This window comes from Gossypium arboreum, chromosome 4 (genome assembly GCF_025698485.1).
Source record: "Gossypium arboreum isolate Shixiya-1 chromosome 4, ASM2569848v2, whole genome shotgun sequence".
NCBI lineage: Eukaryota > Viridiplantae > Streptophyta > Magnoliopsida > Malvales > Malvaceae > Gossypium > Gossypium arboreum.
Genome location: NC_069073.1, coordinates 8663482 through 8735570, shown reverse-complemented (window position 1 = coordinate 8735570; position 72089 = coordinate 8663482). Strand labels below are relative to the sequence as shown.

Sequence of the window (72089 nt, the reverse complement as noted above, 5' to 3'; positions counted from 1 at the left end):
ATCATGCACAAAACCACATTTTCGGCGCACCCATTTCATCTGTCTACTACCAAGCTTTGTCTCCATAAAGAAGATGATATAGGGATTATACGTCTTTAGCAGATACCAAAGTTATCGAATCGTCCGTGGCCTCCCCAAACCACAAACATTCCAGCTCAAAATTTTCATTGTGACCGGTCGACTTGCCTCTTGGCAGCCGTCGGTGATGAATGATTAACTTCCACCAATATTCTATTTCTTGCCATTAAGCTATCAATTTCTTCTCTCGCTGAAAAATCTTCCATTGCCCCTCTAGCTCTCTTCTTCCCCTCTTCTCCAAATAAGACGCCATCCTCCAGGTCATGTTCCATAGTTGTTTTTGTCAAATCTGACGGTAGATTTTCCTTTTGTCGATCAAGATATGATGATCCCCCTTCCAGATTAAAACCCAATATTGGATCGATAGCCTTTCCACTTCTTCCATTATTAACTTCGTCCCATATTCTGTTCCTTGAAGCCCAATTGTTCCTCCTATCCTATTCATGTTTGTCATCATCTTCCTCCCCAAGCCAGATATTGTTCATCGATAAGGCTTTACGTGATTAAGCATGCAAAGATAGATCCCAACCAAATTCAGCAATTTCCACCCTAAGCAACATCTTAGCTTCACAAAACGAATCACTATGTCCCAAACGACCACAATAGAAATAGAACAAAGATAGTCGTTCATACATAAAATGAACATCTTCCATAAACAAAATCTGTTTTTTCCTTTTCAATGGTTATCTGATGTCAGTCTGGGCCCTTATATGCATGTAGTTACAATTTTCCTTCCCTAGGTTTACGCCATCATTTTCCAAAATGTTCCCCAAAAAATTACCCAATTATGCTGCTATTTTCCCATAAAATAAACCAACAGGGACATCATGAATTTGTACCCAAAAAGGGGTGAAGGTTAATGGCACTTTTAACAGATCCTCCCCCCACTGTAATCTATAAAGAACCAATAAATGATTGTTGAAAATTCAAGGTGATCCCTTAAAAACCCGTTCCATGTCCATGACATGAAAAAATTGAAATAAATACCCTTTTTCTCCCAAATCTCAGATCTGAACTCCACAGACCGGATGCCATAGATTCGCCATCGTGCTCTTCATAGCTGGGAAGTGGATTATACTTGCCGTTAGGAAACAACCTATTAATTGGAACTCACCCCTTTCTTTTCCGAAGACTGGATCTACTTGAATCTGCAAAATTTCATCCTCTTCTTCGTTGAGTGTCAAATTTGCTAATTTGTTTTCCATTGATGCAAGTACCAACCACGAAACTTGGGAATCCTTCTTTCAAGCGTAGAATAAAGCTAATTTTCGGAACACTAGTTGCAAAAAGATGAAAAGAGTAAGAGAACAAAAGACAAGAAAACAAGAATACCTAAATACTCATGCCAGCGACGGCAGACCTTGGCTTACTAAGGAAGTAGGCTCCATAATTTCCCCTTTTTTGAAACTTTAACTCAAATAAAACATAATATACTTAAATATTATGCACAACATTATTTTAAATCTTAACAAATATTAGATAAAAAGAAAAACAATGATAGTATCGAAATTTATATAAATATAAAATATTTAAATAAGATTATGTTGAAAAATATAGAAATGATAGTTGAGTACAAAAGGAGTTCCCACTTCTTGATCACTGGAGTTGTTTAAGACATTTTCTATATTTATGATGTTGGTAGTTTATTAAAAGATATTTATGGGTTGTGTTGAGTATAGTTTATTAATGAATATCATATCACTTTGGGAAACATATTTTGTAGATAGGATCAAATTAGATCATTCTATTTAATCCTTTTGGATAATGAATATTATTTGAACCCAGGTCACACATGAAACATTGAACACCCTAACCAGACTACCACACGGGATTGAGATATCGTTGTAATAATATTGTATTATATGTAGGGCGGTTATACAGTAAGGAAGATGTGATATGTGTAAATATTTATGTATAACAATTAATATAAAATTACATCATGATATATTCATGTTCCAATGTATATATATATATAACGCACAAATATCGTTGGCAAATATTTTAGGGCAAAAATTAAAGAGAGTAAAAGATGAAAACAGTTCACTAAAATTTCAAACTCATTGACTTGGATCATATTGTTCAAAAATAAATCAATAATGCCAATTAAACAATAAAATTCCAAATCCCATGTCTAATTTTTATGAGTTCCTAAAACAGTCTGCACATTTTGCTTCAACGATTCAATGGTTTCCAGGATTGTGTTTTTGGAAGTCCCACCATTTCCAGTAGCTTTCTTAGCTTCATTCCCTACACTTTTAGCCTTACTCTTCAGCTTCTCATCTGTCATCAACTCACTGATCTTTCTCTGAATCTCATCTTGTTTAACCAATCTCTGACCTCCCCATCCCCACGTTGCATCCCATATTCCCAGCCCAGCTTTCTCCAAAACCTCTGCATTTGTTCTTTGGTCCCCATGTTGAGGCCATGCCAGCACTGGAACCCCATTCCCAGCAGCTTCCATCACTGAGTTCCACCCACAATGGCTTACAAATCCTCCAATGGCTGCATTTCCCAGAATATCTTGCTGGTTCACCCATTCTTTGATTACCATACCTCTGTTCTTTGTGCTTTCGAGAAATGAACTGCTTAATATCTCTCCCAAATCTTCTTTTTCATCTTTGTCAACTTTTTTCGTCTTGAGAACCCAAAGGAATCGATACCCACTTCTCTCTAGTCCATCACTTAATTCCTTTATTTGATCTTTCGACATGGCCGTTCTGCTTCCGAAGCTTAAGAAAACGACTGATTCAGCTGGTTGGTCGTTCAGCCATGGAAGATATCGAGTTTGGTCGTTCATGTTGAGACCATAAGTTTCCAATGGTCCTATAGGGAGAATCGATGGGAGATTGCTTAAGGCTCTCTTGTTGCTGATTGCTGAAAGAGTTTCAGGCTCAAAGGATTCAAAGGTGTTCATTAGGATTCCATTGCAGAAAGGGAGAGCTTTAGCGTTTGAAACAAGGGTTGCTGTAAATCCATGATCGGCATTGAAGAATGGAGGTGGAATGCTTGATATCGGAAACGGGGTCAGCCCCGGGATCTCGATCTCGGCGGCACCATCGACGAGCTTAGCAGCATCCGATGTTGTCAGGATCGGTAGATACGCCATGAGTGAAAGAAACTTGAGAGAAGTGGTGGAAACAACATAGTTTCGTACCCCGAGATCAACCGCAACTTTGTTGGTACCATTGGCGACCACAAGGTCTGCAAAAATGGCGGAAATCGGTGGAGTTAAAGAAGCTAACAATGGATGTATCTGATGTGCAGAGCGGCTAGTGGCTTCGAATTGGATGAAAAAAGGGTCATCCGAAATGGAATCCGAATGCTGCATTGGAGGGACATGGAATTCAATATGATTGATTTCTGGATGTTTGGAGAGAAAGGAAGAAATGTGTGTACATTCAGCGACTGAAACAGTAGGTTTTGTGGTGATCAAAGTTAGCTTACAGTTGTGGGATAATAGCAGCGAGGCGAGGCGGAGAAAAGGGGTCAGATGACCCATTCCGGCACTCGGAAAGAGGGCAATGTGCGGCTGAGATGTGACAGAACCTGGGGAAATCGACATTTTTGTGTGAGATGAATGTTTGACTTTCAAATTTAGATGGAAAGAACAAGTGGAATTTATACATACAATATAAGCATATGGATGGATGACTTATTTATTTTTTAATTTTATGTTCACACAATATTTAAAATTATTTATAGTCTATTACACTTCAGAATACTCGAATTTATATTTTCTTACATTTACAACAATGTTCATGCCAATCGAATTAAGACTCAATCAACAAGTATTTACAAATTTAAAATGATTAAAAATAAGCTCAAATCTCTGTACTTTTTGTATACATTTTTATTTTCAGAATTCAAATATTGTACTTTTCAAATTTTAAAATTTATATACAATTGTTAATGCCATAAAAAAATTTTATTAAATTAAAGTTTATTACAACAGTTTGGCATACCTATAGTTTTGTTTTACAACAATTTGAGATTGTTTTAGACATTTTGTCGAAGTGGATGAACTTTGATACATGATTGACTTGCGTTCGAGGAAAGATCAACGTTGGGCTATTATTCATAAGTAATAGATCCATCATAGCCCATTGTCTTTAGCATGTCATTGGGAGTACATTGATCGTGGATAATAATTTTTCATCATTAGTGATGAAATATCACAACCCTACATCTAAAAAACATAAGGTTGTGAAGTATTTGTACTAATATAAATGGAGGTGGTTTCTCCTACCTTTAAATCATCTCAAAATTTGTTATTTCCTTCGTAAGAAAAATTTTTCTTTTTTTCTATTTGTAGTGCCCGAGGGCATAGGTATAATTTGTCAAACCTCGATAAATTACATTAGAGGGAGATTTTATCTAAGATGTTGGGTTTTAAGCAAGATCGTTTATGACTTTTTCAATTGAACCTAATGTGATTTTTTAATACAGTAACTTACTCTCTTTTATCCTATTTGCACAACAATTAGTGCATTATTACAATTGATATAAGAGTAACGAATTTTATTCAAGAAAGACAACATCTTCAAGTTTTTAAAACGCACGTATAATTGAGTTGTCGATGAAGACAATGAAAAGTGCATGCCGAACTTGAGAAACCTGCCCAATAGAGATATCAACGAGTGCATACTGAACTTGCTGAACTTGCCTACCCCAACTCCTCCTCCTATAAGGATGTCTATGCTAGATTTGTTAAGTATTGAGCCTTACTTTACACAAACAATGGTGAGTATAACTAGCTTGCCCGCACCTTGATACAAGTCTTTCTAGTGTGTGCCCGATTCAATTTCAACCAAACAATGATGTAACTCTAGCATCGAAGACATCATCGAGTTATGAGTATTGCTCGATTGTAATATTACCACTTTGCTTTTGTTCAAATACCATCATCATTAAAGGTCACTCAAATGTACTAAATATCTTCTCGTAGACCTCAAAAATCTATACTTCATGTAGAATATTCTCTTCATATTTTTAGCTCGAATTTTCTTATGAATCCTCCTTTTTATTTCCCACAACATGACACTATTTTTAAAGGTTATGTTAATAGAATATTCAAATTGAAATACAATACTTAAGTCATTATAGTTAATCTGTTAACTAAATTTATAAATTAGTTAGTCATATTATCAATTAAGATTATATGACCATAATTTATTATAATGACAATAAAAATAAATAAATATTTAACATATTCAAGAGAAAATGAAAAAGCTAATAACATAACATTGGCAAAAAAAAAGAAGGAAAAAAGCTCATATGATAAATTAAGTTGGAGTAAGGAGTGATTGAAATAATCTTTTGTGAAGTTTATGGTTTGAATGTGTAAATGATGGTGGGTTTTTAGGATTTGAGAGAAGTTGGACAAATAAAATTAGAAGTCAGACTTGACATGTCGAGGTCAAGTTAACTAATATCAAATCTATATAAGTTGGGAGTATTAGATCCTTATCATAATCTCTAAAAATGATAATGACCTTGATGCCAGTGGATATCAAGGTTGGGGCTTGGTTATCTTATCATATCTCATGACGATTCTCTTACATGAAAGTAGAATCTTGAGAACTATAGTTATCAAGTTTTCTTCAAATATTATCCACATAAACCTCAACACACATGGATATCAAGGACATTTAATATTAAAATACACATGCATTTTAAAAATAAACTTCAAACATATATATTTAACAAAAAAAATAAACAATAAAACAATAAATAAATAATTCTCCTTCTAATAATATATATTTTTTTATGGTTGTTTGAACTAGATTGAACCGTTTAATTGAATCATTTGGATCATAAATCGATCGGGATACTGGATCAAAAAACTATTAAACCAATTGATTTAAGAATCGGCATAAATCGGTTGAATTAGACAGTTAAATTAAAAATTATTTTATTTTTTTATTTTTAATAATTTATCTTTAAATTCTACGCCCAGGATTTAATTAGGAAGCCCTCCAATGAGCTTCCACTTCTACCTAACAAGTTCCTAAAATTGAGTTAGTTGAACTTGCCCCGATTTCTTTAATTTCAAATCCCTCGAGATTTCCAATCTTTTGTCGGATTACAGATGCAAATATTAATTGATTAATAGCTAGGTTAAGTTTCATGCTGCATCTAGACATAATATCTGTAAACTTGTGTAAGTAGGTTACATTATATTATAAAGATAACATGAATTCAAATTTTAAAAACGATTTTACTAGAAAAGATAATCATGAATTGTTAACATGAATTATAAATCGAATTTGAAGAATATTAAAATAGATAAATATAGACAAATTTAATATTAATACCGCGCAAAAGGGTATAAAATATGTTGAGTGCAGCAATCTGCACATGTTAAGAAATTAAGGTTAGATTAAATAAATACAAATTCTCTTAAATTACGCCAACTTAGAGTCTTGGAATTGGATCAATTTACTGTATTAAACCAGATTTGCCGTTTACTCCATCCTTTTGTATTTTCCTGGACAAAAAATTAAAAGTTGAATGAGAAGTAAACGGATGACGTAAAAGGTAAATTTTAATAATAATGCAAACGTCAATTGTTAAATTTATTAATTGATTTTTTTGTAAGTAATATATAGGAAAAAAGTAATCTAACATAGTAATATACATGCGATGATATGTTTGACGCATCAATTTTTGAAAATAACAGAAATTAATTTAATGAATTTAATAATTACTATTTGTTCAATTCTAAAATTTTAATTTCTAAAACTATAAGGGCTGAAAATGATCAAATCAAAATACAGGTGCTAAATCCATAATTTATACAAAGTATAAGGCCTAATAACAGAGTTTGACCTATTTTCTTTATGGGAGTTGTTGGGCCTAGGGTAAAGTCCATTTTGATTTAGGCTTAGACGAGAAAAATAAGTTTGGAAAAAGTAGTAATGCCCCTGGCAATATTTTTAGAATGGTGTTGCAGTTATTGGGTTCAAACGTACAATTAAAATATATATATATATATAAATAAAAAATATGGCTCAACTAGTTAATAGCGAGTTTAATTGGCTTAATATGCGTCAAACGATCTTTAATCCGACCGGTTGACAAATCTAATTTAAATATTATTGACTTTTAGGTTATAATTAATAGATTAAGAGCACTACAACAAAAATGACCTTAAGCAACGTTCGAAAATTGTTGCTTAAACAACAAATTTCATTGCATTAGAGCTTATGCAACAGTTTTGTGATCGTTGTGTATGTGGTCGTTGCCTAAACTTAAAAGCAACGCTTATTTCATTTTAAACAACGATTTATTTTAATGTCGCTATTGATATTTTGGATAAAGATATTTATTGTTAAGCGTAACATTCATTTGAAAACAAAATGCAACACTTTTTACAGTTACTGCAACACTATGTGTTGCCTAAAATCAAAAGCAACGCTTTTACTTTTTAGATAATGATTGATTCTAATGTTGCTATTGATGTTTTATGCAACGTTTATTCGAAAGAAAATGCAACAGTTTTTTTTACAATTATAACAATGATATGCGAACGTTGCCTAAAGGCTATTTACCTCCATAAAATCACATAAATGATGCACTTCATTTAAATATTGCCCCTTTTAAAAATAATTAAAATCATTATGCAAGTCAAGATGAAAAGAAATGAAATATTACAATCGCAATTCATTTTTAAAATTCTAATCTAAATAAAATAATACTTGAAAAGGGTTATGCGCAGTTGAAGATGATGGAGCATGTCCACCCGATATTCCATCTGGGGAACTACCGGTATCACTAGCAGATCCAGCACTCAACAAAAAATATCAAGCATACCTGATGGGATAACCAAGGCAGGATTGGATTGTTGCAAAGCCGCTAATGTTGATTGTAGTCCATGTGTTATCTCTGACTTGTGTTGGTTTAGTATTTTTTTTGCAAGTCTTCTTCCGCTTTTCTTATCTTTGTGTTCACTTGCTCTTGTTGAACTTTGTGAGCACTCTTGGTAGCAAGTTTTTTCAATCCTTTTTTAGTGACACCTCTGTCATATAATCGAACCCGTCCCCCACGTTCATTTCATTAAATTCCTTATTAGCTAAGTTATTTTCTCCTTTTGTATTTGTATTTCCTTAAGCTTAACCTTAATAACAAGCTTGATCTTAAGAAAGAAAATGAAAAATCTTGTCGAAATTAAATAGACGGTGAAACAATTTCTTAAAAAAAATCTTGCAAGAAGATCCAAGACTAAAAAGGAATCGAATAAATACAACTTTTGTTGTGATAAGTCTATATTACACCTCGATCTTCGATCTAACAGTCATGGTAATCTAATTGTAAAGGATTTGGTGATTATTGATATTAACCATAGAAAGGAAGCGACATAAGCTTCCTTTGAATCCCACTTACCCTTCGGTGTGGTGAGTTTTATAGGAGGTTTTCTCTCCAACCTCATCACATCTCTGGCGAGAATGCCTTTGGCATGCTGCTATAAACAGAGGAAACTCACCTCTTTAGAGTTGAAATTTTCACAGAGGTCTTACGGGTACGCTTTATAATTTGGGGCATCAGTGAAGAGAGTAATTTCCTTTTTACCCCCTCAACTTTTATTTTAAATTTGTTAAATTTATTATATTATTTTTAATATAAATTTACTTTAATTATTATTTAAAATAATATATTTCATTAATCAATAATAATATAATTTTAATTATTTTTATGCAAATCTAATTTTAATAATTTATAATTATTATTTAATATATATAACACTTTGTCATTTGTAATTTTTATTACAATTATACACATTTTATTCTAATGTCATTTTTACTCTCTTTTTCACTTTTTTTTACAGCCACTATTAAATTAAATCGAAACATATATTTCTCATTGCTACAATAATCAATTTCACCACCAATGTTATTTTTAATTTTACCCAAATTAATATTTTACGTTATCATTTAATAGATAAAATTTAATGTAGTGGCTAATTTTCAATTTCGAAGTATATAAAAGATAATTTACCTTTTTCTCCCATAAATGGATTGAAATGCAATCCACCATACAGGAGCTTCCCTGTTACTTTTGGGATCTTCATTATCCAGTTTATTCCATATTTCGTGTAAAAACATAACATTAGTGGAGTACTATGTCCTATGATTTCCACGTTGGAAGAACCAAGAGTTTTATTTGATCAAAGTACAAAATTTACTAAGCAACGGCTGCTTTCTTTTTCTTTTTTATTCTTGATGATCATGTAATTTGATTGACATGAACATTGAAGCATATTGTAGCAACTGGTGGTCTCTGCTGCTTCCCTGCTCTGTCCTGGAAATAATCAGATTCTGACCTTTAACCCTCGTTCGGTAACGCCGCCAGGCGAGTTGTATGTTCACAGCGGCCCATGTTTGCCAATTTGATGAATAATATCTTGCTGTTCTCTTAAGCCTCTCGCTAGCGAATTTGTACTTGAAATGATATGTGATGTATCGGAGATGGTCCGAATCAAGACCAAACGCTTCAACCGATTCGACGCTAACGAATGTAGCAGATGAGGCCGGAAGACGGTCGATAAATGATTGGCGAAGACACCATGAGAGCAGCTCATCACCTATAAAGCCTCCTGCTTCGATTATACTCGTCGCAACCATGCCTTTGCTGAAGCTTTGAGTACGTTTAATGCGTCCATGAACTATAAACACCATTCTTTGCACCGGATCTCCTTCTCTAAATATCTGTTTCATGAGGAAATCAACATGTTTAACAAACCTTGCATCGTTGGGGCACGAGTGTCAGATTCGAGTGCGTGTCCGACATTGGTATGTCGAAGGATCATATCTCTATACTCACATATGATTGAAAATAAAGAGTCCAAGTAAAAAAGAATTTCGCAAACTTATACCTTTTCATCTTTAGAGTAGACAAGAGGTTTAACTCGGTCACAAATGTTATCCAAAATAAGATCATCCAAGTTGTGGAACAAAGGAACCTGACAGAAAGAAGTTGCAATTCAATTGAATTCGGGGACTCGTAAGATATAAACATATGCTCATTCTGCTCCAAATTTTCTTTGTATATTTGATGGATTCAATTAAGGGTCATGTATTTCTTCTTTTGTTAAAGTTGAGGGTCAATATCTCTAGTGTTCTGTACCTTTTTGATGAGGTCAAGGCAAAGATAACGCTTAATGTCCCGCCGAAGGCCTTCAGGCAAATCTTTGATCAATTCCATTTCATCTTCTCCTCCCAAAGTGGCCCATTTCTGGTGTTCAAAACGGCGAACTCTTTGTCTCAAACATGACGGTAACTGCCGACGCTTCATCCACCATTCCATGTCTCGACATCTCAGCTGCATTTGTCTCTTCTTCGCCATGACAGCATGCAAGAAAACCTTGATCATAAAAATAACCCATTGTCACTTAAGTTATGTTCCCATAGAAAATAGGGTAAATGAGAGAGATTTGAGTCACCTACCTGGATGTTCCCTATGAGTAAAGTGAAGAGCAGCAATCCAGCTAGCACTAAGCATATACTGAATATCACTTCTAACCAGTTACTCGTTGGCTCTAGAATATTTCCGAAGGTGCTGCGAATTGAAACATTGTGTGTGAGAAAATACCAATGAATGGTTATTAATCTTGTGAGTGGAACTTCCAAGATTGAGACTTAAAGCCAAAGATGGAATGGTTATTCAGGCTTTTAGGACACCCTGCCCCAAGATTTTTCTCCAATTGAAATGTGATGTTTAAGCACACTGATATAGAACTAGAAGTTACAATTTTGTGACTGACTTTGAACCTATCTGATACAAATTTGAAACTTCTGTTACTTGGACCCAGATATAAGTATCAGATGTGGGTATATGTCTCGCACGATGAAACCTAGGTTTACCTGAGAGTCATTAAGCCCCAAAATATGGGATAAAGGATCTTAACAGCAACAGAATTGCTAGAAACAACAGGAAGAGCCCACTCATAAATCCCATAATTGAATGGTCCTTCAACGTCTAAGCACAAAGGTTTTCCATTAACTTTTGTTGAGCCACCGCCACAAGACAAAGACAGTTTTCCGCACTGCTCGTTTCTCGCACATTGTTGCCTGAGACACGAGGTTATGCGCTGCATAGTGAGCACATACCAACACCCTCCCGCAACCTGCATTGTGCCAAAAATCAAACCAAACCTTTGTAAAAGTTTTGTGGGGAAGAGATGGTAGCATATTGGATATCAATATTCTTTTTAATATTTTAATATGAATCTATATGATTTCTTGAAATTTTAATTCTATTTATTATTTGTAATAAATTTGAATAATATAATCTAAATCCAAATATTAGAATGTTTTATAAAGAATAGTGAAGCGAATTTAGAAAATAGATGCTTAAAAATTAATATTAACGTAATTTAAATATTATCAAAATCCATAATAATCAATCTTCCATCAGCTAACAAAAAGAAAATCAAGTTTATAGGGAAGACTTTACATGAGAAGCTATGAAGTAGGCAATGAGATTAAGGCCAAAACCCCACCAAATGGTGCCAAAGACATAACCAGTGACCTTCTTCATCCTTCTCATCAAGCAAATGGTGTGGTGAACTTTTGGGAGGAATTGGAACAAGAAACTCAAGAACAGTATATTCATTATATGCCTGATGTGCTCTTCCCTCATTAGTTTTGGTAAAACTAACCAGAACACTGCCTGCAAAACAACACAAGAATTAGGATGTTACGGTCCCATCGTGATGTTACAGTTGTTAATGTGCCATCACCTAAGATTAAACATACCTGAGGAACTGGGAGAATCACGAAGGCATCAAACCAGAAACCTTTAACCGAACGAACATAATGAGAAGCAATGACACGAGAGTCCCACACCAGTTTCCCGCAACCGACGACGAGGGACTCCCTCGACACGTACGCCAACCTGAACTGAAGCCATATATGGAACAAATGCACAGCGTCGACACAAGTCCGAAGGACGGTAACAGTCACGGCAAGCCCACTATCCATGTACAAACAAGGCCATCCACCTCTGCCTATAGATACAGCATAAAAGAAGAGAGGATCAATGGCTAAGGCCATTGCACGAGCCAGCAGGATTGAACGGTTCCATTTCTGTACCCGCTTGCTCCTCGGGTCAAGCACTCCTCGTCGTCCGCCGAACGGACCGGAAGGCTGCCGAGTGGCTGCTAGAGTCGAGTTCTTCTCCAGGCAAGCTCGGGCGTGAATGGGAACGAGGGAAGAGCCGGCGTAGGCTTCCCATTCCGGAGGGTGTGCTTGGTCGCAGCTGGTGGAGTGGAAAACTGGGAGTCCCACTTGAGTGCAAGCGTAGCATTCAATGGGGTTGGGAATCAGGTTGTCTTCGTTGATGTCGCCGCTGCCATTATCAGAGCTCTCGGCCGGAGATATTTGAAGGTGACTACGTGCAGTCCACCAGCTGGAGAAATTGGAGAGAGAAGGCATGGTGGGTTGGTGGAACCATGGGAGAGAAAGGAAAGAAAAGGAAGTATGATAAAAGAAAACAAGGAGAGAGGGAAAGGAATAGGAGAGGAAGGCAAGGAAGATGGAGTTATTTGGAGGGACAGGGTACCATTAGAGGATAAATTATACCAACTTAATTATTATGAGTGAATTTTGTTTTAATCATTTAACTTAAAATTACTATTTCATCACTAATGCCTCCAATTTTTTGTTACCAAACTGTTAAATAGTGTTTTTCTTTAAAAAGAAATGAGTATTATTTTAATCGGTATAATAATAATTTTAATCATCAAATTTTATATTTTTATCAATTTAAACCTAATTCTATATAAAAATTATAAAAAAGCTCAAAATTATTTTAAAACAAAAAATCTATATAAAAAGTTCTAAAAATAAGTATCGTGAACATGTTGTTATTGATTAACTAATACGCATGAAAAATATCATTCAATAGAATCTAATAATAAATTAAAAATAGAAAAAAAGATTATTAGATGCTTTCTCAAAATTAAATTAGTAATATTTTTAAGTCGAGTTTCATGCCCTTGAAGAACATCTAGAACTAATAGTATAGAGAATTGTGAAATCGACTCGATACCATATTTTTAGCCAAAAACAAAAACAAAAAAAATCATATTCGATTCAAGATTTTAAATCAATTAAATTATCTTTTAAATTGTAAAATTATATAATAAATTTGTTCTTTTCTTATAACAAATAGTTACACGTTAAAAAATAGAATATGTAAAAAACAAAGAACCAATAAATTTTGCTTGATGTTTTATATTTTCTATATTTTTAAATAATGGAAATTGGATATTTCTATACAGATAATTTAGAGAGAGAATCTAGAGGGCTTAAAAAATTCCTCATTTTCTCACTTTATCTATATTTGAAATTTTTATCTATTTTACCTTTTATACTTCTAAATTTTTAAAAATTATCATTTTATATATAATTAAGGTCAAATTGAAAGAAAGTATAAAAACTGAAGATTAAAATTATTATTATACCAACTAAGTGTTACTTAATAGGGTAATCAAAAAATAATTTTGAAAATATTAGTGACCAAATTGTAACTTTTTTAATTAAGTGACCAAAACAAAAATTTACTTATAATTTAGTAACTAATAATGTAACATAAAAATAATACTATATGCATACTACATACCTATATAAACTCTCAAAAGTTCGACTTTTGGCGGCAAATCTTGGTAAAAAATTTGGGGTCTAATTAAATTTTTAATAAAATTAGGAGACTTAATGAGAATGTTTTAAAAAATTTTATAGGCATAATTAAAACTTTAAAAAAATAAAAAATCAAATGAGAATTAACAAAAATTTTAAACGCACTAATTAATTTAAAAAAATTAAGAGACTTAATGATAATTTTTAAGATTTTGGACTTTAGTGATTATAATCCGATGTGATTAGATAGTTATTTGTTTACTTGAATTTTTCTTGGTCTTTATGTATCTCACGATTATCTTAATTAAATTTATATACATACCACTTTAATTTTATTATGGATCTAATTTTATTTAAAATTATGATACTCTAATCTAAAATATCCCCAAATAATATATAATTTTATATGGTTTTATTTTGTTACAAGATTAAATAAAATATATATTATAAAATTAAAAATATATTATTAAAATGTATAAAAATAGTTAAAATCTTATTAATATTAAAAAATTAATATAGGAGTAGTTTTGGACAGGGTAGTGTGGTTTGATCAAAACCCAAACTGGTGGGGTCATTTTTATGTATAGGTTGTATGCTATTCAAATCTGTAATTTATAGCTTTTCCTTAATAGGAAGAGAAGAATAACATGTTACATACTAATTGATCCAGGCCAAGCTATATTACAACCATCATCATTTAAGACCTTCAACACTGCATAAGGAGAACCCTAGAAAATTGGAAGTCCAAATGGGAGCCCTATTGCAAACTTTGCCATTTCATCATCAGCAACATTGTTCCTTCTCTGTAAACATGTTCAACTTTTACTTCCCAATTTCCTCCTTAACATCCTCCACAAAGATCTCACTATTGTATTTGGAAGCTCTTTTTTGTCAGTTCTGTGCAAATAATCAACAACTAGTTGATTCCCCAATTCGAGCACAATCCTTCAAGCACCTAACTTCCATGCTTGATCAAGACCATCAATAACCTCCCATGCTTCAGCTTCTGATGCATTGCAGGTGTCCATCTTTTTGGAAATCGAGGTATCCATTTGCCACTGTGGTATCTTATAACCTCTCCCCCAAATGCATTGTAGACCTACAATGGATACTCAAGCTTTTATCCACCCGTGCACCTGCCTAGATATCTCCCTCACGTAGGCGCCCCACGCCATGCACCCATGAAAGGAGCTTCACCAAGACGTTACCAAGCACAGTTATCATATAAGACTAAATTTTATTGATGTTTCTAACCTCACGCTCATTAAAAAGTGCCCATCTTTGGAGCATACTTTAGTTTGGATCTATTAAGAAGATAATCATGGATAAGGGGCACTTCAAGCCATCCATCTATAAATACCCCTTATTTTAAAGAAGAGCGAGACAAGCTAGCAAACATAGCACCCTTACTCGTAGAGTGTGACTCGAACTCCTTGAGACCACCATGTTTAGCAATTCTCTGTACCATCAAATATGAATGGCCCTCATTCTTGTGGTTTTTTACACCTACCGTGTAAATTGTACTATTGTATCGGGTAACTTAATATGAAGAGTAATTTGTTTGCTTCTTGTTTAAACTGATGTTCAATCTTATATCTAAATATGAGTTTGAATAAGACAGTGAACAAAAATAATAAACAATGAAGGTAAAAGAGAGATATAATCACATGACATTTGTTAAAATAGTTCGAAAATAATTCTATTTTACGGAGTTTCACTTAGTGATACGATTTATTCAACAATTAGTCTAAAAATCTATTGGCTAAAGCCCAATCTATTCTTACACAAGAAGTAATTGAACCCCAACTTGTTACAACCACTCATCCAAATACTTTTTAATTGTCTAATAATCCAGGCTGATAATGACGTACCAATATTCATCAGTTTAACCCACAAGATAAAATCTTAAAAAATAAGGATAAGCCAAATTTGATCACCATGATCTGCCACACGAGGTAAAACACGTTCTGAGAATCATTTGTTTATTATGAATATAAACATAGAAGTCAAAATAAAAAATGTCAACATCCAATTTCATTTGAACTTAAACCATCTAGAAGCCATATATTAAATATGAGAGTTAATAGCCATATTTTATATGCTTTTTTAACTCAATCTTAAAAGGTTATTTTCCAAAGGAAATCAAATATGCATGGTTGTTGGATTTTTGGATCATTCGCATCGCAAACAAACAAAGGATTTGTAGGGTAGTTTAAGCTGGAGGAACCTTCCACACTAAAACACAAAAATTATCCTAACTTTTTCTTTCTCATCTTCATCCAATCTTGTTCTTTAAGCTTTCCTTCTATTGTCTCAATTAGAAATCATGAATAATGTCTTTTCCAACTTCAACTTAAGTGAAAACCAAAATTTGGGGTCCTATAAAATTAAAATAATTTTATATATTTTGTATATAATTGTATTTATAAAAAATTGATATATTAATATTTATTAAATAGTTAAATTTTACGTTATAAAATTCTAAATTACCTCAAATTTAATATTAATGATCCATTCAAATGGAATATAAAATATAATACTCGGTTCATTAAAATATTAATCGTATAAAACTAAATTAGCTGGTAAGAGGTTATCTATAAAAAGCAGCACTTTTTCTTTTCATTTGTCTCTTCAAGTTTCATCCACCCACAACTTCCATGGTGAGGGCATGATGAACTGCAACTTACATCTTCCTCATTTTTAAAGAGGTATTTTATGTTTTTTTTTTATCCTTATGTTTAAATGATAAATGATAACATGAATATATAAGTATACCTTAGTATATAGATATAATAAGTTATTGCGGTCTTAAATTGTACAATTAGTGGTTAAATTTTTTTGTCGATATCCGTCGACACGAGTTCGAATCAGATTACTCCCATCCTTTACCTCTATTATTATATCTAACTAATAAGATATTAGGATAATGTCACATCTCGATACTTGTGCTTTTATAAAATATTCTATTGTGATACTTAAATTATTAATTTGTGTATTATTATAGTATCTAGAGTTATGGATAATATATTATTATGTGAAAACTAAACAAAGCAATATATATATAATATATATATATATATACTAAATTAAATTTTAAAAAGAAAATAACTAAACCTAAACTACGTATAGTTAATAGAAAATAAGTAAATACTAAAGTTACATCAGCTAGAACATCATATTCTCTGTTAAAGTAACTACTAAAGTTATCTTCTTCAAAGAGCCTCCCATTTGAAATCAAGTTTCCACCGCATGAAACCTTAATTGCAAAAATTTGGCTGGATTTTCTTCAAATTTTCTTTCAAAAACTTCACTTTCTTAGCTTAAGATAAACCCAAACATTTCAGAAGCTAAGTTTGAAGAATCTCATGGTAGTCAAAATCAAGTTATTCAACATCTTATTCACCCCTAGAACTAGCCACTAATAAAGGCTATTGTATGGATTGCCTCCGTCAAAATGGAAACCAAATAGAGCAGACCTCCTCAAACTCCAAGGGAATCTAGCTCACTTCAGCGACGGAGACGGGTTATGAGTCTTACAAGGTGTGTGGGCCACACGGATTTGTGAGCCCATTTTGAGTAAATTTAGTTAAGGTCATGTTTCGAAATGCGTTCCAAAGTCAGTAGTTTTGTAGATTCTAATATGTGATGTGTATGTGGTGCGTTAATTGGAAAAATTGTTGTTATGATGTGTTTGCCTTTCTTAAAGCATGCTAGTCATATAAACTGTAGATCTGATTTGTAATTTCTGTGTATCGTTAGCATGTTTCCTTTCTCTTAAGCATATAAGAGCATGTTTATTCTGATTACATTTAAATATGTATTATGTTTCTTCATGTGCATTGGGGTGGGATATGATTATGGCAAATTTCTACATAATATCTAGTAGCTTGACTACATATTTCTGTATAACAACATATGGTCACTATTTGGTGTGGGGAGTTGGATGAGTTTTAATTACCCTATTTGGTGTGTTGGGTGGGATGGAAAAATAGTGTGTAACGGATGGGGATAGGATCTTTTCTGTTTGACAATATGCATCGTTGCCATACCATGTGCATCTGCTCTATTATGTGAATATGTGCATTAATTATTTTACTATCTATTATGTTTTTGGGTCAAGTCACACATTAGGCTTCTAGCTCATCCAATTATTTAATCATTTCAGGTAATCCGTAGACTTAGAATTAGATAGCGTTTGAGAACTTGAATTGATCACACACACATAAGATGTTTTTATTTATTTTTATTTAAACTTTATGGACTTTATTTGGGACTATTTATCCGTTTTTGGTTATTATTAACGTTTTGGGTTTTTGATGGTTTTTAACATTTTTATTAAAACTAAAAACTATACATTAGATGATTTTTCTTAAACTAAATTTGGACGATCGATTTCAAATTAAATTAGTCAACGATTTTTTCGCTGCAAATGAGAATTGAGAAATCGGGTTTTAGATTAAGAAATAAGTAAAGTTTTTAAAAATATTTTTTTAATAAACTTGAAATTGGTTCTAACATTTTGATAGACTAGACAAGTTTTTACAAAAAAATTTATATGAGAATAAGATTGATTTAGAAAACAACTGGTCGATGTTTTAGGGAGTTACTGTAACTTTTTAAGTTCCGATTATAACGTCTAGACTAGATTTACGAAACGAACAAAAATAGAAGGATGAAGATTTGGATTTGGTGAAGGAGGTTCACATGTATCATGTTGGGTTTTGTTTTTCAGTTGCTTCCTTTTTTTTTCAATTATTTCTTTCTCTCTCTCTTTTCATGTTACGTCAACACCATATACAAATTGGGTCTTTTTCTTTTATATATATATGACCCCCTAACTTTTTCTTTTTTTAAATCTTCTTCTTTACTTCAAATCACCAACAGTCTCTGTTTCAACCAGCCAAAAGCAAAAGTTATATTCATAATTTCTATAAAAGTTTAAATTTATTCTGAAAATAACAATGAATTATTTAAATGTGGTTGAAAATTCTCAAAATGGGCTAATATAGAATTATTTACATGTAGAGACAACTCTAACCTTAAAATCAGATTTTTTTTTTCTAAAAATAGGATTTAACAAAGTCAAAAAATCTGCCTAAAAATAATCTTGTAATTTTCAATTCAGCTCTGTGTCTTGCTTTTTTTTTTCCAATTTTTTTGATTTTATTTGTTTTTGAATTTTGACACTCTAATTGCATCATTGATAAAATTTAAATAAGTCTAATTAAAAATTATTAAAAAATTAGCTACATTAAATACATAAAATTAACTTGCTATCAACTGTGCGACAAAGGTAATGAGCAAATAAGACCAAAAAAAAGAAAAGCACACAAACTACTAATAATTGTAATAAACCATTCATAAATTAGTTGTATATGATTGAAAAAAATGGTAAATTCCACATCTCATCACTCAAATATTTTGTGAGATTTGATTTCATCATCTAACTTCAATTTAAACACCAAAGTTCAGAAAATTGAAATTTTTTATTTACCTATTAGTGATTGGACGACATGACAATGTAAGAATATCTATCAAATGTTACATGGAATTTTCATAATGATTAACTTGTCACGTGGCAATATTACATATAATTTTTTTTTATTTTTTATTGGAATTTTATATTTACATCATACAATCTTGAATATGTTTTTGGTAAATTATAATAATAGGACAAAGTCCGAATAACAAACGTAATTAGTGTGACTAAAACTTAAATCACACCTGGACCAATGAACTCCCTTGACTATCAGGTCATCACATGGGATTTCGCAATCTTAAATATTTTATAATTTACATCAACCACCTCAACTGTCTATAGACACGTCGTCATTCAACATATCGAAAACATTTTTAATTTTGAAAAGCAGGGATCGACTTTAAAAACGAAATATGGAGTCGCCACAAATCCTTTTTGTTTTAGGTATGATCAGATCATCTGTAAAATATTTTATTTTATTAAAACATAGATTTTGGCCTACAAAATTCAAGAAAACGGGTTCGAAAATCGGTTACATACAAGGAAGGATTAGCACCCTCGTAATGCCCAAAATTGGTACCTAATTGATTAATCAATGTCCTAATGTTGAAAATTCAAGAAGATTTTGAAATATAATTCCTTTTAAAAATATTTGAATAACTTGAATTGGATGTTAAGATTCCCTTGTCCCAAAGGAATAAAATATCATATCCAGCAGGTTAGGATACAACATTTCAAACCCTCGATACCAAGATCATCTTATGATTTCCAAAACTCATCCATTGAAATTTAAAAGGATATTCGGTTATTTGGTTAAACGATAAATTGAAACCCAGCACGTTAGGGCACGATTTCTCGGATTTCCAAACACGAAATATTGTCTTTTTTTGAGAAGTTTTCAAATAAGCGATTATAAAACCGGCTCAAAATTATTTGGTTTGTTTGAAATAAAAATGAAATGACCAATTTTGGACCAATAAGTTGGAAATTTCAATTACAATGCGATACTCAGAAATGAAAGGCAAAGTTACAAACATGGAACAATATACATGGATAAAATACTATACAAATGAATGACAATAGTATGAAAATAAAAAAGAGCAAATTAAGATACACACAATAGCAATAAACTCACATAATACATTATGCAAATACTAACGTTAACATTCAAAGACTTATGAATCAAAGAATCGATTTTAAAAGAAATATAAAGCTAATTAACACAAATAAAATGCAACAAGTTTTAAAACAATGATAAATGAGTTTGAAATTAATAATGTGAAAAATAAGACATTTGAAATTATAATACATACAATAATTTAAAATTAATTTTTATGTATAATTTTAAAATAAATAATAAACGTGAAATTTTGAAATAGATCAAAAAGATAAAATAAGTAAAATAAATAATATACTGAAGTAGTAATGTATAAATGAATTTTAAAACAAATATCAAAAAAAACTTAAAGTAAGTAATATACAAAATAATATACATTAATTTAAATAAATAATATACAGAAATTAAAAAATAGTTTAATATAAATAATATATATATAAATAATAATGTATAAGAGCATTTAAATGAATATTATATAAATTTTAAAACAAAGAAATATAAAAGAGAATTTTAAAATAAATAGCTATATAATAAAATAAAAATATATACAAATGCAAGTATAAAATAACAAACTAAGACAATGTAGAATTGATAACATAATTCAAAATTATACGTTAAAACAGTTTTAAAAAAACTAAATAATAAATAAATTAAAAGAAATAAAGAATTACATAAACTAAAATAAATGAACTCAATTGAGATAAATACAAATTAAAAGGGATAATTAATAAATAAAATAAACCATTGAAACAGAATTAAGGACTAAAACACAATGCGCGCAAATCAAAGAGGACTAAAAATGCAAATGTCCCAAATCCCAAAACATGGCATTTAGGCGCGGACTAAGTTGAAATGGTGCTCAAATTCCAGGGAAAAATTAAAAAACAAAGAAAATATAAATAGGGCCTAATCAAATGTCAACGCGAAAGGGAGGGACTAATCGCGCAAATATCCATTCACCGCAGAAACACGCGGATCCTAAGGGTATCGGGTCGGGTTAAATCAAGTCGTCTTATATGGCACCGTTTTAAGGTCACTGAAACAGGCCCTAAACGACGCCGTTTTCACATTCCTTTAAAAGCAGAAATTTCTTAAAAAAAAATCAGTTTGCCATTGTTTTTTTTTAAAAAAAAACAAAGGGTTCCTCCTTTTTCCTCTCAATCTGTCCCCACTTTGGCTGACTTGAGGGTTTCATCGGCGCCGGATGCGCCTCCACCTCCGCCGTGGCCCATGGCCCCCCCTTGGTGCCGTTTCTGCGCCAGAGAGAGACTCTGACGACAAAACCACGGTCATATTCAGGTAAACTCTTCTCTTTTTCGTATGGTGATGAAAAAATGAAAGTTTAAAAGTAAAATCAATAGCCAAATATTGAAACAGAAAAAAAAATCACCTCTTTCGATTTCTTTGCTGTTTTTGATTGCTATGTACGCGTATACATTCGTAAAAAAAATACAAGCATATTGTATGGCTTTATATAGCAGAATAAAATAAAAATCAAATTACAAAAACTATTTTCCTCCTTTTTTTTTGTTATTTCCCTGTTGTTGCTGTGTATTTGCTGTGGCTTGTTGGTTTGTTGCAGGTACAGCTAAACAGATGTGCGTGGAGAAACCGTTTGTGGGTAGCGACGCAAGGGTTTCCAGAAGCTTCACCCTGCTTGGGCCCTGTGAGCCTACCCTAAAGTCGAGCTGTTAGGGCTGGAGACCATTGCTGCTGCGCGAGGGAGCTTCAGAAACCCTTAGGGTTTCTAAAAGAAATTTAGTCATTTGGCCTTTTGGGTCAATTTCGATTTAGGCTATTGGGCTAAAGGTCCATTTTAGATTTGGGTTATTATTTTTTCTGCATTTGGGCCATTGTTTTGGGACCTTTGGATTCGGGCTTGTAAAAAAATTAGGCCAATCGGGCTTTATATTTATTTGGATTTTGTAATTGATGGACTTGCTGAACTGTTACAAATTTAGACGTTATTTACTGTTTTTTATTTATACTATTTATTATTATTTTTTTGAATAATTATGGGCCTGGGCAAAATGGGTCTATTACACAACATACATCCTCAAAACTCAAAATTAGCCAAAAATTATAATCCATGTTTCAAATTTTAAATTTTGAATTTCTAAAACTTAATGGTAAAACTTTTCGTGCCAAAAAACTAGCTAACTCCAACAATGGAGGTTACTTTATAACCACCCGTGGGGTAGGAGTATTCAAACTGTTAACCAAACGAAATTAGTATTAACCGAATTTTTTAATTTTTTAAGGTTAATTGAACTGAATTTTTTTTTAAAAAAAGTAACCAAACTGAAATATTTTGATTAATTCATTCGGTTAACCAAATTAACCAAAATTTATATTTTATAATGTTCATTTGACCGAATTATCTAAATTAACTAAATTAAAACTACATATAATTTATATTATTAATTATTAAATTCGTTATCTACTTAATTTGAACTGAACTTCCAAAAAATTATTAACTGATTTTTAACTAAATTAAATTAATTAATCAACTAATTAACTGAATTAAATCAATTTTATCGATTAATTTAGTTTTAATCAAAATTTAAAAACAACTAGATGGGGGCACTTGTTATACCATCTCAGCCAATACTTCCACATGTCAGTTATGAGTGTTACGCCACTTAGCGTACCTCTACCATAGAGTACATCTATTGGAAGTGTTCGGATCTTTCAAAGATTGATTACCAATACACCCGTCATCGATCTACAAGGTCATATCGCTACTCTTATGGAGAGACCGGATGTAACCCTACCACTAACATAACGCTTACACATGGCATCTCTAATGTTTCATAATTTGAATAATGGGGAACACACAATCTATGCTCTCTCTTTTCTCAACATCCAGATCTTCCCCCGCCACTTTACCATGGCAACTCTCTATGTTCAATGGGTGAACCATGTTTCACCTCCACCAATCCTTGGTTCTTACTGATTCCAGTATGTAAAATTATGAGGAGAAATGTCTAACCGAGCAAAATTAGTTTTAACTGGATTAGTCGAATTAAATTTGTTTTAAAAAATTTAATTGAATCAAAATTTATATGTTTTAAGAAGTATAAAACATTTCAAAAAATAAATTAATAATATTTATTTGATCGAATTAACTGAATTAAAAATATGTATAATTTATATTATTAATAATTAAATTAAATTAATTATTCAATTTCAAATTGAATTAAATCGATTCAACCGATTAATTCGATTTTATCCAAAATTTTAACACCTTAAAATCATTAAAACTCAAAACTGTCGAAACTTGAATATCACAAAAGCTCTCAAACCCCACCACTTGCTAACGCGTCCACCATGGGTTTCACACCAATATGCATCCAAATCCAAAAGAAAAGTAAGCCAGCTGGTCAGAATATCTTTATAAAAAGGAAAATGTATGAACCACTTTATATATATAAATGATTTGATCATCACCAAACACTCTAATCACCACTTTCCATCTCATCTGTTTCTTCAACTCACTACTACCCACAACATCAATGGTGAGGGCATGAACAACTTCAACATACATCTTTCTCCAGGTATTTTAGGGTTTCTTTTTGTTATTTAATAACATGAAATGTATCATTTTGTATTTTATTTTTAATAAAGGAAGAAGGATGAGTTGTCCATATTCAAATTTTGGACTAAATTAAAGTACATGGATACAATAAAAACTCCATGTCATACATCATCTGGTTTATATATTATATAATTAGTATCAAATAAAATTAAATATACCATAGTGTAAATATTGAAAGAATATTTTTTACATTTAAGATTTATGGTAGTAAAATATATAATTAATTAATATTAAATAAAAACATTTATAATTTTAAAATAAAACAATTCGATAGATCTAAATGGGTTTGAGTTAATTATTTATAAATATTGCTAAACTTAAGTAAAATTTGAGGTTCATATTTTAGGTCAAACTCTTGAAAAATTATGTATAGTATTGACACCATGTATAGGCTCGACTCAACGCATAAACATATCTAGATTTAAAGCAAATCTCAACATTTGTTTGCTAAGATGGAATTGAAAGCTAAATCAATGAAAATAAAAGTAAGTTAATTCCTCATTTGTGAATACTTAAGTATTTGACTAATTATTTCTTTAACAATTTTTTTCTATTCTATAAATTAAAAAATAGAATGAATTGAGTTAATTTACTTCATTTATTATTATAACTATTATTTATTTTCTATTAATTTTATCTATATTCCATTAATATAATATTTAAAAAACTATAATATCAATAATATTTAAGAGAAAAGAATTTAGAAAGTTTATTTACAACTAAAAAAAGCTATAAAAAATATAATGATTTATTGGCCTTCCAATTTTATAAAAAATCATTTTACCTTTTCATTTGATTTTTCGTTTTTTTTTTAGCTCTTAACTTGATTTGTTTATCAAATCACCCTAAAATAACTAAAAAGTTAAAGTTTGTTAATTTTGTTGATGTGGCATCTATGTGACAATCCACGATATGTCACATTAGTCATTAATTTTTTTAAAAAAATTAAAATATATATTTAATTATTAAAATAATTTTACTATTTTAAATTTTTAAATTTTTAAAATTTTAAAAATTAATTAATTGATGACACATAACAATCTATAATGTATATGTATACCACATTAACAAAGTGTTTGTTAACTTTTTCATTACTTCTGGAGTAATAGATAAAGAGATGAAACATAGCATGATGTTAAAAGAGGGACACGAGTGGGGGAGAGAATGGGTATCACTATGAAGATTCAACCCTCCAATAACATGAAAAGATTTATAATTAAATGGGGATACTGGTCCAAAATCCAAGTAAGTTGGCGGAAATTTAGTTCATAAATTGACGTCCTAATATCAGTAGTCTTTGGCAATTTGCAGGTTCAAGAATTTTGAAAAAGAGGTATGGCATTGTCAGAAACACTTTTTCAAGTTTGGGATGAGTGGGAGATCCGAGCACTCCTCTTACTCAGCTTGTCATTACAAGCAATACTCACCACACTAGGTTCGGTACGAAAACATTCAAAAAGTACATTGATCAGGTTGTTTGTTTGGTCGGCATACATGTCAGCAGACACGGTGGCAAGTGTTGCATTAGGCATTCTTGCCAGGAGCATCGGTGGAGCTGAGCCTGGAAACAATGACAAGAAGAAGAATTCAAGCAACTCGATCCAGTTATTGTGGACGCCATTCCTTATCCTGCACCTTGGGGGCCCCGACACCATTACCGCTTACTCTTTAGAAGATAACGAATTGTGGCCAAGGCATTTTCTAGGGATTGTAGTTCAGATTGGACTTGCAATGTATGTGGCTTTGAAATCTTGGCGTCACAGTCAACTTAAATATATTGCCGTTCCAGTAATCCTTACTGGGGTTGTCAAGTATGTGGAGAAGGGTTTCGTGCTGATGATTTCGGGTACCAAAGCCCTTAGAAATTTCTTGCTATCAGATCCTGAGCCTGGACGTGACTATCCGGAAGATGTGAGAAAGAAAAAATCCGATCCCAACTTCGTACCATCGCCCTTGCGACCATGTGTGTCGTCTCAAGGATATTCTGGATATCCAGATGATTCTCTCTCTCAAGCTTTTTACTTATACAATAGGCTCTCGTATTTATATTTAGATCTTATCCTCAGTTATTCTGAGCGCCAAGATTGTCACTCTATGATCTGCAACAAGTCATCAGAAGAAGCCTTTGAATTGGTGGAAGGTGAGCTTGGCTTTTTGTACGATGAACTATATACAAAAGTAGCAGCACTCCACCTTCGATACCGCGGCTACTTGCGCCGATGTTTCACCCTTTTTTCATGTTTTTTTTCATTGGTTTCATTCATGATTTTCATTGATCACACAAGCCCACCAGCTGACATTTCAATAACGTACTTGCTACTAATCGGAGCAATCACTCTCGAGGTTTACGGGTTCGTGTTCCTTATTCTATCTGACTGGACAAAGGTATGGCTGCTGGGTTATTTCAAGTTAAAGAAAGTAAGAAGTGGTAAGAGATGGTCGAGAAAGATATCAAAATACAACTTGATCAAGTTTTGCCTCAGACAACAGGACGACAGCATGTGGATCAAATTTCTAGGCAAAATTCGCATCAAGGAAATGGTGACCAAACATCTAAATGTAGAGCATGAAGATGTGGATGTTGAAGTGAAAAGCTTCATCTTCCAACAGCTAAAAGAGAGAAGTGAGGATGTCAATAGTTTGCTTGATATCAAGCTATGCAAGAAACTATTGAGTTACAGAGGTGATAATGTGCTTGAAAAACTGGAATGCCTGGATCTTCTTAAATGGAGCACAATTGATGTAGAATTTGACCATAGCCTTCTTCTTTGGCACATTGCTACCCAAATTTGCTACTATGAAGATGTCAAGCGGCTTAAAGGATCCAATTCTCTGGAAAACCTTAACAAATGCTCCAAACTCAGCAAAGAGTTATCAGATTATATGATGTATCTTCTTGTCATGTATCCAAATATGCTACCTAATGGGATTGGTGAGATTAGATACATAGATACATGTGCTGAAGCCACTAGATTTTTCCAAAAAATGAGAAAGACCATTGGAACTAAGATTGATGAAGCTTGCCATGAGTTGTATGAAGTTGACACGGATTTATTGGAAGAACTTAAAGGAGATACATCCAAATCTGTTCTCTTCTATGGAAGCCGACTTGCAAAGCAATTGCAAACTTTGGGATCACGGGGGGATTGGGGATTTGAGAAAAAGTGGGATATGATAAACAGAGTATGGGTGGAAATGTTGGCGTATGCTGCAGTTCATTGTGGGTGGAAAGAGCATGGGCAACAGTTGAGGAGAGGAGGGGAGTTATTAACTCATGTTTGCGTTCTAATGGCACATTTAGGTTTAAGTGAACAGTACCAAATCCAGAAAGAAAACTCTGAAACCCATAAAGATAAACTGATAGAGTGTCCACCTGCATGTGATCCTTTCTTGAAGCTTTTACGTGCTTTAGGTTTCACTCCCCGAAGGACAATAAATGAATCAAATTAGAATGATTAAGTCTTTAGTTCATGTTCTTTTGAGTATGTTTGTGTTGGATACGTGTTAATTGAGCTTTCTTTAAATTAGAGTGTGTAGGAATTTGATGACATGATGTTTAAGAGTATTTATGGTTTTAGGTGTGATTTTGGTTTAAATTTCGTTAGTCGTGTTAATTATTTAGGTTTTACCTTTTTATTATAATTTAAAAAAAAATGAGTGTGTACTAAGTTTGTTTGCTTATATTAAATGATTTGTTATATTAATTTTTTAATTATGTGTGATCAATGAATTAGTTGTATGTATTAATTAAATTATCCTTATATGATGGTCTGATGGTCAATGGTGTTCACTGTTTCAGGTGTGGTTTGAGTTTGAATTCCGCTAGTCGCATTGGTTGTTCGGGCTTTGCCCTGTAATTGTAATTTACCAAAAAAATTTTAAGTGTGTACTAAATTTGTTTGTTTAAATTAAATGATTTGTTATATTAATTTTTTAATTATGTGTGATCTGCGGATTAGTGTATGTATTAATTAATTTTTTTAAATTAATATTTTACAAATAATATGATTAAAAAAATTAAAACACAATAATATATATTTTAAACAAATATATGTAACAATTATCCTAATTTAATTAATTAATCTACTATCACTAGATCTGTTCATAGGTCGGGCTACTCGTCCAAACCCAAAGGCCTGCCCAAAATTTGGGAGGGTTGGGGAAAAATATTAGGCCCGAAAAAGGGGAATGGGCAAAAAAATTAGGTATGTTTAAAATATGGATGGGGCTCGGGCTTGAATATTCAATACCCGAGCCTCGCCCATTTTACGCTTATAATACTTTATATGATGTTATTTTTATATATTATGTAATTTAGAACACATTAAAAAAATAAACCTATACTGAATATATAATACTACTCTAATGTAAACATTAAAATAATGTTAAGATAACTATATAAAATTTTCAATAAATAAAAATGTATAAATTTATTAAATATTAAAATAATATAATATAAATATTTGTTTAAAAAATTTTAAAGATAATATGGGCAGGCCAAAAATGAACTTGGGTTAGTCTTTTACAAATATGAGCGGGTTTGGGCAAAATTTTAGATCAGATTTCAAGCCGGGACAGGCTTGGGCAAGCATAAAGTATGTTAATATCATACTTAGACTTGGCCCGGCTCATGAGCACCTCTAATTATCACCATTAATTTTTTTAGGGTAAACTACCTAGTTGGGTCATCTAACTTTTAGGGCACTCTCATTTTGGTCACAAAAGAATTCTTTTCTCAAAATATTGATTGGAGTAAAAAAATAAAGGATTAATGTGAAAAGTAGTAGAAACTAAAATAATGCATTAAAAATTATCAAATTGTACTTGTTTATCATATTGTCAAAATTTTAATTTCTTTTTTTTAATATTGAAATTTTAAATTTCAAATCATAAAAATAATTAAATAAATTATTGAATTTTTTATCCTTGGATAATGTTAACTAATTTGCTACTGTAATTTGAAATTAATTAAATTAAACTCTTTCTAAATTTTAAAATTTTATTTTATATTTTCATATTATTCTTAATGAAATCAATTCAATAACTTAGATTTAAATTTAATAATTCTCCGTGAAACTTAAATTTCCTTTGATTATATAATCCCGAATCTTCTATAATAAGCTAAAACAAAAAAAATCATTGCAATCAATTAAATGAATTGCTTTTTCTTTGTTTGGGTAAAGAAACGATGAAAAATTATGGGTTTTGTTTGATATGAAAGATAAAATTAATTAATTTAATTAATGTAAAGATTTTTCTTTACTTTCAGCTTAGTATGAAAGACTTTAGATCATATAATCAAAAGAAATTGAGTTTCATGTACACTTATTAAAGATGATTTAGTTGAGTTGATTTTAGTTTGAAAACATAAAATAAAATTTAAAATGAGACTAAATTAATTAATTTAATTAATTTCAATATTATAGTAACACAAATTAGTTGATACTATCAAGGGATAAAAATTTTCAATAACTTATTTAATTGATTTTGATGTTTTAAAGTTTAAAATTTTCAATATTGAAAAAAATTAGAACTTCTGCCAATAGGGTAAACAAGTACAATTTCACCATTTTTAAAACATTATTTTTAAAACATTTAATTGTTTTACAGACAGATAAGTCAAAATCAAGGGGACAACAGCATGGTTGTCATGTTTCAAGAGGATGAATTAGCCCCATGCCATTTGGAGATAGTTAATGATTCACAAAGATTAGGGATAGGCTGATTTTAGATGATTTATAGATGTTTACGTAGGAAACATATATTTTAACATAAAAAATTTAATGTATTAGTCGATTGAGTTTTAGTTTGATTGGTATTGGTATTGTTATCAATGCAGGAGAACATGGGTTCAAATGTGTTAAAATGCATTATTCTCCTATTTAAAGGTTGGGGTATTAGAACTATAAATAATATCTAATATAAAATTAGAACTGTAAACTAGGATCTGTCATGCTAAATCATCAAGAACAAAACTAGATGCAAAAGCGTACCTAAATTCATCTATTTCTCAAAATTTACGAATTTTAGGGTTTTGATCTTCCAAATTAGCACATAAGTAAGTAATCTAGAGAATGTGCATGGCTCTCTCTTTTCTAAATATGAGATATTAGAAAAGTTACATTGTGTGTAATTTAGGGACCATAACCTTAATATATATAACTTTGACACTTTAGCCCTAATTTCTAATCAGCCCATCGTCAATTAAAAATTAGTTACTAGAGTATCTACACATATTTGACTCGTACTTTATTTAATAATTAAAACCCAATAAACAATAACCAAATTAGATCACTTTTAATTTGGGCTAACCTATTGTCGAAACCATTTTTTATTTTGGAAAACGGGGATCGACTTTTAAATGATGTATGGAGTCGCCACCAATTCTTTTTGTTTGGGTGTGATCAGGTCACCCTATGGTCAATCATTTTAATAAAGCATTTTGGTTTATTAAAATAACGTTTTTGGTCTACGAAAAAACTAGAAGACGGATTCGGGAGTCGGCTACGCGCGAGGAAGGATTAGCACCCTCGCAACACCCAAAATTGGTACCGCATTGATCAATTATTGACCTAATGTTGAAAATTTAAAAAAGATTTTGAAATTCAATTCCTTTAAAAACATTTAGATAACTTGAATTGAATGTCGAGATTCTCTCGTTCAAAAGGAATAAAATATCATGTCCAGCACGATTGGACACAATATTTCAAATCCTCAATACAAGATCATTTTATAACTTCCAAAACTCATGTATTTGAAATTTCAAAAGAATATTTGGTTATTTGGCCAAACGGTAAATCGCAACCCAACACGATTGGGCACGATTTATCGAATTTTCAAATACAAAATATTCCCTCATTTTAATTTAAGACAACATGGATGAAATGTCGAAAGGATATTCCGTATCTTAGTCGAATGAAAAATCGAAACCCAGCACGATTGGGCACGATCTCTCAAACTTCCAAACACGGAATATTGCCTCGTTTTAATTTAAGAAAGTGTGGATGAAATTTCAAAAAAAAGATATTCCATATTTTAGTTGAATGAAAAAACGAAACCCAGCACGATTGGGCATGATCTCTCAAACTCCCCAAATACGAAATATTGCCTCATTTTAATTTAAAAAAAAAAACATGGACGAAATTTTCAAAGGATATTCCGTATTTTAGCTCAACGAAAAATCGAAACTCAGCACGATTGGGCACGATTTCTCAGACCTTCAAACACGAAATAATCCTTTAAGTTGAAAGGGTTCGAATTAACGATGGTAAAAACCGAGTCAAAATATACTTGTTTGGGTTTGTTTGGAGAAGAAATGAAACCACTAATGTTGGCTACATAGATTGGAGTTTAAATCTCAATGATAGTAGGAGATAAAAACATAATCACAAACATGCATAATATTACATGGCAAAAGTTCTAGACAAATAAATCATAATCATATGACAAGAAGGTATATGCAATGGCTACATACCTTATGCAAAGACTAATATTAGCACACAAAAGCCAATGAATTACAAGGCAATTTTAGAAAAGTACCAAGTAAATCAACACAAATGAAATGTAGCAAGTTTTAAAATAAAGAAGAATTACTAATGTGAGAAATAAAAAATGTGAAATCATCGATATACAAACAACAAATTTCGTGTAAGAAAAAAACGAGTAATATATGAAGGAGTTTTGAAAAAAAAGTACTAAAACAAAATACATAATATACAAATATAAATCCTCTAGGTAAATAATATGCATATAAATAAATAATTCACATGAAACGAAAAAAATATATATTAATATGTAAAATAATAATATATAAACTAATTTTAGAATAAATGTCACGTGAGAAGTAAGTTAAAATGAATTATACAAAATAATATATATATGTATATCAATCTAAAACAGATAATATATATACAATACAAGTAATTTAATAAAAATAATAGCGTAATATTAAAACAAAGAATATTTATTACAGAAAATTTTAAAAAGTGTGTTATAAGATAAAATATAAAAAACAAAGAATATTTATTACAGAAAATTTTAAAAAGTGTGTTATAAGATAAAATATAAAAATATTCAAATGAAAATAAAAAAACAGTGTGAAATAAAATAATTCAAAATAATATGTTAAAATAGTATTTTTTAAATGAATAACCAAAAAAACTTTATTGAAATAAAAGTAAAATTAAAAGGATAATTCATAAACAAAGCAAATTATTAGAACAGGATCGAGGACCAAAAAAATGCGCCCAAATATTCGGGGATTTAAAATGGAAAATATCCCAAAACCCCAAAATACTGTGATTAGGCGTGGATTAAAACAAAATTGATATAAAGTTCCTGGGCAAAATTTAAAGAAAATAAAAGAGAAAACATTGGCCTAATCGAACAACAACGCAGAGAAAGGGGACTAACTGCGCAAATAACCCCTTAAAGGGGAGAATGCGCAAATCCAACCTGGATCAACGTGCAGACTGCTTAAAAAAAGAACTTATATTATAAGTTCAAAAAAATAATAATGTATAAATATGATGAATAAATAGTTCGTCATTTGGTAAGTAGATTGCTAATCATATAATAAACATATATTATTTTATTTAGTTAAACTTCTAAACAAGTGAAACATAAATGTTATTCTATAGAATATCAATTTTGCCCTTAATGAAAGATTAGTTGTTAAAATATTGACTTCTTTTAATAGTTGAAAATTAATTTTTCTAAAATAACTATTTTCACTATTTACCAAAAAAAGTAAATAATTTTTTTTGAAAAATGCGATTGGATTTTATTGAAAACTAAACAAATAAACAAAATTAAAAACTCCTTTACAACTATGAGATTAAGGCCCGAATAAAGAAAACAAATATAAGAAGAAACAACCCAAAAAAACATAAAAGGCCCAAGAGAAACAAAAAACATAAAGAATAAACGAAATAAAAAATTGGGAACCTAACCCAGTCACTATCAAAACAGCTAGTAGCCACTAACTTTTTGTCTTTTCAAATCTCTATACCAGCTTACCAACCGATAGCAAGTTCCAAGAAAATCTTTCATTGCTGCTACCCTTATCTTTTCATATCTTCTTTGGAGATTTCTCAATCCGGTTGCCTTGGCCTTCTCCCTTCTCGGTCGTGTTAGAGATGAACGAGATTTGCTCTCTCTAGGTACTTTTCTTCTTGCTTCCTTAATGCTTCTCTTACCAGATTATAAGCAAAGCCATTTCCAGATCTTTGAACAAACTGGAAGTTGATTTCTTGAAAAAAAGGTTTTTTGCTGTAAATGTCTTTGATAATCGCCCTTAGTACGGATTTGTCTGTCGTTGCTGATTTACATTTCTTTATGACCGATTTTGAATCTCCTACAATGTCTACTATTTGAAACCCTAAAAAAATTCCTAACTTCACTTCTTGTAAACTTGCATATGCCTCAGCCATGAACGGAGACGATATTTCGAGATGAAAGGTCGTCTTCAAAACTAAGAGTTCACCTGTCATCCCCCACATCACCATTCCCTAAGCCGATCTAGAAGATTCACCATCAAAGGCTATATCAAAATAGATAGCTACTCTCTCGCTTCTCTCTCCCTGTCTCTGTCCACGACCAACAACTAAGGTAAGTGCCTTTTCTTCCAACCCGTCAATCTCTGCTATATAGCTTTGGATTTAGTTTGACAACTCCCTTCCTGTTGTTATTTTTCACTCATGGACGAACTGGTTAATTGAGTTCCAGATTATCCAAACGGTACAACATAATAGACGACATTGTTTGCTGCTACTGATAGTGAAGACCCAGGTCAGCCATTCCCACATATCTTGAATATTAGTATTAATAACCCATGAAAAATTAAGAAGTTGCCATGTCTCTGTAATTGTAGGGCATTGTAGAAAAACATGGATACCATCTTCTTCCGCATTATGACAGCGAGGACAGAAGCTGTTTGCAACCACTCTCTTGAGTCTGAGATTCGATAGAGTAGGAATAAAATTCCATAAGATTCGCCATATAGTAATAGTAATTTTTTATGGGAGATGTAAATTCCATAGCTTTTTATAGAAATTTTTTGTTTCAGCCTGTAATAAATAAGAACTAGGATCCATACTAGCCTCTTGTAATAGTTTATAGGCACTTCGGACTAAAAATTCGCCGGAATGTTCTTCTGGCTAGACTTTAAAGTCATCATGTGCTTCTTTTGCCAAAGGAATTTGCAGAATTTTTTGTACTATGTCCGCTCAAAAGGTAGTAGCTATAAGATCCCTCTTCCATTTTCTTGTTGAAACATCAATTAAGTCTGAAACTAACTCTGCTTCGGTGTTGTTGGGATCGACATTAGTTCCACCGATATCAACTCCCGGTACCCACCGATCGCTCCAGATAGAAATTTAGTCTCTCCTACCAACACGCCAGCATAAGCCATCTTTCAGTAACCCTTTTGCTGCCCAAATGCTCTTCCAGGTAAGTGAAGGTAAATTTTCTAATTGTGTATTAAGAAAGTCTGAATTTGGGAAGTATTTGGCTTTTAAAACCTGAGCTAATAAAGAATTTGGAAAATTAATAAGGCACCTACCTTGCTTGGCTAATAAAGCAATATTAAACCGACTAAGATCACGAAATCCCAAACCACCCATGTCTTTTGCTGTAAAGGTCCTTCCAAGTACACCAATGAATGCCCCTCTTGCCTCGATCCTTTTACCACCAAAACTTCGCAATAATACCCTCAAGTTTAGCACACAAAGATTTTGATAGTAAAAAACAAGTCATTGTATATGTCGGTATAACCTGAAGAATTGTTTTAATAAAAACTTCTTTCCCACCTTGAGAGAGATGACGGATACTTCAATTCTCAATTTGCTTCTTTAGTTTATCTTTCAAATTTTGAAACGATTCTTTCTTCTTTCTACCCACTATATTAGGTAGACCAAGGTAACGTTCTGGATCATTTGCGCTTCAGACTCCTAGTATGCGAGTAACCGATTGTTTGTCTTCCTCTTGTGCGTTAGTGCTAAAGAAAACAGTCGACTTATCAAAATTGACGTACTGCCTCGAACAGGCTTCATACTTACGTAAAATTTTCTTCAAAAGATAGGCCTCCCTCTCTGTAGCTTATCCAAACAAAATGCAGTCATCTGCAAATAAAAGATCTGATACTCATGGCCCCATTCTACTAGCTTTAATCCCTTTTAAATGACCTTCTTGAAGTGCAAGTCTCATAAGACAAGATAAGCCTTCTCCACAGATCAGAAACAAAAATAGACTTAAAGGATCTCCTTGCCATAAAACCCTTTTTGGCTGAAAATTTCCCAACTTGACCATTAAAAACCACCGAGTAAGAGACAGTAGAGACGCACTTCATAATGGAATTAATCCACGTAGAATTAAAACTCATTTTCGTCATCATCTCCTGTACAAAATTTCATTCTACTCTATCATATGCTTTACTCATATCAAGTTTAACCGCCATCTGTCCCTTTTTCCCAATTTTTTTCTATTTTACGTACGCCAGCAAATCATTTTCTGAAATTAATCGTCCTGGCACAAAAGCACTTTGTGCATCATCAATACATTTTTCCAAGACTTCTCGAAATCTATTAGCGATAGTCTTTGCTATTATTTAATAAATAACATTGCATAAGCTAATGGGACGAAAGTGAGTAAGATTAGTCGGGTTGGCTTTTTTAGGAATAAGAACAATGAGAGTCGTATTTATTGGACTAAACTCCATATCTCCGTTAAGAAATTGAAGATAGAAAAGTGCAACCTCTTCCCCAATGATGTACCAGTATTTCTGAAAAAATAAGGCCGGAAATCCATCTTCACCTGGTGCTTTTGTAGGCCCCATTCCAAAGAGCGCCTCTCAAATTTCTTCCTTTGTATATTGAGCCGTGAGCCTGTGATTATCCTTATCGGAAATACAACGCCCAATTTCCGATAAAAGATGTTCATAATGTCTCTTTCCCCAGCCTCAAATAAATCTTGGAAATAGGACCTAGCAATTGCTGCCATTTCTTGGATATCATCTGTTTCTCTGCCATCTATGTTCTACAGCTTCTGAATACAATTTTTTCTTCGCCTTTGTGTTGCTTGACTTTGAAAAAAGGTTGTATTCCTATCCCCAAATATCAGCCAATTAATTTTAGCTCTTTGCTCCCAGTGCCTTTCATTATTCTCAATCTCAAAATTCAACTGCAACTTTGCGTCAATCAGCTCTACTAAATTATTATCACTTCTTTCAGCTTTCATCAACCCAGATAGCTTTGAGGATAAAACTTCTTTGTTCCATTTTCTGGACTGGCATATGTTCAAAGCCCATCTCTCCAAGCCTATTTTTAGACAATCCAGCTTCTGCAATAAATCTCTTAATGCCCTGTCCCAAAGGGATTTAACTTTAGTTTCAAATGACTCCTCCAAGACCCACCACGCCTCAAATTTAAAAGTTTTACAGTTCTTCCTATCGTCTTATTTTTTTGTGGTAATTAGAATAGAACAATGATTAGAAACTGAATACACCAAATGTTGAATAGACGCTTCTGGGAACATAGACATCTAGTTCTCATTAGCCACTCCTCTGTCTAAACACTCTTGAATATTTGTTTCTGGTAAATTACCTTTCTCGAATGTGAACCAATTGCCAGAATAGCCCAAATCCATCAGATGGCAATCTTCTAGGACATTTCGAAATGCTTCCATTCATCTTTCATCTCTAGGCACTCCTCCCTTCTTTTCAAAGCTGTACATGATTTCATTAAAATCCTCACAAACAATCCAAGGAAGATCCTCGTTATTGCATACATTTTTTAATAAATTTCATGATTCAACCCAATCTTATACATATAAGGAACCATAAAAACCTATAAATCTTCATTTATTTCCATCATCAGAATCTTCAATAAGTACATCAATATAACTTTTTGAAAAATTTACCATTGGCAAAACCACATTTTCTTCGCACTCGTTCCATCTGAATCTTGTTTATCTTTGTCTCCATAAAGAATACCACTTAGGGATTATATTTCTTCATTGTATGCCAAAGTCTTTGAATTGTTCGCGGATTCCCCAAACCACAATCGTTCCAACTTAAAATCTTCATTATGACCGGTCGGCTTGCCTTTTGGTAGCCGCTGATGATAAAAGTGTATTGTCCAACATTCTTCTACTCCTTGCTGTTGCAGTGTCGCTATCCTCTCTAAATATTGAATCTTCATTTTCCCCCTTAAGTCTTTTTTTTATGTCCTTTCCAATTGTCACCCTTTTTTCCAAATCATGCTCCATTGCAGGATGGGCCTGGTTAGCCAATATATTTTCCCTCTATTGAGAGGAAGAGGGCAAATTACCTTCTAAATTAATCTCCAAAACAAGATCAATGGTTGCTCCAATTTCCAGCTTTCGCCTTATTCCCCATGGCTTGTATTCTGACTTGCGTTCTCTATTAAGACTTCACCTGAATCTTCTTCTCCATATTTGCGTAACCAAATGTTTTTCATTGCCAAAGCTTTATTGAATTGCGCTCGTAAAGACAAATCCCAGCCCATTACTGACACTTCCACCCCTAACGCCATCTTTGCCTCATAAAAAGAATCATTGTGACCTAACCGACCACAATAAAAACAGAAAAAAGTCATCTTGTCATATTTAAATTTGACGTATGAACAGTTCCTAGCAAACATAATATGTTTTTTCCTCTTTAACGTATGATAGACATCCAATTGAACCCGAATTCTTATGAAATTCCTATTCCCTCTCTCCAGATTTGAGCTATCGTATTCCAAAAACTTACCCAAAAAATTACCTAATTGTTGTGCCAAACTTTCAGAGAAAAACCCCATTGGAATATCATAGATCTGTACCCAAAAAGGAGAAAAAATTAAAGGGATTTTTAATGGATCTTCTCTCCACTGCAACGCTTGTAAAATCAACAAGTGATTGTTAAATGTCCATGGAGAACCCTTCAAAACTCTGTCCATATCCATAGTGTGAAAAAATTGAAATAGAAATCGTCTTTCTCCTAAATCTCGAATCTGAACTCCTCAGACTAGATGCCAAAGGTTCTTCATAGTACTTTTCATTACCGGGAAGTGAATATCACTTCCTGTTAAAAAATAGCTCACCAGCCGAAAAAAATTATCATCCTTTTCTAGATTCGGCTCAACTTATGCCTGTATAACGACTTCTTCTTCATCAAGTGTTAACTCAGTAAATTTTTTTTTCCATGATTGCAGGCCAATGAGAAAGCCCCGTAGTACGTATTATCCTAGAAAGTGAAGAGATATTTGGTAGATTGCCGCCGTATAACAGCCTAATTTTCAGTGGTGTCGGGAATAGAGATTTGAGATCACTAAATTTGACGAGTGAGTCAAAAATTTAATAAATTAATACCTATGAGTCAAATGTGAATATAGAAGTATTTTTGAATTAGTGAATTTAGTGATTTAAAAGAATTAATTAGGTAAATTGGGTCGAGAATGAGGTATCGAGGCCTCGAATTCATAAACCAAGCCATAAATATTTTTAGAAATATTTATGGAGTGTTAGTGAGGTAGTATTAAAATTTCGTCAGAAAATTTTGACTTTTGGGCGGTTAATTAAATAAAAAGGACTAAAATTGAAAAAGGTGTAAAAGTTGTTAAAAGGATTAAATAGCTTAATTGTCAAATGAGGAATGATCTAAAGTTCAAATAAGCCCAAAGGAGATATTTTGGGCGGCAATAGCTGAGAAAAATCAGGAAAAGGGTGAAAGAAGGGCAAAATTGAAAAATTGTCAAAATTAGCTAAATAAAAATGGGACCAAATTGAAATATCTAGAATTCTCTTCATTTTTCTTCATTCTCATCAGCCAAAACACCATAGGAGGGGTTATTTAAGCTGGTATTCCATAATTTTTGCACCAAGTGAGTTAATCCTTGTCTTTTTCTTATAATTTTTGTGTTTTTAAGACTTTTACAACTAGGTCCTACTATTAAATTCATTAGTTTTTGATTTCATGGATGAAATTGAAAGTCATCATGGTTGAGCGTTGTAAGTTCATGATGAAGTAGCATGAAATTTAAGCTTTAATTTGTTTATGAGATGATTTTATTAGGTAATTTCAATAGAAATTGATTTTTAGGACCTAATTGTGAAAATGTTTGGAATTAAAGTCTAGTGCTAAAATTATAATTCCCAAAGGTTATAAAGCAGTTTAAAGTGATAGAATAAAGTGTTAATTGAGAAAAATCAGCTCAATTGAGAGGCTAATTGAGTAGGGACGAAATTATTATTTATTAAAAGCTTAGGGAAAAATAGTAATAAACATCTTGCACTAAAACAGTTTTAGACAGTAGTAATATGCTAACTTTGAAAAATCACCATAAATTGTATAAATTGAATTAGAAGATGAACAAAATATGGAATTAAAGCTTATTGAGTCTAGTTTCTCATAGAAGAAACGGTGTATGCAATGGATTGTAAATCATGAGATATAATAAATTTTGTGAGATAAGGTCAGAATGATTTTGGGTTCCCCTATTCTAACTTTGGAAAATCATAAAAATTTTGAGAAAAATAGTTATGGGCTTAAATTTATATTTTTAGAATCCTGAATAAGTCTATTTTCAAGATAAACAAACAAAAACATTATTTGAAACCTGTACAAGGAGATAATTAATTTTTAGTGAAGAAGGGTAGGAACTGTCAGACAGCAAAATAGGGGTAACTTTAAAGAATAAAATGTACTTATTGGTTAAACCAAAAATCATGAAAATTTTATGGTAAGAAGATACGAGAGTCTAGTTTCAGCAAAAATTATTGGATCTTAATTTGGAGTTCTTTAGCTAAAGATAAAAATAATTTAATAACTATGACATGGATGGATAGCATGAATATTCACATAAGTAAATAGTGAAAATTATGGATAATGTTTGTAACAGCCCGATTTAGGGCCTAGTCGAAACAGCGGTCTCAGGACCACAAATATTAAGCTATAAAAGTATTATTTTATTATTTTTATGAGGTTATAGTATGATTTTATTAGTGCATGAAAAATTTGGTGAGCTAATTTTAATGTTTTCTAGCCCAATTTCGAAAAAGGACTAAATTGCATAAAAGGCAAAAGTTTCATTTTAGTACCCAAATGAGTTAAATAGCTAAAGAACTTAAATTGAGGGCTTTTAAAGGGCAATTACATCATTTTTATTAGTTTTGGCCTACCGTGTGATGGGTTTTAAGCAAATAGTCAAAGGGTTAGGTGGATGATGTCATGATTTAGTGATAAAATAATGCCTAAAAGCCTAGCTATCATTTCTTTCTTCTCCATCTCTCTTCTCCACCGAAAATATCAGCAAAAATGGAGTTTTGAAGGCTGAAAATTTTCAACAACTAAAAGCCCTTACAAGTATGTGATTCCCACACCCTTCGTTGATGATTTTTGTATTTTTGAGACCCTTGAAGCATGAGTTTTCAAATGAGGGTGATATCTTGCAAAATGGTCAAGAGTTTAGAGTGTTTCCATGAAAGGATTTGTGATGTTTATTGAGTTTTTATGGAGGAATATGAGTCCTAGTTGTGTTATAAACAACTTTTCTAAAAGGTGTTAACATGAAAACACCTAAAGGTACTATTTTGCATAAGTTGTAAAATAGTTGATAAGTATGTGAAATAGTGATAATTTGAAGTTGCTATAATAGTAAAAATAGTTCGATTAGGCCTAAGATACAATGAAATTCGATGAAAATCAATTTTTGGGCATAGGGGTAAAATGGTCATTTTGCCAAAGTCTAGGGGCAAAATGGTCATTTTACCAAAGATGTAAATTTATGATTTATTAATCCTAATTAGTGACTAAATGAGTGCATATTGTCATTATAGATCAAGAATTACCAAATCCGAACCTAGATCGAGGGAAGGTCAAGCAAACCGACTAAACCGAATAGTCGAGTACTTTTTGTGAACCGAGGTAAGTTGTATGTAAATGATACAACTACACTGTTAATACTTGTATTCATATCACCATTGAATTGATATTGTATGAGTTTTCAAGTTATGAATTGAGAATGTCAAGTAATATTTGAGATAATAGAAATATCCTGTTGAAACATTAGGATACGAACTAGATATTCGTACCAAGACATTTGGGCGATTTGTACGCCAGTGTAAGACATGTCTGGGACATGCATCGGCCACATTATGATAGCCAGTGTAAGACCATGTCTGGGACATGGCATCGGCATCCAGACGAGGACTAGTGTAAGACATGTCTGGGACATGCATCAACCATACTATGATAGTCAGTGTAAGACAATGTCTGGGACATGGCATCGGTACAGAGATGAGTGCCAGTGTAAGACATGTTTGGGACATGCATCGGCCTCGACAGAGATAGCCAGTGTAAGACGTATCTGGGACACGCATCGACTAAGAGATGTGCTAGTGTAAGACATGTCTGGGACATGCATTAGCACGCGTATATGAGAGCCAGTGTAAGACCATGTCTGGGACATGGCATCGTCAATATATCCCATGTTGAAGGCTCATAGAATATCCAGTAGTATTCCAAACGTTTGAATGATGAGAGTTATAGATCAATTTTGATAAAGAAAGAATAATCATGTTGTGAGTGGTACAGGTACCTATATGGTAAACATGAGTAACAAGCTTAATTTAGAGAATGTGACTTGAGTAGATGATAATGAGTAAGTTAAATTATGTTTACCTTTGAGCTATAAGTATGATGATTAATGGTGAGATTGTTGTTGTATATTTACTTATATGTAACTTACTAAGCTTTAAGCTTACCCTCTTTCATTTCCCTCTTCTTTCAGTGTTATCAAGCTAACTTAAAGATCCCTTAAAGTCAAAGATATCGATCACACTATCGGCCGCAATACCTGGTATAGTTGGATTTATATTTTTTATGGTGGCATGTATAGGGCTAGACTAGATGTTGTATTAAGAGAATGGTTCATGTATTTTGGCTTAAGTCAAAGGCCCTTCATTTTGTAATCAAGCCTGGAATAATGGCTATTATTCATTTTGATGAATGCATATAATGTTCTTTCTATGGATGAATTAGTGCCCATTATGATGAGATTTATATGTTGAAATGATCTTGTATAGGTTATGCAAAATGGGTGACAAAAAGGCTTGGGAAAAAGCCTAGTTTGTCCACACGGGTAAGACACACGGGCTTATGTCTAGGCCGTGTGTAACACACTGCTCACACCCATGGGCGTGTGTTATAGCCGTGCGTCCCCTGCACTTAATTTTTAAAGTCATTTTAGCACACGGGTAGGCCACACGGGTGTGGACTCAGGCCGTGTCATAAAGTCAGTATGCATGTCTATAGCACACGGACAAGAGACACCGCCGTGTGTATCGGCTGTGTGAAGGACACGGTTATAAGGCACGGGTGTGTTCGAGGGCCGTATGGTTTTGGCAGAATGCTTATGATTTCAGACACGGGTTCAGGACACGGGCGTGTCCCTGGCACACGGTCGTGTGTTCTATACCCACACGGGCGTGTGGATCTATACCCACACGGGCGTGTGGAGTCTTGATGCATAAAAATTTTCTAAGTTTTCATGAGGTCTCGGTTAGGTTGCAAACAACCCTGGATTTATGATTGGGCCTCGTAAGCCCATATACGAGATAGTTGCTTGTGAAAGGAGAAGTTTTTAAATTGTTTGAAATTTCACGGCCCAATTTTATACAATTGGTTGAGTTTAAGTCAGGTAGCACCACGAACCCTATCCTAGCGTCGAATACGGGTGAGGGGTGTTATAATGTTACTTACAAGTGTGTGTTATTTATACTAAGGATGTGGATGGAGAGGAGGAGGAGGAAAATATACATATATATATGAATGACTTGTGTATAAATTGATCACATACCCGATTATAATCGATAAATGTTGAATTAGAAATGATATAATGTTTTATTTGGAATATTTATTATGAAATTATGATTATCGTTATAATACAAAAACCAAACTTGTGAGTTTATATAACTAAATTTTAGTGACCATTTGTTAATTTTATGAATTTCATAATGTGTTATTTCATATGTATTGATGATAAAATCGTGAATAATGTAAAAGCATGAAAATTAAATAAATGATCAAATTGAGCACTTCAGTTTAGTGACAAGATGAATTGACGGAAAATACCGTGGTTGGTCCATGGCAAAATGTGAAATGTTGGTATGGTATTAACCATATTGAGTTGTGAAACGTAGGTATGGTATCATCCATACCGAGTTGTGAAACGTAGGTATGGTATCATCCATACCGAGTTTTGAAATGTAAGTATGGTATCATCCATACCGAGTTGTGAAACATAAGTATGGTATAAACCATACTGAAATGTGAAATGTAGGTATGGTATCATCCATACTGAGTTGTGAAACGTAGCTATGGTATAAACCATACTGAGTTGTGAAACGTAGGTATGGTATTATCCATACTGAGTTAAGAAACATAGGTATGGCATTTCCCATACCGAGTTGTGAAATGTAAGTATGGTATTTCAATGAGGAAAACTATATTGAGTTGTGAATCGTGGCACTGAGCAACATCGACGTACTCAATTTCGTAAGACATTTCTTAATTTGATAGTAAGTAATTTGATCAGTGAGAAGTGGTAGTTCCGGCTACCTGATCAGTGAATAGTTGTAGCTTCGGCTACAAGTGACAAGTGATTTTCGTGTAAGACCATAGCCGGGCTATGGCATTTCAGTGAAAAAACCATAGTTATGTTATAGCATCAGTGATTATCAGTGAAATTCAGTGCATACAGGTGCAGACCAATGAATGTAAGACGTTCTCCAATTTGACAAAGTTTTGGTAATTATTATTTGAATTTATATGACAGATTTTAGTGAACATTGAAATTGAGCTCAATTATGTGATTTCATTATTCAGAGATTGTGTTTGACAGGTTATGTTAGTAAATTATGAGTATGTGAATCAAAGTGACTGAATTTAAACAGTTAATGAGGTTGAGCTCATTCACATGAATTTGACATTTTAAATTGTGATTGACAGGAAGAAATAGTGAATTGCATGCTTATGAATGGTTACACATATTTATCTAAAAAACAAGAAAAATGACGATTATTGATATATGGAAACATGAGACATGAGACATTGATATATGAATATGGAATATGTTTGATAAATGTGTTGATTCATAATTATGGAATTATGCACCTCATGTGTGCTATTTGCATAAAGATGATATTTCAAATACTTTGATGAGTAAAGCTTAAATATGAAATAGTATGAAATCGAGACAAGTTGTTATGAAAATATATTTAAATTATCTGTAAGTGTTTCGTACTCCTCGATAATGCCTCGTACTCTATTCCGGCGACGGATACGAGTAGGGGGTGTTACACGCCGCCCAAGTTGACTATGAGCAAAAGAGACAAAAAGACTATTCTGAAGAAAGAAAAGAGGTTTGATAGACTGTCGCCGCCAAACTTGACTATTAACAAAAGAAACTAAGAAACCTAAGAACATACCAGAGAGGCAGACTATTTCGTGCTAGGGTAGCGGACTCTTTTTTATCAAATAACATTTCAATCTTAAATAATAATTTTTTAATAGGAAAAGTAAATAAATTGATTAAATATGTTTTGGGTTGAGAATGATGTAGTTCAAGTGGCGGTATGGATTCAAGTTTTTTCAAGCATTCGATAAAGAGTTTGTACTTCGTGAATTGATAAACTTTTTAAGTATTTGAGATCTCAATAAAATTAAAAGATAAAAGTCTAATTGAAAACAATATATACGTATTATGTTTAAAGTGTAACTTTAGACTCGATTTTTAACAACTAAAAATATAAAAATATCTCAGTTTATATAACATGAATTACTAATATAACGTATGGATACACCATAAATTTGGTTCTTATTTATATATCTATTTTCAATTTGTCTATCAATTTATCTCTTGATTGCTCTAGAATTGTTTATATCAAACGTAGTTTTCAAATATCAAAATATGGGTCAACTAATACTGAAATTTAATACCAATCTAAAAGTGGCCTAGGTTCAAGTGGCACTAGTCACGTTAGTCGTTCAGGTTTTTATCTTGTTATTATAATTCACTTTTATTTTTGTTCAATAATTTTCATATGAATACAATATTATGCATATATAAATTTATTTTCATTTGATATTAGCTTAAATAATATACGCTCTAAATATTGATAGATTGAAATCTGCATGGATATATTTAAACATACATTAAAAATATAAAACTAAAATTAATTATAATTCAATCAAGAATTAAGTTAAATAAATTATAGGAATACAAAGTATAAATAAAAGTGCCACAAATATATAGTAAATTTTAAACTTAAAATATATTTTTTAAAAATTTACTTTTAGTGTTGCAATATTAAAATTATTTTACATTATATATAGAAGTAGTTTTATAATTTTAGTTTTAGTCTCTAGAATATGCTCGAAATTTATGTATCTATATGTTGACACTTGACGCACACATATCATGTTTCTTCCCTTTTATTCACTTTACAGGAATGATTAATTTCAATTTTATCTTTCTAAAATGTTTAAATTTAAGATTTAACCTTTATACTTTATTTTCTAATGGTTATTATATTTTTATAATATTATTAATTAATTTAAATAGTTAATATTATTAATTTTTCATTTAAATAATTTTTATTGTTAATATTTTTATTTTTATAATGGTTATATATATATATTGAAAGTAATTTTTAAATATAAAAATAGAAAAATTAAATTTCATATATTTGTTTGAATTGAATTGATCAATTAGACTAAGCATCGATCCTGGACATCAAATTAGTTAATCTAGGAACTCGTAGAAATCAATTCAACCATGCTTAAAAACACATTAAATTGGGTTTTATTTTTAAATATATTTTATATTTTTTAATAATTTCTTTAATCCAATCGTATACACCAATAACTTAATTAATTTCGCCATCAATCCTATTTTAAAAACTTTAATTAAAAATATATTTTAATCTTTAAATATTAAATTTGTTCCCATGACCACCATGCTTGATTCTTGATCCTTTTTTTTTTTCAATTTCAGCAGACAAATCAAAAAATCCCAGAGTCGGGGGAAATACAGTTAAAAGCGTATAGAAAAGAGACAAGGAGAGCTCTTCGTCTTCTTCTTCCCAAAATTCTGTAAGATGCTTTTAATTGTAAAGATCATACCCTTTAATTGGTTAAGTTTTGTTTCAGTTCATTGCTGGTTTGTTTCCGAATTGTTGACCTTTTCTTTTCGTTTCAATTTTTGTTTCTTTCTGGGGTTTATGTTAGTGCTTTCTTTTCTGGTTACTTTCATTTTCTTCCTTATATCTACTAGTGATTCAACTTCTAGGTGATTTTGGCTATTTTATATATAAATTGTCAATAGCAGTTTTAGAATGAAATTTTCTAATTTAAGATGCTTTGTTATTCTTAAGGATAGGGTGTCTATTTATAACATTCATATGCAATGAAATTGTTTGATAACTTATTTTAGCTTGTCTTGGCTTGGAATATGTTGAAATTGAAATCAAATCGTCTGTCAAGAGAAATTTTCATAAACCTAGTATCAATAGCTTGAAAGTTGAAAAGAGGTAAGTTTGCATCAATCAGAGGGTTTTTAGGACATTCTATTTATGTCAAGTAATCTTCTTCTATGTTACTCTGTGTGAGTGTTTTGATATAAGCATATATCCGACATGGTTTTAGTGTGTAATATATACATGAGAAAATCTTATTACTCTTCTCCCTTTTGACTTTTAGTGTGTAATATACACGTGTATTAATGGTAGGGTTAATTCAAAATGGACTGCTAGGTTGGTAAACAAACATTAGCTGCATACCATTAACATGGAAATACTTCCTGAAGTATGTCTGCCTCAAGTGCCTAGGTTGTCTTTTGGTAACTGCGCTGTTTTATATGACATGTTGTAATTATTTAGGTTCTGTGTCTGCTACAAGAATGATGTTGTCTATGTAATCATCTGTGTTCATCCTATCAGCATGTGGAGTTTTGCATCTAACCGCATTGCCAGAACTGTTGGGTGTAAAAACGATTCTCTAAAGCGAACTCACACTACATTAGAGTGTTCAGACAATGAAAGCTCTTCTGTCATTAGCAGGGATGAGGGTTTAGAGTGCCCGATATGTTGTGAGTCCTTCAACATCGTAGAAAATGTGCCCTATGTTTTATGGTGTGGTCATACCCTGTGCAAAAACTGCGTCCTGGGACTTCAATGGGCTTCTGTGAAATTTCCTACTCTACCAGTTCAACTTCCGCTTTTCATCTCCTGCCCATGGTGCAATCTCTTGTCTTTTCGTCTTGTTTATAGGGGAAATCTCACGTTCCCTAGGAAGAACTATTTTCTACTTTGGATGGTTGAGAGTATGAATTGTACTAGGCGGAAGTCTCGTTATCCTTTGTGTGAAGATCATCAGCCAGACTGGTCATCAAACAACAATTTAGCATCAGGAAATCAAGTGACTCGGGGTAACCATGAAAGGGGACAAAGTCCACATCATTCCGAGTCATCAGAATCAAGCCACAGTCCTGCTCGTTTTTTCGATGACTTCGATTTCGAAAGAATACATTCTTTCCTTTGGAAATCTCTTACGTTCTTCATACATCTGTCAGCCAAGTTCCCATTAGTGATCATATTTCTCTTGATCACCCTGTATGCAATTCCAGCCAGTGCAGCCATCTTGGCTCTCTATGTACTTGTTACTGTTCTGTTTGCTCTCCCTTCGTTTCTCATTTTATACTTCGCCTATCCTAGTTTAGACTGGCTAGTGAACGAGATCATCACATGACATGGTATTAGTTTCATGTTCAGCAATCATTGTGAATAAAAGTTTGCACCTATACCGCAACACATCTTTACCCGAAGACCATTAAATCTCCAATTCAATGACTTTCCAAGGTCCGAGTTTATAGCATTTCTTCTTCAAAGCTCCTCAACATCTTTTCCTATTTAGTTATATATATATCAATCACCTTGTGAATGATTGCTATTATTCTTATTTTCGGGATGAGCACGGATTTTCTCATCCAACGGCAATCAAATTCCCAGACACAGCATAAAGTGCTCTATTGATAACAGCGTTCTTGGTTAGTATACAGTTGAAATGGTTATGTAGGTGCACATGTAGTTGTACTTAGTTAAAGACTGTTGTTACTGGATCTATATGTTATAGGTGTATGATATTTTCTGCTTATGCTTGTTTTTTCTCCTTTTTGGCTTGGATGAAAGCAATCAATAATTTGCATAATGTGTCATGATCAAAAAATTTGCAGCTAGGTTACTCGGTCAGTTTGAGTATTGGAAGATTCTTAAAAAGTCATAATTCTACATTCCAGAATAAGATTACGGCATTTGGATTTCAACATTCCGGCTATCCCGTAATCTCACATTACAGCCATCCCTAATCTCATTACGCCCTCTTTCTTAGGTAATCTGAGATTATGGGCGTAATCTGAATTTTAAGACAATTACCCTTTTTTTTTATTATATTTATCAATATAATCCTTTACAGTCAAAAGTTGTTCCTTGTCAGCAACCATCTGCTGCTTCTCAATCTCCAAGTCCTCTTGAGATTTGAGGGTCTTCTCCCTTTCCTCCTCGTTTTTCACTTTTAATACAAGTTACTTTTCTTTCTCTTTTAGTTTCTCCAATTCATTAACTAATGCCTGCTCTCGTTTAGAAACCTTTTAATGCATGTCTTCCTTGTTCTGCATCTAACCATTTTTTTTTTTCTTTTCATTTCCAGATTAAGTTCTCCAAGAAAATTATATATAACTCTCAAGAACAATACATGTAAAAGACCAAATGGAAAAAAAATTATATATGAACATAAAAGGAGAGCATTAGTAGGTCAATTTGGTTTGATTTATTCACCTTTGAAAATTGATTTATTCAGTTAGTTAGGTCAATTATTGGTTTTAACTGAATTTACCAATCTTTAGTCTTATTTTTAAATACATTTATAAAACATAAATAAAATAGATTTATAAATGAATTTAAAATTATATGTGATATAAGTGAATTTGTAAAAACAAAATTTTTATAACAAGGATAATATAGTAAAATTTATTTTCAGGTAATTTTATATTTTGTCAACCGAACTCTTGAATTTTACATTTTAACTGGATAAGCCAATCACATTTTACCTGTAATTTTACATTTTTGTAATCCTATTACAAAATGTAATTTAATATAATCTAATATCCGGCACCCCAAATGACCCGTGAGAGTTATTGTTGTCGATGATGTCTCTTTCACTTTTTTCTGTATTCTTCCTTCTATTTTTGAAGATCATAAACATTAGACCAATTTGTAGATAGTTACAATTTTATGGTTGAAAGAAAAATTATATGTACTAGATAACAATCTATTCAAGTTTTCGGGTGAAATTCTTAAAATAAGCCTTTCATTTGTTTCAACCATACTAAATATTATCTTACAAGGATTTTTTTTTTTTTTTTTTACAAGGAGGAGGATAAAAACTATAACTAGGCTAAGTACGGTCATGCTATTTCAGAAAAATTATCGTGTAGTAGTTGAAGAACTTCATCCGACAGTTGAAGAATCACAATAAAATACAAAAGAAGTATGAGGTTGATAAATGTTCTTAATTGATATTTTAATATCGCGATTTGTTAACTTCAGTTGTGGAATCAAATAATAATTATTTGTGTAATTAAACAACATTATCTAATTACATAAATTTTTTGTGGATATTAAATAATAATTATTTGTGTAAGAATTATTTATTTCATTTCTCTCTTTTCTTTCGCTCTGCGTACCTTTTTTCTTTTCAATTTGCAAATTCTTTATCATTTTAATTTTGATTTTCTTTCTTTTCTCTCACTTTACACGTATGTTCTCTTAAATTTATAAATTTCTTTGTGGGTTGTGATAAACAAACGTTGATTTTTGCCATTATTGAATTTTTACTAGTCACCAGTAAAAATACGCTCAAACTCACATCCTTGTAATTGGTGGAGAAATCAATTGAGTTAAGGCTTTATCAATTATCCAAGTAAAACTTTAAATACAAGTAAATTAATTCAGTGTTTTTTTTAATATTATTTAATTGAAAACAAATCAAATAATGTTGGGCTTGGACTTTGAATTCAAAGTCAAATCTATTTTCTCAAATATCAAATGGGCTTTGGTTAATGGGCTGATAACATTAAAACATGTTTTAAGGTTGTAAAACCTAAACAGAAGTTGGAAAACAAAATTATATTTGAATTAGGGCAAACTACACTAAGGTCACTAAACTATTAATAAGTTTATGTTTTGGTTACTTAACTTCAGAAGGTTATAAAACAATCACTTAATTATTTGAAAGTTTTCATTTAAGTCACTAGACTATTAAAATCGTTGTTGTATAATATTCTTCATTTGCACCGCTTGCACCAATTGAAAGCTTTTTTTTTTTTCGTTCTCTTTTATATTTCAATTTTTTTCATGAAACAAATTTGAATGTCACAAGTCTGCAAACCAAAATTCAAACAATTTTTTTCTTCGATCTACGACATTGAGTACCAAATCAACTTGTTAAATCGTACCTATTGTTAAATCGTCACTTGGAGCTTACTAGCTGAACTTTTCAAAAAAAAAAATAGCCCAATTACTTAAATAAAACTTTCGAATAGTTTAGGACTTAAATGAAAATTTTTGAATAATTTAATGACCATTTTATAATTTTTAAGTTAAGTGACCGAAACGTAAACTTATTAATATTTTAATGGGTAAACTACACTAGTAGTCAATCAACTATTAATAAATTTCAGTGCGTTTAGTTTACTTTTTGTTTTACGTTACAATATTGCTATAATATTTAATCTCAGTGTCACTACTATTTTTACACTAACTACAAGCAAACGCACTGTTCATCTAAACTCAATCTTAAAATGAGCAAAAAGGGATGGCTTACCGGTGAAACTATTTAGGAAAGTTCCACCCTTAGAATCAGTCAAAATGGATGCGTTAGGAGTGAAACAATTTAGGAAAGTTCCTGATGATCCGTCCAAATGGTTAGCTTTCATCTCAGTTTCTGTTGCTTTTTTTTTTTTAACCATTAATTGGCATATTTCCTAACCATTTTTATTCTGTATCATTATATTCCTTTATTTTATTAAATATGCATTTATTAAAAATAACAAATTAACTTACCCAATGTAAAATTAAATTATTTTTGCACACAATTTCAATAGTTGGGTTTGTCAATACAATTATACTTGTCATTTATGTAAAATTTTGAATGTATTCAGATCTTTATTATCTCAATCTAAACTATCGATATTAATATATATTTAACGATTAGACATTTTAATTAACTTCAAACTTTATATTCATGATCTACGTAAATAAAACATGAAATATGACACATAAATTATTTAAATATTAAGTTATAATGATTTATTTGACTCTCTAACTTTACAAAAGGAAATTTTAGCCTTCTGTTTAATTTTTCATATTTTTTAGTCATTAAACTTGCTTTTTTTTTTGTTAAATCACCTCAAAACGGATAAAAAATTCACATTTTTTTTTAACTTTGTTGACATGGCATACACGTGGATGACACATATCATCCCACGTCAGCAACATTAACTTTTTCATCTGTTTTGGGGTGATTTGATAAAAAAAATACAAATTCAATAACTAAAAGAAACGAAAAATTAAATAAAAACTAAAATGATATATTTTAGTGAAGCAGAAAGATTATATCAAATATTAAAAAAATAATATGTATATATATATATATATAATACTTTATTTTAGGATTGTTTAAAATAAATAACTCTCTTTGATTAACTACTTATTGCAATTAACTTCTTTAAAGAAAATAGATCCACCCAATCAATGTAATGGATGATAAAAAGTTTAAGAAACAAGTTTAATCTCGTGTGAAGGTCTAATGGTTAAGGGTGTTCACTGCTTCAGGTGTAATCTAAGTTCAAGCCGCATTTGTTATTCAAGTTTTGTCCTGTTATTGTAATTCATAAGAAAAAAAAAAGATTAAGCAAGTTAGAAATATAAAGTGTCTTAATTCAATTGACATAAATATTGTCAACAAAGAAGGATATAAGTCTGAGTGCGCTAAAATACATTGTCCTCCTATTTATAAATTGAAGAGAGGTTATGAGTAATTTTAGACATTATGTTAAAAATAATAAATATGAATACAACTAGGATTAAAAAAAAAAAGTGGTAAGTTCTTATGTGAGAATTATGAGTTTCTTTTTTGAGAACACCAAGAGCTGACCATCCCCACCCACCAATGTTTGCATGTGCAACAAATTGGATCCATATCTGCACATGCTCCCCTTCTTTTTACTTAACATTGAAGCAAATAAGTTAATTAAAAGGGTTTTTTCCCCAATATTATAAAAAAAAAAATTATACATTAAAATGGGTTGTTAGCCAGATTAATTACGAAAATGGTATATTTTTTGGGTTCGTGCCTACAGCAGGCACAATCTATTATTTATTATTAAATTTTTTTGTTTTAAAAATTATTATTATATTATTTTAATATTTATATTAATATATGGATAAAAATAAGGGTTTTATACGGAAAAAATACTCAAGCAATTGAGCATCGGTAGCCACGATTAGTCGTGCCTATGACAGTGAGCACAACACTGCACATTCCCTTTTCTTTCTTAGCATTTTAAAAAATTGGTCTTATATCACTTTTGGTCTCTCTACTAGGCCTAAAATTAAAATTCAATCTTTATACTTGAATTTCTACAATAATATTTGGTCCTATTTTTATAATTTTTTCCAAATAATTAATATTATTAATTACTCATTAAAGTTTTTAACGTGTTTTTTAAACAAAATATTAGTTTAACAAAACAATGATATGTTAAGTGTAATAAGTTTTAAATAGTAAAATTTCTAACAAAAATGTATTCCAACTTAACATATCATTGTTTTGTTAAACTAATATTTTGTTTAAAAAACACGCCAAAATTTTATCGAGTAATTAACAAAAATTTTAATACAATTTTGTTAGAAATTTTATTATTTAAAACTTATTCCAACTTAACATATCATTGTTTTGTTAAACTAATCAAAATTTTATAGAGTAATTAACAAAATTTTAATACAATATTGTTAGAAATTTTATTATTTAAAACTTATTCTAACTTAACATATCATTGTTTTGTTAAACTAATTTTTGTTTAAAAAACACGTCAAAAATTTTATCGAGTAATTAACAATATTAATTATTTGGAAAAAATTATAAAAATAGAACCAAATATTATTGTAAAAATTCAAGTATAAAGATTGAATTTTAATTTTAGGCCTAGTAGAGGGACCAAAAGTTATATAAAACCAATTTTTTGTAAAATTCAAAGAAAGAAAAGGGAAATGTGCAGGGTGTTGTGCCTACCTGTCAGACACGACTAGTCGTGTCTACCTGACAAGCTCGACCCGTTTCGGGTATTTTTTATCTGTGTAAAACCCGTATTTTTATCTATATATTAATATAAATATTAAAAATAATATAATAATAATTTTTTAAAACAAAAAAAAAATTAATAATAAAATAATGGGTTGTGCCTGTCAGGTAGGTACGACCCCAAAAAATATACCATTTTCGTAATTAATCTAGCTGACAACTCATTTTGATATATAAATTTTTTTTTATAATATTAGAGTAAAAAAACCCTAATTAAAAGCTGCTAAAATAACCCTACATGTTTGGATTTTACTAAGGGCCCTTCTTTCAAGGACCATGAAGACAACAAATAACAATTAGACCTACCAATTAGAAGATAAATGAAGTAATAAAAAATTTTCTCAACAAAATATTTTAATTTTACTGGTAAATTTCAAATATTGTCACATGCTTGAAATTTCTTTTTGAGAATTGTTTTTAAAATTATTTTTAAAAAAGTTATTATTTAATGTAAACTTAAACTAATTTTTTATTAAATTATTTTTTTCAAAAATTATATAATAATTCAAAAGGTAAACTATAAAAATAGTCACTTTTGTTTGCCTCATATTACATTTTAGTCACTTAGGTTTGAAATGTTACGTTTTAGTCACTTACGTTATCGTTTTGCTACGAAGTGGTTACTTTACCATTAGACTTCGTTACCTTCCTAACAGCAATCCTATGTGACAGTCCAAATGGGTTTTAAATACCAATTTGAATGTCCTACATGGCAGTCCAAATTAAATTTATTTAATTAAAAATCTATTTTAATCCTAGTAACTAGATATCTAAGTTGGCATTTAAAACTCATTTAGATTACCATATAAGATTATCTTTAAGGAGGTAACAGAGTTTAATGGTAGAATGACCGCTTCATAACAAAACGATAACACAAGTGACTAAAACGTAATATTTTAAATATAAATGACTAAAATATAATTTAAGATTAACAAAAATGACTATTTTTTATCTAGTTAAACAGAATAAAGAACAGCCTACATACTAAACACATTCTTATATTTTAGACTTGTTTATAATATAGAAATGGGTTGGCTTGGACATACAAAAACTTGTCTTGTGAAACAATATATGACCAAGAAAGTCAAGAAGCAGCAAGATTTTGAAGCCCAAGGAAGTGAAGTAATTAATTTCCAAAAACATCAAGGACCCAATTTTGTGGTTGGGTGGTCAACTTCCTCAACTAAAGCTACCAAATTTACATAAATAAAATAAGTTGGTGTTCTTTTTTTTTCTTTTTTTTTGTGGTCATCAACTCTTTATTCATATTATTTCATATTGAATAATGATGGCATGAACAAAGAAAGATGTTAAGATCAGAATCATAGTGCATTGGTGGGGATTTGAAGGAGAATCCAAGGTGAATTTTTCTCATCTATATATTATCATAAAATATTATGAATTTGTAATTTTACATTATTTTATTTATTTCCAATTGAAAATAATAAATCCGATTTTTCTCTTGATTTTTGATCTTTACCTCTTGAAAAAAATTTAAATCTAATTAAAAATATTAAAAATTAGGAGGAAAAATTTAATTTTTTCATTCTTCTATTGAAAAGAGATATAAATGAGGTAAAATTATAGTTTCATTTAATTCATTCTCATAAAATATAGAAATTGTGTCCTTCCTGAATTTTAATTTTGACAATTATGATTTTTAATATAAATAATTTGTACTATAATTATATGTTCCTTAAGAAACTCTCTAAAATATATATAAAAATTAGATCAACACAACATCAAGACCACATTTTTAGTAAATAGAGTCGGTTTGACTTTTTTAATAAAAAATATTTTATTTATTTAATAGATATTAATATTAGGGTTAGTATTTTGGTATACTAACGGTATATTTTTATTTCACAAGTAATTTTTAAAAATTATCGTGTGTTTTATTTCTTTAAAATATACATTTTTAATATTTTACTATACTTTTATAAGACATTGGTTAACCTCTTGACTAGAGGTAAAGTCAAGATTTCATTTTAGGGGTTGGGCTCTTACCAGCTTTCCTTTGACTCTATTTTTGCTCTTCACTCTACTTGTGAAGTCTAAAAACTCTACACTGTATCAAATATTTTTCCATTAATATTAACATAAAATTAAATTAAATTTTATTAATTTTAAAAGGAATAAATCTCAAAATTATACATGAACTTTAATTTAATGTATAATTATATACACGAACTTTAATTTGGTGCAATTATACACGTGAAACTTTAATTGTGGTTCAAATGTATCGTAAAACTTTAATTTTGATTTAATCATGCACATTCAAAGAAATAAATACATCAATTTATTTTTATATTGGATAAATATAATTATTTATGTATGTAATATATAAACATAAAATGATGTTATATCAATAATTGTATTAATAATTTACAAGAATATGTGATGAAATCAAAATTTCATATATAAAACTACACAAAATTAAAATTTATATATATAATTATATATTAAATTATAATTTATGTATAATTTTGAGATTTTTCATTTTAAAAGTAAGTATAATTTATGATGTCCACATAAAATTCTAATAAAACTTTTATATTACTATTTACCTTTTGTCAAAAATACCTTTTTATTTTTTATTTTTTTCTGTTTTAAAGCTGCAGTTCCATATATTGATGCAATCATACCATGCAACTTTCACCTTTTCATTTTCTTTATTTTAAAAGGTTTTAACATATACTTGATTCATATGCATATTATTATTAGTATAAAAAATATGAGTTTGAATATATTAAAATATATTATTATTTTTAATTATAAGTTAATAAAATTACAAATAATTTTAGATATTACATTAAAAGAAATATAATCAAAATCTGTAACGAAATACATGCGTATATATTATATAAAAGAAGGTAAGCTTTGTGTTGGGAAAGGCAATAGCCCATCCTTCAAGTTTGTGAGATGCCAAATCTCTATTTTATTATTATTTTCCATTTGATTTGGTGGCCAAGCCTTAACCAATGCCAATGCTTAAACAGATAAAACAGCATTTATTTATGTAAAGCTATAAACTAATTAATTCAAGTTTGAAGTTAACAATTTTATTTAAGTTATATAATATTTTTTTTATTGCTAAAAAATAGTATTTTTTTTTATGCTTATCCATATATCTTCTCTTAGATTGAATTACAATAATTAGGGGTCGAATTGTAATGAATTTGCAGGATTGGTTTGTAGGCTAAGTTTGTCTACGAGTTTGCTTTTCTGCACAAGTTAAGCTTGCGTAATATTCTATAAACACGTGTTTAATCTAGAATAGAATATGTGTTTATATACATGAAGCCTAATTAGCTAATATGTGATGTCATTAAACAGTATTAATATCATATAGATATTCTCTAATACTAGAGGAAATAGAGAAAACACTCAACAAAATTATAATTTGAAATATTTTAATATATTTATATCGTGTTTATATTATTTGTGTTATTCCATATTTTATATATTATACTTTCAACGTGTAATGTAAAATATATATTATAATTTAAAATTTTAACAAGAATGCCTCTCATCAATTGATTAAAATATGGGGAAATAACGAAAACAAAATGAAAAATGTGTTTGTAATCTATCTTGTCAATTGATGGTTTCAAATGTTCTGGAACAATCCATTTTATTATGAAACTGTGAGACTGATTTGTTATCTTAGTTTATAAGAAACCAGTCCATTTAATTCATCTTTGAATTTGAAGGTTTTATTTGATATTAAATAAAAATAAATAAATTTTTAAACTTGTTCTAGAAAAGAATTTTTGGATAACAGCCTCGAATTCAAAATAATTTTACAATATTAAAATCACAAATTTTATAAATACCAATAAAAAAATCATGGAATAAAAAGATTATTTAACTATAAAATAATTTATTTAAATAAAATGTGGAATTCAAGAGTTTTTAATATATTAAAAAAGGGTAAACTATAAAAGTAGTCAATTTTGTTTATCTCAGATTATATTTTAGTCACTTATGTTTGAAATGTGAAGTTTTAGTTTTGTTACGAAATGGTTACTCTACCATTAAGCTCTATTACCTCCCTAACAATGGTCCTATGTAACAGTCCAAATGGGTTTTAAATTCCAATTTAAATGCTCTACATTGCAATCACAAATTAAATTTATTTAATTAAAAACTTATTTTCATCTCAGTAACTAAACATCTAAGTTGGTATTTAAAACCCATTTGGATTGCCAATAAAGAGGTAACGGTAGAGTGACCACTTCATAACAAAACAGTAACGTAAGTAACTAAAATGTAACGTTTTAAACATGAGTGATTAAAATGTAATCCGAAACAAATAAAAGTGGCTAGAAATTATTTATGAAATAAAATTTGAAATCTAAACTATCAAATCCAACTAATTAAAATGAAACAAAGATGATGGTAATTCATATTTAAATCCGACCAAAAAATAAAATAGTTCGAACCTTGGATCCCATAAAATAATAATAATAATCATAATAAATAGAGGTCAAAATCAAAGGATGCCCCTAAGCCACTTAATTCTGGTCGGTTCCATAGAAAATAGATGGAAATTGGGATCTCTAGCTATTAATCAAGTCATCTCCCCCCTAACCCACCCAACATAACATTAAAAAAAAATGGCTGATATGATCCTTCATATTTGTCTTTATTTATTAATAAATCACTGTTGAAAATCCCCCAAAGTGGCTCTTTTGAATAAGTCCCCCAAAGGAAATTGAAATTGTACAATAATATATTCTCAAATAAAATTTTTATTATAATTTAAAATAAATGACTAATTTATTATTTTTGTAAAATTATTTATTTAATTGAAGATTAAATTTTCTTACTTAGGACAACCCCCACACAACTAACATGTTAGGGGGTCGCCCCTCTATCTATGCCACCAATTCCCAATATTCTTCTAGTTTGACATTTCAACCCTAATTTTTTATTTTTTATTATTTAAAACAACCTGCCCAAATAAATATTTTTTGTTAGAAATTATGACTAATTCAAGAAATTTCCTTTTTGGGACTTATCTAACATTAATTATTAATGTACGTCCCCTTTTCATAAATACCGAGAACGAAAGAAAAGGAAACACTACTAAAAATGGAAAAGGTGTAATTTGTTTTCTGTCCTTATACTTTTAAACTTTTAAAATTTAGTCCTTTTGTTTTTATTTGAGTAATTTAATCATTTTACTTATCTGATTTTAGAAAAAGTATAATCTAGTCGATAGCATTGTTAATTGACTTGTGTTAAACATGTAGCTTTAAAACTTAATACCTTGAATATACAACATAATTAAATTTAACAGAAATCATTAAAAATGTTGCGAATAGAAAAATTAAATTTCTAAAATAAAAGTTGGTACGCAAAATGTATAAAAAAAAACACTTTAATGGTTATTAATTTTTCACATCATATAAGTGAAAAATACATTTAATTTTTATTAAAGAAAATATCAGCCTTTATCTATGATAGAATATGTTTAAAGATTTATCTAATAAGAAAGCGACTTTTTTAAGAAATGGATATTTCCTTTTTGAAAAAACGTGGTCGTGTTGCTTTAAAACATTTATATCACAAATGTCATTTTTTTTAATGTTAGATTTTTAAAAACAAATAAATAAATGGTATTATTTGGTTCACGATGTTATAAATAAATATAAGGATGTATAATGGAGAAAGAAAATGATTAATGGCACATGAAAAGTTAGCTTTGTAAGAAGAGTAATCAAAATTAATTATCGGGTTGGTATGATAGTTAGGGTATTTATCGTTTCAAGTGTAGTTTGAGTTCAAGTTGCATTAGTCGTGTTATTATTAAGGCTTTGTCTTTCATTTGTAATTCGTAAAAGAAAAAGGTTTAATGATAAATTTAGCCACTAAAATTTACATGTTTTGTAAAAATGGCCCCTAATTGTATTTTTGAGCCTTTTTTTATCATCAACCTTTATTCTTTTTTTTCAATCTGCTTTTTTAACAGATTTAATGAATAAATTCTAAGTCGCAATTTTTATTTTCCTTCCAAAGGTTTCAATATGCAATTTTTATTTTCCTTCCAAAGGTTTCAATATTTTATATGTTTGTTTATTGGGAAGTTTTTCTACTAAATTAATTTTTTAGATAATTACGTTTATTCTCTTTAAATTATGAGTTTTTTAATTTAATATATTATTTATTTATTTTATTATTTTTCACATGTAATTATCTTTTTAGCTTATCTAAATAATAAATTACATCTCATTAAAATATTCTACATATGAAATTCTAAATCATCCCCGTTAACTTTTGTATACTTTTATTAAATCATTAGAAAAAAACATATTGAAATAAAATGAGCAAAGGCATGGCCAAAAAAGACTTAAAAATACAATTATAGGGTTATTTTGACAAAACATGAAAACGTTAGTGTTGGATTGAACCATGTGTGTCGACCTGATGGCTAGGGTGTTTATTACTTTAGGTGTAACCTGGGGTTGAGTCACGTTGCTGTTAGAGCTTTACCTTTTATTTGTAATTAAATAATAATAATTATCTTTTTCCTACTATATTATTTGTATGTACAATAAGTCAAATAATATGATATTATTATGAAAATAATTGGGGATGATAATGAAATTACGAGTTTTTTTCTTTTTATGTTTCATCTATTGGAAATAATGAGATTGAGGTGAATTTACTTTTTAGGTTTAAATATCATTTATGTTTCCAATTAATATCTAAGCTGGCAAATTGATAGCCATTCATCATGTATTGGTAGTCAAGTTAATTACAACAATTAATCTTAGCATAAATTACTTTGAAAATTTGATCTTCTAAACAAAAAATAAACTTATTTCAAAGATAAATTATTTATTATTTATTTTAAATTTGAATATTTGTATGTATAGATAAAATATGAAACTCAAAAATAAATCGAAAAAAAACTTGCTTTTAAAAATAAGTATGGGTTAAGATAATATTTTATATGATTAAATTAATTGTGAATATTTGATGTATAATTAGCATAAAAGTTTCATGCACCAATAATAAATAACAATATGAAATTTCATTATTGGTGAAATAAAATTAGATATAAATACCAAAATTATACATGAACTTCGATCTAATATGTAATGTCATACATGAACTTTGATTTGTGCAATTTTATGTATTAAATTTTGACTTGATTCAATTTTCATAAATCACTAACGACATTCTCAAATTAGCACTATTTCATGTTGATATATTATATATAAAAACAATTATATTAATCCGATATGGAAATGAATGTATGTATTTCTTTCTTTAAATGTATACAATCAAATCAAAATCAAAGTTTCATATATATATATATAAACTACAATTCAAATTTTAAGTGCATAATTACACCAAATTAAAATTTATATATAAAATTGAATATTAAAATGAAGTTCAAGTATAAATTTAATATTTATCTCTAGAAAATAGTAAAACACTTATAAATAAATACTAATAACTTTTAAATATATATATAAACTCTAAAACAAAATCCCTATGTAAAACTCAACTCCTAAACAAAAAAAACCCAAAAATAATATAATAACTTAATTATACTTAAATAAAATTATTAACATTTAATTGTAAGTCCTAAACTATTTATTATTTTATCCAATGATAATATATCAATAATGATACATAAAACTCATGTAATGACCGTGCATTAACTGAATTGAACTAGCATTAAGTGAACATTTTAAACTCTTAACCATTAACCAAATTGAAATTTTCTTAAAACAAATTAACCAAACCGAACTATTTCGGTTAATTCAAAAATTTTGTATTTTTTGTTAAAACAAGTATAAAGAATATCAAAAAATAAATTGATAATGTTCATTTAACCGAATTAATCAAATTAAAATTAACCGAATTAACTAAAATTAGTGAAATGAACCAAAATTAACTGAATTGGTAATATATAATATTGGTTTTTTGAAAGTTTAGTTAATTCGGTTAATTATTCAATTTCGAACTGAATTAATCAATAACTAAACTTTCAAACAACTATTAACCAATTTCTGACCGAATTAATTCGTTTAATTGATCGATTAACTGAATTAATTCGATTTAATCGATTAATTTAATTTTGACCAAAATTTTAAAATTTCTAATTTTAATTATGCCTGCGCCTAAACAATAATAATGACGCTTCGATCCAAACCCAACTATCAATTAGCAGATTCATCAAAATATTAATTTTTATTATTACTATTATTATCAAATGGGAATGACTCAAGAAAATGTTTTAGGAAATTTTTAAAATTTGAAAATTTTCAATTTCATTTTAGAAAGTGAGAACTAATTCTGTTTTGAGCATCTTTTCTAAGAAACCATATAATCTAAATTTACTTTAAATAGAATATTGCCTATTTAAGAAAAAAACAATTTATAAAATTATCCATAATTTTTAAAAAATCATTATGAAAACAAATTAAAAAAAACTTAATATTATGTGTTTGATGAAAAAAATGTTACTTTGTGAGGGTTTTTTTACATTATTATTTTTGTTTTATTTACTAATTATTTATATATTTTATAATTATTTTATTTTATTTTATTTTGTAAGTTTTGGTCAAACTCTCTAACTGCAGGTGATACCAAATTTTAGATATAAATTATAACGTAAATAGTAAAAACCATAATTTTTAGTATCTAAGGAAATATAAAATTTAATATTATGAATTTAAATAATAAAATCTGGATTAAATTTAAATGAGATTTAATGTTGGTAAATAAAAATAAAATAAAAATAAAATGGAAATAATAAATGAAATACGAAATGAGATATAGATACTATATCTGCCACGCTTTATAAGTGGGTCATTCTCTTTTTTCCGTTTCCTCTTTCCATAGAAATCTGCAACAAAACCAAACGCGCAAAGCAAAGCCAAACATACTGAAAAAGGACACAAATATATATATATACACACAGTTGCTTGCACGATCTTCAACCCAAAACGACCTTTTTCTGAGCTTCCATACTAAACACTTTAACCCCTTCTTCTATTTCGTATTTCTTTAGTTGCCTTAGTTTTCTGGTTAAGCAGAGACTTATTTAATACTTGGACGTAATATAAAAGAAAGGTACTTCTTCTCCTTGCTTTTTGTTATCCATTTTCTTTCTTTTTTCGGTATTTCCTTACATTTAAAAGGTTTCTTTTTTTTTTCTTGGGGGGGGGGGGTTGAGAGAAAATGTTATGTGGGTTTTGGTTTTTGGGTGGTTTGGAAATGTGATACTGGAGATGGATTTGGAGTGAAAATCGAGTTTTTCTCCTGCTTTGCTTTGGAAGTTTCTTGTTTTATTTGTTTTGAATTATATGGATTTTCCTTTTCTTGTTCACTTTTTTTTTTTCTGGTAAAAGTTGCTTTATTATCGAACTCTTGAATTGTTTCATAAAAAAAAATTGTTTTAGTTGCGATTTTAATGAGATTTATTGATGGAAGCTTAGTTTTTATGTTTCTTTTTGGTATGAATTTGAGGTGAGACATAGTCTTCATTGATGGATTATTGATCAGTTTCTAAGGTTGGTAGATTAGAGAATGATTCAACCCTTTCTTTTATTGCTTTGCCTAAATTGCTTGTTGATGTAATCCCCCAAAGAAATTGTTAACCTAATGAGTTTGCTTTTGTATTCGTTCATATAGTTATTAACTGTTTGATTGAACAGTAAACCTTGTGGTACTGTATACTTGATGCTTTGTTTTTTTTTTCAGAAATTTTCCATTCTGATTGTACATTAAACAAAAAGAAATTTAAGAAACACTACTTGGCTGTTTATTGTATTGATCGAAAAATGCTTTAATTGTTACGGTTGAATCAAACTGGATATGCCAAATGATTCTTTATTTTTTTTTTATGACATTTCTAGAACAAGAATGTATGATGAAATCAAACTCAATTGTTTATATATGAAATGGTTGTATTTATCTCTTCCTTTTTTTTGTCCTTGTTCTTGTATTCTTTCTAGTTCATGCCGATTTTTGTCTCTCGAAGTTTACTTCGAGATTAATTCGATCATAGGAACTAGCTCCTAGTGGCCTTTAATCTTTTATGTCTTGTTCTCCGGGTAGACAGATTTTGGTAATCGCTTGAGCCTAATGATATTCAGTATAACAGCAGAATAGAGCTAGATTGGTTCTTTTATATGCTTCATTCATCTAGCAGTCCTTTTAATGTATTTAATCTAGTTGAAAACCGACTAATATAGTTTTGTTTGGTTTTCAGGATTATCTGTTTTCTCAACTTTGATTCTCTTCTACATATCTGATGGCTGAGGAGAGTATTGGTTCACCGGTGACACTAGATATTTCTGGGTCAGATGGGGGCAATTCGAGAAGAAACTCCTTGGCAGTGGCAGATTCGGTGAGCAGCAGAGAAAAAACTCTTCCTCGTTATCTGAGAGCTTCTACTGGCTCCTGTCATGATTTCTGCAAATATGGAAAGAAGCATGAATCTGAAGAGATCGCTAGACATCCTTTCCGGAAGAGGATTGTGGAAAAGCTGTGTGATGAGCCAAATTTATTTCGGAGCTTAGACTTAGTGCAGAGGAAGCAGACATCCACAAGTGAATCCAAATCTTTTCCCAATTTCCGATCTCATACCCCTGATATGCCTGACACTATCAAGCTTCAGTTGCCCACTTGCTCTCCTGATGGAAATAATTCTAGGATACATGGTGTTCAGTTGAAGAAAGAAAAGACATCAGCTGCAAAGCTTAAGTCCAAACATCCACCCAATTCTCGTAGTCGCCACAAAAGCTCTGATGTTGTCACGCCTGAAGTGTCAACAAACTCTTCCAACAGCCAAATTCCTAGGAATGATGAAGTACTGTTGGAGGAAAAAAAGACATCAATTGCAAAGCTCAGATCTTCACCCAATTTGAAATCCCACTCATCCGATGCCTCGAAAGTCATGCAGAAGGGTGGATCAACATCCTCTAAGAAAGTAGGAGTCTCTTCGAAAGAAGTCTCATCGAAACCTAATGACAAAAACTTTTCTAAAGCACTTAGTACTTCTTCGAAGCCGAAATCTCAGGTAGAAAAGCTTCCTTTGGCTTCTGTCCCTTCAGGAGCTTCAAGTGTTAAGAGAAACAGTGGAAGTAGTGATACAAAGATGAGGAAGAGGACTGTGACCTCCAAAGTAGCTGTAAAGAAAGCATTGGCATCGCCAAGAGCCTCATTGTCTCCAAGAGCTTCTCTTGCTAGAGCTACAAGTCTAACTGCAAGGAAGAACCTAAACTTAAAAGTTGTGCCTCTACAGAAGAATCAGAACAAAGTTGAAAAGGCTGAATCAGAGCAACCTCCCGATGAACAAAAGGTACGCAATAACGACGCACTTGAAGAGAAAACCCTGTATGTGATCAAGATGGAGACAGAAAATATGTTGTTGGAATCTGATAAAAATGAAAATTGTGCTGCTGAATTGCCTCCACCTGTTGCTTCATCTCCCAAGTCATCCTCCCTTACAATGTCTCCACCTTTGTCATCACATGGTGGGAGAGATGAAGACGAGTCTGAGTATACAGAGGATGACTCGGACTCTGAATATTATGAAGATGATGAAGATGAAACTGTAAATACTGAAGAAGTAGAACATTTGGAACGAGAAAATGGCGGAAGGTCCAGAAAGGGTAGGATGGTATTCTCCGAAGAAAAGGATAGCCGGCCTGTGAAATTATCTTTTAGGAGAGGAAAGGTTGTTGACATTCAGACCGAGAATAATGGTCCAAGGAGGCTCAAGTTCAGGCGAGGAAGATTACTTGGGGTCAACCAAAATATTAAGGCTGAGCGGAGAACCTTTAGGACAAGAGAAGTTGATGGCGACATGAATGACAATGAACCTTGTGGGGAAAAAGTTGTTTTGAGACACCAGGATTTGCAGGGAAAGAAAGATGAAAAGGGTTTGTTTAACAATGTCATTGAAGAAACTGCTAGTAAACTCGTTGAAACCCGGAAAAGTAAGGTTAAGGCCTTGGTTGGTGCATTTGAAACTGTCATCTCCCTCCAAGACGGCAAACCTTCATCAAACACCGTCACTTGAGTTGCGAAGAACATCTCTAATAACTGTAGGCTTACAGGGAAGAGGGGGTAGGAGAATAAACCTAAGCTTTTGAGAGGTTACTCCTAGTTTACACAGCTATTGAAGTTTGAAAGTAGATTTTTACTGTTTTGACTTCAAAACTCCTGGGTCTTGATTCGAACGCGAGATTCCGTGTGTACTGATTTTGACATACTTCACATACAGTCTTGCCAAGGGTGTGCTCTACGAATGATTTTCTATCATGTGAATAAAGCAATATATACTCATGACTTCCATTTACTGTTAGGAGATAATGTGGATGCCTGATAACTCAGATTTACGTAGTTGTGTCTTTGTTTTTCGTGGTTCATTTTGTGCTATTTTTTCTATTCTAGAAATGTCATGACTGATTCTGTTTTTGGTTGGTTTATCATAAGTGTGTGCATTGTTGTATATTCTATTCCAAAGTATCCTTGAAACATGTAAGGTATATATTCATAAGTGTGTGCATTGTTGTATATTCTATTCCAAAGTATCCTTGAAACATGTAAGGTATATATTTATATTCTATACTTGTACTTGAATCCTACCAACATATTTTCATTCTCTTTGAAAGCCATACAATTTCGTTGAGGACACTTTTTTATTCTATCTTTTATTTGATGAATCGAAAATAATGACCTCATCATCAATTATTAGAGATAATATATTAATCATCTTTGAGGTTTCAGGTTTGAGTCTCGCATTATGTAAAATATACAGCTTGTTAGTTATTCAGTTTAATTATTGAGTTAATTATTTAATTTAGTGTTTGGAAGAATTGAATATTTTGGAATTGTTATAACTTCAAAAAAAAAAAAATTGAATATTAACTCAATAATTGTAGCTGGCTGCTATTATTATTATTGTTGTAAAAATTTGGCCACACCTTAGGTAATACCTCAATCTTGACCAAATCGTTAGGTCCGAGATATGAGATGACACATTCGTTGCCGTAGTAATTATAATTTTGTTTCAATATTCATTGAGATAAATAATACAACAATTAAGTTATAAAACTTTTGAAAACATTGTTTATTCAAATCCAGGTTATAAGTATGCTTACAAAAGCTCTCATGATATTCCGGAACAAGTGAAGGACTAAATTGTAAAAATAATCAAAACAGGAGGTGCGGCTGCAACATGAAAATATGGATGTCGTGATACCAAATGTAGTAACAAGATGTCACGACTTCATTTGAAGTGAGTCGCAACCAGGAAGATAGGATGTTGATGTCGCAACTTCAATAAGGGTGTTAGAGTTGTGTGACTCAAATTCATGTTAAAGAAATCAAATACAATGACAAAATAGGAGGATCTGTGGGGGCAAAGGCCGAGGGCCGAAGTACACTTCTTTTATTTAAAATTGATTGTACAAATAAAATCCGTATAGAACTTCTCTCCTTCTATTTGACATTGATTAGAATAGGTTTTCAACCTATAAATAGAAGTAGTCGAAACTCCTCTTGCATCATTTGAAATTTCTTCTCTTTTGCCTGTATTTTTTTCCCGAAAGGTTTTCCACGTAAAATCTGTGTGTTCTTATTTTTCCTTTCTTATTACTTTGCGATCGTTTTATATTGCCATTATCGGCGTTCAGTATTTACAAAGGGAAAGTCGCGACCTTGAAGACAGATAGCTCAATGTCACAACACTAAAAAAATGCAAGTTGCGGCACTAAAGTCAATTAATTTCTAATGCCGTAACTTTACCAAGGAATGTTGCAACCAGGAGATCAGAAACTTATTGTCACAACTTCGGGAGGGGAAAGTCGCGACTTTTGGAATAATTTACTCAAAAAGGCCTTGTTTCAAACAAGATTAGTAGACACCAATCTCATTTGATCCAAAAATGACCCTAAGCATCACCTTAATCATTCACATACTTGTTAAGTAAAAACTAATCATGCAATTAATTAGTTACCACATATCATATAAGCCTAACCCATAAGTTTAAACATATTAGAGGGTCATAACTATAATTTAATATAAAATAATTTATATTTAACACGAAAAATTCATAATTGTTTAAAAATGATTTTTAATCAATTTCTTCATTAGTAAAAGAAATAATTTCAATAATATAATTATTTTAATAAATATATATTAAAATTTTAATAAACCATCATATAAATAATTATAATATAAATAAATTTTTTTAACTATTTTAGAAGAGTTGTTTTAGCATTCAAAATTTTTGGATAGACTTGAAAGTTTAAAAAAAGTTAAAAGGTCAAATTTCATAGTTAGACCAACCGTTTGATTCATTGGACTTTATGCAATGGTCCCAAGTTCAAAGTGAGAAATTTGGACCATCCACTTCATTGAATTCATTAAGAACTGAAAAATTAATATCCATATAATGAATTATTAGTATGTAAAATTTTATACAAATTTATAATATTTTAAACAGATGAAAAATATCGTGAATACAAAAAAAATTCCCAATGACTTAAGCATTTTCTCCCTACTTATATCTCAATGACCAAATTTGTAACATCTCTTACCTAACCTGATCATTGGGTCTGAGATACAGTGTAACTTCCCCAACCCGTATCTCTCGTTGGAACAGGATTATGGAGCATTACTGGAGTTTATAAATCAAACAGATAGAAAATTCAAACATTTCATATCATCAAAACAAGTCATCAAAGCATCATTTTAATCTAAATTATAAATATATCAATTCCAAATCAATTTTGCCTAGTTCATGAGCACTTCAACAGAGAATTAAATCCACATGCACCTATCTAGATTTAGTTCAATTTACCATGCCATAATATGGCTTAAAAAACAAACACATATTTATATGTATAAAACAAACCAAAATTAAACTTATAACCTCATTAACAATCAAACCAGAAAATAACTATTATTTAGACACCCTAGGTACATGCCAACACAAAAGATAAACATCACCACATTTGAGTTCGGGATTGTTGTTGGATGATGAATCGATGATCAAAAGTTAAGTACCTAACCTTCGTACGGAAAACAAAACCATACGCTGAGTATAAACTTAGTGGTATTTCTATAATTCGAATATTTAAAGATAAGAAATTTCAAATATGCTATTGACATATAAACACATATTAATATTTAATTATTTCAACAACCATATCATATTTCATTTGTTTCACAAATATCTCAATTCTCATACTTGCTATATAAATAGCTTTTCACAATTTATTTCACATTTCATTATACATTTGCATTAGTCATTCCATATTCATTTCATGAGTATATAACTCATATATTCCATATATTTGCAAACATATTTCACATTCTATTTTCAATTCACTATTTCACTTCCATTTATCATACAATGCCATTTCAATATAAATTATAAATCTTTATTATTCATTTACCCCTATTAACATGGCTCGGACTCGAACAGATACACGGATCCAACTAAAACACACCAGTTTGGCACTCAGTGCCTTATCGGATAATTTGAAGTAATAATTTGACACTCAGTGTCTCATCGGCTAAACCAAAATAAATTGACACCTAGTGCCTCATCGAATATATTCGAAGTAATAAATTGACACCCAGTGTCTCATCGACTCGAAGTCGAAGAAATCCCTGAACTCTTCCAATCCTATGGCATGCCATCTATATCCGACTCAGCCCAATACAGTTAATAGGGTTTAATTTCACTTTACAAATACAACCAATATTCATTTCAATTCAAATAATCAATATATTCAATATATATACCATTTTAATCAATATAAATTCAATAAATTCATCACATATTAAATCAATCCATTTCAATTGCAAAACACAATAATTCTCACCTCAACACTTACCATGTACATTAAATTAAATTAAAACAATTAACAACTAAATTCAGATTATAGAAATACAAACTAGAAATTCGGATTATAACAATTAACAACTAAATTCGGATTAAATAATATTATAATATTATAATATACATTTTAACTTTAAGTTTTATAAATATCTATCTTATGCCGCCTTATTTAAGAACAATGGCATAATTGATCCTTTAGTCCCTTTAATTTTTCTTTAATCTATAATTGAACTTTTACCCTATATGCAATTAAGTCCTTATACCTAATTACTCTTAATTAATGCAAATTCACTTAACCAGAACTTAATTAACTACACAACTTTACGAGTCTGATTTACGGGAACGGAGTCCCAGGACTGCACTTTTTTTAATTTGGTCATTTTTAATTAATTAACTATCGAAACGTTAAAATTTCTTAACGAAACTTTAATAACACCTTAATGACACTCCGTAAATATTTATAAAAATATTTACAACTCAGTTTATAAAAACAAGGTCCCAAAATCACTATTTTTGACACCATTGAAAAACAGGCTGTTATATACAAGATGTTACATTTGCCGCCGGAGCAAATACCATCAAATACATCGCAAATAAATCATTCAAACAATCAATCATATCATAAACATATTAATATTATGATTCACAATTAAATCTGAGACTTAATCGAGCTTACGAAAGCTCTTTTGTTGACCCAAGCATGAAATAGGACCAAATTAAAAAAATTTAAAAATTCAGAATCGATGTCATAACGTCACCTCTTCCATGTTGTGATGTTGCCAAATAGTCTATCACGTTGTGACTTCATGCCATTTGACGTCGCGATGTGATTCACTGTCGGTCGACATTGCGACAAGGAAGGTTACTCGTCGGGACAAGGACTCTATTTTTGGTAAAAATGAACCATTTGGTACTTTTTTCAGTACTTCCAAACTATTTCATCAAATTGTGCACAAATGGCTAACTTCACCTGCACAAAAACACTCCATACATACCATTCAAGTACAAATAACCACATTTAACTTCATATTAACTTACATCACCTAATTAAGCATTAGATATAACATTTCCTTACCTTAGCATACGTAGCAAACAATTGTCTAAATACCAACTTGTAAATGCCAATTCACATCTATTTATGCCACTTCATTTGCTACTACATAACACAAACCATTTACCATAACAAACCATTTCAATTAGATATTCACATTTTCAAAATCATGCATTAGATAAGTTTTCAAACTATGTTTAGCATTCATGGTTAACATATACAAAACACCTATGCACATGCCATGAAATTGGACTTTAAAACGATTGAAAAACTACTGAATCAATAAAAAGATAGTGTGAGCTTTTCAATAATTCGATAGACACGTTTCGCAAATTGACAATCTACAAGGAAAAAGGGAGACAACAGAGTAAGCAGATTGAATGCTTAGTAAGTCATTATGAAATTTACTTAACTTACTTTAACATTACAACAAATTAAACATTTAAATACATTGTCATTCTATATGGCATCCCTTGACATACTCAACATATCATATACATATCAACAAATACAACCAATAGGTTAGTTCACTTATACATCAAGAACTTATAACACAAAACATATATATATACAACAATTCCATTTAATATCATATACCATCCCATTCATATCCAATTTGAAAGCATATGTAATTCAATTCATGTTTAAATCATTTCAACAATTTTATTTCCATTAGGTTACCATTTTCACTCAAGAGAACCTTAGTAAATCAACTTGGATACATAGGACTATATTGCTCATACAAGCTGATAGCGATCAAGGTTGCTTACACAAGCTGACATTTATGAATTTGCTCACATAAGCTGACATCATATCGAGGTTACCAATCCAGGCTAAACCAATGATACATATAAACAAGAATTCACAACAAATGTTAGATCTCATATAACTATGTAAATCCCTGATCGTTTCCATATTTGACCCTAATGACATGCCATATCTTAATCCTTTACTAAGTTCACACAGGCATTATTAATGTAACCATAACATTTCAATCCACGTAACAATATATACATGTCATACCAATCTTATAAACATTCAATTTCCATTTGGTACCTATTCATAAAGATCATATTTTTCATACTTCGCAATTTAGTCTAGTTGATGCCAAAATCACTAAATTCACATTTATATAAACTAATAAGCAAAAAAATAATAATAACAATTCAATTGTAACTTGAGACAAAACAATAAGTTTCATATGAACTTACCTGGCAAAACATCAAATGAACAAGCCCTTAAGGACAAATAAACAATTTTGCCTTTTTTTTATTATCTTCGATTTGGTTCAATTCTCGATCTATACAATAATTCAGTTTAATTTATCAATTCCAAATATTTTATAACATCCTATTATATGCATGAATCAATCCAATTTCATTTTTCAAATGCCCTTAAAGATTAATATTTTATTCGATTTAGCCCCTAAAATCGAAATTGTTATAATTTTCAATTTTGAGCTTCGGTTTCAAAATTGATCTTAATTTACATCCTTTTAGGACCTTCTACTATCAATAATTACAGAAATTTCACATCAGATATTCAATTTATACACTTTAGTCCTTTTTTACAAAACTAGCAATTTACACTTTACAATCTAGTCCTTTTTCACATTTAAGCTTTAAATTCTATCAATTTAACACTAATTTCTTTAAGAAATTGTCAATGATAACTTTCAAAAACTTTAACAGTTTTACAAATCAATACATGAGCTAGCTAAATCAAACTCCTACAACCTAAAAAACATAAATTTACAAGAAAAAGACTTGA

General features: G+C 30.6%; 5 protein-coding genes and 1 long non-coding RNA gene across 18 annotated transcripts; 4 read left to right on the top strand and 2 right to left on the bottom strand.

The window, feature by feature from the left end:
- Positions 1 to 2209: 2209 nt before the first annotated feature.
- Positions 2210 to 3640, bottom strand: LOC108459103 (UDP-glycosyltransferase 708C1-like). Its single transcript, XM_017758466.1, has one exon. The coding sequence runs from the start codon at positions 3638 to 3640 to the stop codon at positions 2210 to 2212; it is 1431 nt and encodes a 476-aa protein (XP_017613955.1).
- Positions 3641 to 9038: 5398 nt separating this feature from the next.
- On the bottom strand, positions 9039 to 12631 carry LOC108458496 (cyclic nucleotide-gated ion channel 2-like). Its single transcript, XM_017757914.2, has 7 exons — positions 11832 to 12631; positions 11530 to 11745; positions 10938 to 11200; positions 10521 to 10632; positions 10201 to 10437; positions 9950 to 10036; positions 9039 to 9782 (listed from the first exon to the last, which is right to left on the bottom strand). Exons 1-7 carry the CDS (start codon positions 12507 to 12509, stop codon positions 9288 to 9290), a joined length of 2088 nt encoding a protein of 695 aa, XP_017613403.1. The 5' UTR covers positions 12510 to 12631; the 3' UTR covers positions 9039 to 9287.
- Positions 12632 to 23737: 11106 nt separating this feature from the next.
- Positions 23738 to 27607, top strand: LOC108459706 (uncharacterized). The gene is made up of 2 exons (XM_017759107.2): positions 23738 to 23868; positions 25221 to 27607. The coding sequence occupies exon 2, from the start codon at positions 25245 to 25247 to the stop codon at positions 27357 to 27359; it is 2115 nt and encodes a 704-aa protein (XP_017614596.1). The 5' UTR covers positions 23738 to 23868; positions 25221 to 25244; the 3' UTR covers positions 27360 to 27607.
- Positions 27608 to 32833: 5226 nt separating this feature from the next.
- LOC108457991 (uncharacterized) lies at positions 32834 to 41942 on the top strand. Of its 8 annotated transcripts, none has more exons than XR_008281581.1 (8): positions 32834 to 33070; positions 33337 to 33518; positions 33636 to 33698; positions 33781 to 34142; positions 34237 to 34358; positions 38120 to 40269; positions 40743 to 40830; positions 41696 to 41942. It is a non-coding gene; the product is annotated as an uncharacterized LOC108457991 (long non-coding RNA). The 8 variants fall into 8 exon arrangements; XR_008281582.1 differs by having other exon boundaries at positions 34237 to 34368; XR_008281583.1 differs by having other exon boundaries at positions 32846 to 33070; positions 34237 to 34368; positions 38120 to 38248.
- Positions 41943 to 45688: 3746 nt separating this feature from the next.
- LOC108458407 (uncharacterized) lies at positions 45689 to 49677 on the top strand. 3 transcript variants are annotated; one of them, XR_001867290.2, is made up of 2 exons: positions 45689 to 46059; positions 49392 to 49677. XR_001867290.2 is itself a non-coding variant. In XM_017757794.2 (2 exons), exon 2 carries the CDS (start codon positions 46906 to 46908, stop codon positions 47710 to 47712), a length of 807 nt encoding a protein of 268 aa, XP_017613283.1. In that variant the 5' UTR covers positions 45689 to 46059; position 46905; the 3' UTR covers positions 47713 to 48115. The 3 variants fall into 3 exon arrangements, 2 of the variants coding, with proteins under 2 accessions (XP_017613283.1, XP_017613280.1); XM_017757794.2 differs by lacking the exon at positions 49392 to 49677 and adding an exon at positions 46905 to 48115; XM_017757791.2 differs by lacking the exon at positions 49392 to 49677 and adding an exon at positions 46845 to 48115.
- A 12527-nt stretch (positions 49678 to 62204) lies between these two features.
- Positions 62205 to 65959, top strand: LOC108460528 (uncharacterized). 4 transcript variants are annotated; one of them, XM_017760044.2, is made up of 2 exons: positions 62205 to 62918; positions 63620 to 65959. In XM_017760044.2, exon 2 carries the CDS (start codon positions 63662 to 63664, stop codon positions 65432 to 65434), a length of 1773 nt encoding a protein of 590 aa, XP_017615533.1. In that variant the 5' UTR covers positions 62205 to 62918; positions 63620 to 63661; the 3' UTR covers positions 65435 to 65959. The 4 variants fall into 4 exon arrangements, with proteins under 4 accessions (XP_017615533.1, XP_017615532.1, XP_052882940.1 ...); XM_017760043.2 differs by having other exon boundaries at positions 62208 to 62478; XM_053026980.1 differs by having other exon boundaries at positions 62481 to 62749.
- The last annotated feature ends 6130 nt before the right edge of the window (positions 65960 to 72089 follow it).

What these genes read in the sequence shown, in the direction of transcription:
- LOC108458496 (XM_017757914.2), bottom strand. Translation starts at nt 12,509, where the DNA reads ATGCCTTCTCTCTCCAATTTCTCCAGCTGGTGGACTGCACGTAGTCAC. An exon ending in TACTCATAGGGAACATCCAG is followed by an intron (nt 10,438 to 10,520) that starts GTAGGTGACTCA and finishes TTTATGATCAAG; the next exon opens with GTTTTCTTGCATGCTGTCAT. An exon ending in TCTACTCTAAAGATGAAAAG is followed by an intron (nt 9,783 to 9,949) that starts GTATAAGTTTGC and finishes CTCATGAAACAG; the next exon opens with ATATTTAGAGAAGGAGATCC.
- LOC108459706 (XM_017759107.2), top strand. Translation starts at nt 25,245, where the DNA reads ATGGCATTGTCAGAAACACTTTTTCAAGTTTGGGATGAGTGGGAGATC.
- LOC108460528 (XM_017760044.2), top strand. Translation starts at nt 63,662, where the DNA reads ATGGCTGAGGAGAGTATTGGTTCACCGGTGACACTAGATATTTCTGGG.
- LOC108459103 (XM_017758466.1), bottom strand. Translation starts at nt 3,640, where the DNA reads ATGTCGATTTCCCCAGGTTCTGTCACATCTCAGCCGCACATTGCCCTC.
- LOC108458407 (XM_017757794.2), top strand. Translation starts at nt 46,906, where the DNA reads ATGTGGAGTTTTGCATCTAACCGCATTGCCAGAACTGTTGGGTGTAAA.